General features: G+C 43.7%; 2 protein-coding genes across 4 annotated transcripts; both read left to right on the top strand.

The window, feature by feature from the left end:
• The first annotated feature begins 4,614 nt into the window (after positions 1–4,614).
• Positions 4,615–10,316, top strand: LOC133423457 (sialidase-like). Its single transcript, XM_061713630.1, has 2 exons — positions 4,615–4,731; positions 8,890–10,316. Exons 1-2 carry the CDS (start codon positions 4,701–4,703, stop codon positions 10,008–10,010), a joined length of 1,152 nt encoding a protein of 383 aa, XP_061569614.1. The 5' UTR covers positions 4,615–4,700; the 3' UTR covers positions 10,011–10,316.
• A 15,455-nt stretch (positions 10,317–25,771) lies between these two features.
• On the top strand, positions 25,772–35,793 carry LOC133423200 (uncharacterized). 3 transcript variants are annotated; one of them, XM_061713357.1, is made up of 3 exons: positions 25,772–26,188; positions 26,520–27,986; positions 35,086–35,793. In XM_061713357.1, the coding sequence occupies exons 2-3, from the start codon at positions 27,352–27,354 to the stop codon at positions 35,174–35,176; spliced, it is 726 nt and encodes a 241-aa protein (XP_061569341.1). In that variant the 5' UTR covers positions 25,772–26,188; positions 26,520–27,351; the 3' UTR covers positions 35,177–35,793. The 3 variants fall into 3 exon arrangements, with proteins under 3 accessions (XP_061569341.1, XP_061569340.1, XP_061569339.1); XM_061713356.1 differs by having other exon boundaries at positions 25,773–26,014; positions 26,091–27,986; XM_061713355.1 differs by having other exon boundaries at positions 25,773–27,986.
• Positions 35,794–60,948: the final 25,155 nt, after the last annotated feature.

The raw sequence follows: 60,948 nt of genomic DNA, 5'->3' as shown, positions 1-60,948 counted from the left end.
TGTCAACCTTGACAGCTTCCACATAGATATTGGCAGGTAGGATGATTTGACAGATGGAAATACCCAGATCAGATCACGCTTCCACATAGATACATGTTGATGTCTATGTGGAAGCGTGATCTGACGGGGTATTTTCATCTGTCAAATCATCCTACCTGCATTAATCTATGTGGAAGCGTGATCTGACGGGGTATTTTCAACTGTCAAATCATCCTACCGGCACGCCGTGTCCACGGTGCAGGACACGTCGTGCAGGTGTCGTGCCAAAAAGAGATTGCCTGCCAGAATCTGATTTCTCCCCTGAAAATGGGTCTTTTTACCTGCCAAAAATTGATTGAAGGCAAAATACAGTTAATGAAAGGTTGTTTCTACCTAAATATGATTTGATCTCATTCTTGAGCTTCATAATCTGAAAATCTGACGTTTCAGCGCTATCGCTGAACGGGCTGCTGTGCGCGCTCCCGCGGCCAGAAATCAGATTCTGGCAGGCAACTCACTCGCTTTATTTTTGTTAGTGATGCCATTACTGTGACCACCAAATAATGTGGTTTTCCTGGGCTCCACCTCATCCACAACATCTCCATCTCAGTCTCTGTGAAATTTAGTGGCACAGTGGCTCGACACGTCTCATTCATCCTGACGCGCAGCAGAAACAGACTGCAGGAAGCCGCTGCGCATGCTCAGCAGGCTCATTTATATGCAAATACACTCATCATGTAGTTTGCGTTGCCCATTTATGGTATAATGTGGGTGTGTAGAGGGCAGGATATGAGGCGAATTCACCTGCGCAACCTTCCAGCTGGAATGTGATTTATAAAGCGAACATTGCGTGCAAGTGTGCGTGCAAGTGTGCGTGCACACGGTTTTATAAATTCAGATTTTTTTTTGCGCCCGCCATTTTCGGCTTTTGGGTTTACATGCACTTTTAGTATGAATCCTAAGCTTTATAAATGAGGCCCCAGGAGTCTTTCTGATCTCCAGCTTTCTAAAAAGCCTACAGATAAGGTGGATTTCCATTCCACTTTTTTGGCGACGAACGTATCGCTGCAGGAAACGGTGTTTCCATTGGAGGGTGTTTTTCATTTCATGAGCTAATTCTCCTAGTTCTCTAAACAACATCTCGACTTTGAAAAAGATGGAAGAAAGTCATCAAAATCCAGTTTCCAGCTGTTTTTGGACTCATTGATACGATCCATTTGTTCTATAACTCTGCTTTATCATTAAACATTACATAAGAGATTTACCTCTGAATAATCATCTGAATGATGATCCACTGCCTTCATCATCTGGCTGGTTTCTCGGTTACAGCAATCGCAATAATTTGTCAAAGACTTAAGACATTTATTTTCTTCATTGTTGAGATTTTCTTTTTTGTGTCTTAAAGGGAAGTCTCGCAGGAGAGAAATGCATCCTTTATGACTGTAGCAGTGGACCAGAGTGTCTGTGCCCCTGCTGGGACATTTTATATGCTGCCTGCACCTACCTGATCCATTCCTCTTAGAGTCAAGAAGAAAAAATCTTCACAAAAGGGAAAGATTTGTCAGGGCTGGTGTGGTGAGGACCCAGATGCAGTAGAGCGAGAGGCAGGAGTTCAACAAAAAAGGGGTTATTTTACAAAAAGGCAAGAACCAAAAACCAAAAGCGCTGCTTGGCAGGATCAAAAGTCACACAGAAACAGGGATAAAAAAACTAGAGCAAAAACTTGGCAGGACACATGGAGGAAAGAAACAGGACAGAACCACAAGGAGCCAGGGTAAGACAAAACCAGATATACACAAGGGGGTAACAATCAGGGCAGATGGAAGACAGGCGGGGCAAAACAGAAACACAAACTGGGGGAAATGTCAACCACTGACATGATTGAATTAAAACAAGGGTAAAGTAAAGGAAAAAATATTCCATTAATGCATGAAATGCAGTTATTCCTTGTAGCCCGTACCATCCTCTTAAATGAAACATTAACAAATAGAGAAATAAAATGAAAAGGCAGCTGTACTAAGCTCCGGTTATCATTACCACAGTTCACATAAAAGGATCCTTTTTCACTCATCTTCCCGGTACCAACAAAAGAAACCCCCTCAACAAAGAACTGAAATCATCCGAGGACAAATGCAGCCCCCCCAAATGTCCCAGCAGTCCAAAATATTAGTCAAACAAGCGCTAGTCCTCCAATCATGTGTCGTAATCTTAATCAAAAGAAAAAATCCTCAAAATACAACAGAAGAATGTTCCTTCCATCCAGGCCTCGTACCGGCGTAGGGTCGGGAAACCGGCAGGTAACATTTCTGCAGACCATTCTCCAGAGTTTTGCCTTTTTCTCACTTCTTTCTTTACCAAACCAGAACTAAGTCCACCCTACTTCCTCAGTAGAGAAGTGATGGCTGCAGACGCTGGTTTCAGCCTTGAAGGTCAACGACTGTTGTCCAAAGTGAAGTCATAATTATGTTTATAAAGATTTAAAGAGTCATGAATGCTTTTATAATTACAATTCTGGATTAGTGTAATTCCTGTATGCTGGTTTAGATCAGTTAATCCTTCAGTTCGTGCAGAACGCTGCAGCTCGGCCCTAAACTGGACCAGGAAATGTGAGCATAGTGATCCAGTTCTGACATCGGTCCATTGACTTCCTGTCCCTTTTAGAAGAGATGTAAGATCTTCTTGGTAGATTTGTGTTTTTACTCCATTTGTTTAATATTATTTACAGTATATTGTTGTGTTTTACCTGTAAAGCACCTTGGTGAAGCTTGGTTGTTTTTAACATAAATGAATCTGACCTGGACTCGACCAGTGAGGCACGTTTGCAGCCAACATTGAAGCAGACGTTCCGTGACATTAACAACATTTATAACCGCATATTTGTCTTACAGCTCCAGTCCAGAGGGTCAACATTGAAAAGACACAAAATAAGATCATCTGCAGCTCAGAGGGGATCTATCCTGAACCTGGACTCACCTGGACCACCAGTCCTTCATCCAGCAGGATCCTGCAGAATCCACCAACAGTCCAGCAGACTGAACAGCAGCTTTACAACATCAGCAGCTCTCTGGTCCTTTCAGATAATGATACGGACCTGGACTACATCTGCACCGTCAGCACTGCAGCAAACAGCTGGAGAACCACGTTGCTTAAACCAGGTAACAGAAAGGTTCAGGTTATAATGTGCTGTTTGAGATGTTTTGGAGCTTCATGATTCTGTTTCATGTTTACTGTAATTCCAGCTGCTCTAAATGCATCAGACACTGAAACTCTCATCCCCTGCTCAACCGCCAATCCAATCATATATCTCACCTGGAGATTTAACCATGAGGAGATCATCCTGACACAGAGCGGCGCTGAAGACGCCTACAAACCTTCAGAGAGGTGGAAGCAGCACGTGGTGTCCGTGTCAGAGACAGGAAGTCTCATGCTGAAGGGTTTATCTTCAGACCAGACAGGAACTTACACGTGTGAACTCACTGATGAAGAGGACACTTACGTGAAATACACCTTTCTTCATGTATCTAAAGGTAAGGCATTAAAAGTGAGTCTTCTCACAGTGTTTGAACCATATTGAAAATAGAATATTAAGAAGTTAATTTTGGTCATGTGTAATGTCAAAAGTTGAATATTCTTTAATCATATTAACATCTGCATGACATCACTGCTGAAGTGTCGGTGACGTAGATCATCAGAGTGTGACGTCACAGAACTGCATCCATCTCTGTTACAGATAGAAACCTCTAATTTTGTTATATTATTCTTGTTATATTAATCATTTTGTTTTAGTAAATAGCTGAAACTTTCAAAGAACTCATTGACTTTAGGTCAACTAATGACTACACACAGATACACTTGTGAAGGTTCATGTGATCTGTTGAGACATGTTTCAAATCACTGTCATCAAAATAGAAAAACTGTCATTTTAATTCTTGTTCTGTTTTTCTGTTGCAGACCGGACTGGAGTTATTTTAGTGGGGGGTTTGCTGATGGGTGTGATGGTGAAGTATGTGATGTCAAAGGATGTGATGGTGGGGGTGATGGTGAAGGGTGTGAAGCTGAAGGATTTGTTGGTGGGTCTGGTGTTGGGAGTGGTGTTGGCTGTGGTGGGGGCAGTGGTGGGGGGTCTGCTGATGGCTGTGTTTTTGACTAAGGTGGGGTTTATGGTGGGGTATTGGATTACTGTATATATGGGTGTGTTGGTGGGTCTGTCAGTGGGTGCGTCAGTGGGTGTGTGCTGGTCTGATCTGGTGGAGGTGTGGGTGGGTGGGGCGTTGAAAGGATTGATTGTTGTGATGGTGAAGGCTGTGGTGGGGGTAGTGGTGGGGGCTGTGGTGGGGGCTGTGGTGGGGGCTGTGGTGAGGGCTGTGCGGGGGGCTATGATAAAGGCTAATGTGGGGGCTATGAGTACTGTGGAGGTGGAGGTGTCGGTGTCGGTGGGTGTGATGTTTGGTGTGATATTTGGTGTGTCCACATGGACGATCGTGTATATGATGTTAAATTGTGTGAAAGCTTTGATGCTGAAAACTGCAATCGGGCCAGGTGTCAAACGCAGCATTTTTACTGGTGCTCTGGTGGGGGGTACGGTAGGGGGTGGGGTGGTGGCGGCGGTGGGGGCTGCGGTGAGTGTGATGGTGGCTGTGGTGGTGGGTGTGTTGGTGGGTTTGGTAGCGGGTGTGGTGTTATTGATTTTAGTTGATAAAATCAAAGACAGAAGGAGAAGGATGGAAGAACGGACACGAGAAAGAAATGAAGGTAAAGATGTATTTTATATTTTGGTTTTGATGTTTTTACATAATTCAAACAGAATCTTTCAAGTAAAAATGAAACACCTAGAAAACATTTAATCACTAGTTAAAGACACTTTAATGACTCTCTGAAGTAACTTGAAGCAGCTGAGAGCTTCACAGCCACCTCTAATTTTTTCAAATGGTAAATGTGTCATTTATTTGAATATAAATGTTTATGAACTATATGAGTAAAAACTGTGACTGTTTAAATTACTGTTGTACATTTAAGTCAGTCAAAAATTTCCAGTTTAAATTTGACTTTAAATCAGTTCAAACAAATATGAAGTTTGAGTCTTATTTCTTCAGAATTACAACATTCTTTGGTAAATCCTTATTGCTTCAAGTTTACAGGAATTAAATGTATTTAATTTATTTTTCAGAAGGGCAGGTACTGTAGAGCCCGTGAGGAGGGATGCAACAGGATTTCCTTATTGACTTCAAGCACGATCCTGTAATCTTCAGCAATAAACATCTAGTGTAATTCCACTATTTTAACTCGAAAATTCATTATTTTGACTTGTTTTCTAAAACAATTAAGTATTACATATAAAATGCTTCCATACAAATATCTGAATTTAGCTTACTTGGCTTTAAATGATTGGTGAAGGTTAAATTACTTTGAAACAACCTATTTTTTCTGTATCGTACTGTTCACAACTGTTATGTGACGAATTATTTTTCTAAACGTTTGTATATAGAATCAGAATCAGAATCAGAATCAGAATCAGCTTTATTGGCCAGGTTCGAACATTGTCCAACAAGGAATTTGATTCGGTTATTTCGCTCTTTGGTAGTAAAAAAATAACAATAAACAAATAAACAATAAACAAATGTGGTATTACTATCTACAGTATAAACATTTTAACATTTTAACATTTTAAGGTGCAGCAGTTTGAGGTAGTGATAAAAGAAGGATAGTTCTGAATAAAAATAAGAATAAGTATAAGTATAACCTATATACAATTTAACAGACAAATTATACAAAAAATACAAAAAATTATACAAAAGGAAGTACAAAAGTGAGAGGTGCAGAGGTGCAGCAGAGTGAGGCAGACATGATTATTAAAGAGGGTGCTGGATGATTTTTTTATTGCACGTGTTTGGTTACTCTGAGACTAATTATTTGTGGGAGTTCATCAGAGCAACCGCTTGCGGGAAGAAACTGTCTTTGTGTCTGGAGGTTTTGGCGTACAGTGCTCTGTAGCGCCGTCCAGAGGGGAGGAGTTGGAACAGGCGGTGTCCCGGGTGTGAGGGGTCTGCAGAGATTCGACCTGCCCGTTTCCTGGTCCTGGACCGGTACAGGTCGTCGATAGATGGGAGGTTAGTCCCAACTATCCTCTCTGCAGACCTGATGGTCCGTTGCAGTCTGTGCCTGTCTAGTTTGGTGGCTGATGCAAACCAGACAGTGATGGAGGAGCAGAGAACAGACTGGATGATGGCAGTGTAGAAGGTGATCAGCAGCTGCTGTGGCAGGTTGAACTTCCTGAGCTGCCGCAGGAAGTACAACCTCTGCTGCGCCTTCTTCCTGATGGAGTTGATGTGGGTGGACCACTTCAGGTCCCGGGAGATGGTGGACCCCAGGAACTTGAAGGAGTCTGTGGAGGAGACGGTGCTGTTGAGGATGGTGAGGGGGAGGAGTGGCAGTGGGTTTTTTCTGAAGTCCACTGTCAACTCCACAGTCTTGAGCGGGTTCAGTTCCAGGTGGTTCCGACCGCACCAGTGGACCAGCTGATCCACCTCCCGTCTGTACGCGGACTCGTCACCTTCCCGGATCAGGCCGATGACGGTGGTGTCGTCCGCGTACTTCAGGAGCTTCACAGAAGAGTCCCCTGAGGTGCAGTCGTTTGTGTATAGGGAGAAGAGCAGTGGTGAGAGGACGCACCCCTGGGGGGCGCCAGTGCTGATGGTACGGGTGCTGGATGTGATGCTCCCCAGCCTCACCTGCTGCCTCCTGTCACTCAGGAAGCTGGTAATCCACTGACAGGTGGGGGCAGGCACGGTGAGCTGGGTGAGCTTCTGGTGGAGGATTGCGGGTGCGATCGTGTTGAACGCAGAGCTGAAGTCCACAAACAGGATCCTTGCATAAGTCCCTGAGGTGTCGAGATGACGCAGGATGTAATGCAGTCCTATGTTGACTGCGTCATCCACCGACCTGTTTGCCCGGTAGGCAAACTGCAGGGGGTCGAGCAGGGAGCCTGTGGTAGATGTAGATTAATTGAAAAAAAGACTTTTTTAATTATAATTGTTCAGCCCATTTTGGCGCAGTTGCATGATTCCCCCACTGGTGGCCACTTAGGGGTACAGAAGCTGCAGGGGAAGGTGAAGGGTCGCTTCTATTGGCTGGGGTGGTTCGGGGATGTGAAGCTGTGGTGTAGGCAATGTGTAGATTGCGCCTCCCGGAAGGTTCAGGGTCGTCCCCCTTGTGCTCGCCTTCAGACATCAAGTGTGTCCCGACCACATGAAAGAGTAGCGCTCGACATTCTAGGCCCTTTGCCAGAGACAGCCAGTAGAAATAAGTATATTGTGGTTATAGGGTACTAATTCTCCAAGTGGACAGAAGCATTTCCTCTGCCAAACCAGGAGGCCAAGACCATTGCTAAGGTGTTAGTGGAAGAATGGGTTTGTAGATTTTGGGCTCCACGTAGCATCCATTCAGACCAGGGGTGGAATTTTGAGTCCACTCTGTTCAGAGAATTATGTCAGCTCCTAAATATCCACAAAACGAGGACTTCCCCATACTACCCACAGTCAGATGGTCTCATTGAACGATTTAATCGCACATTGCTGTCTATGTTATCACTGTTTGTCGAGGAGAATCAGTCTAATTGGGACATTCTTATACCATATGTAATGATGGCATATCGCAGCAGTGTGCATGCCAGTATAGGTTTCACCCCATATAAGGTGTTGTTCGGACGAGAGATGGTCCTCCCAGTGGACATAATGCTTGATGTGGGGGCTGGAGAGGGATTCCCTTCCGTTAGCGAGTATGTTGGCAAATTAGTGGAGACGTTGGGCCAGTCCCAATCCCCCCCTAGCCCTACTTTTCAGCCCTACCCCTAAATTTTGCGCGTTCCTGTGAGGGTAGTGGTGTCCCAATTCCTCTTTGCATGTAGGGATAGTGGACATAACGAGGGGTAGGGGGTATGAATCTAACCCTTCACAGCGAGGGATTTCAGATGTTGACTTCGCGACCGAGGGCCAGAAAAATTTCTCAGAATGCTTTACGTCATCATTTGCAGACTGAATCAAACAAAAAAATATGGCGGACATTTCTAATTTTTAGTGAATAAAATCAATAATTTGAGTTAGTTTCTGCATAAAAATGAGTTTTGATTACGTTTCTAGCGAGAAATATATATTTTTCTTTCATAATATTCACTCAGTGAATGTACATAATCACTCGCTTGGTCGTTGTTGCGTTGTATCTGGGGTTGGGGATCTTAACGGTTACTTTTACGTCTGAAAAAATATTAAAACTTAATAAAGTGGCATATTAACAGCGCTACAGCGGAAATTAAAACAGCTTTTAGCTCTCGGCTTCCTGATATGGTGTGACGTATGTGCAAACGTAACTACACAGTTGCTTACGTACCCAAACGTAAACCACGCAGTGACGTAGCAAGTGGTGTCCCAATCCCTAGGGAAGATTAAAAGGGCCCTACGCCTGTGGCTTAATTTTTAGGGGTAGTGGTAGTGAGTGAGGGCTAGTGGTAGAAAGTAGGGGGTGTATTGGGATTGGCCCGTTATCCACTGTAGTGGAGGCAGTGAAGAAGCATCAGGCCAAAGCTTCTAGTCAACAAAAGACCAATTTTGATGTCAGAGTGAACTTTCAGTATTACTCTGACAGGGAACTTGTGTGGGTTCTAAACAAAGTAAGGAGGAGAGGATTGTGCCCCAAGCTTCAATGACGTTTTAAAGGCCCTTACAAAATAATAGAGAGGGTCACAGAAGTCAAGTCAAGTTAAGTCAAATTTATTTATAAAGCACATTTCACATTATGAGCATGGACTCAATGTGAAGTGAGAATGAGAAGTGTTGTACCGAGTGGCACCAGTAGGGATAAGGCCAGAGATTGTGGTACATTTCAACCGTCTTAAACCTTATTTGGCTTCCTCTTTAGGGCTGCCATTGACCAAGGGTGATGGGGAATCAGGCCCGGTTCAGATGGAGAGTGTTCTGGTGGAAGGAGGTCCTGCTGATGCTCTCTTGCAGCAGTCGCCATCACCGCCCGATTCTGCTGAGAGGGGCCCTGCTGATACTCTCTTGCAGCAGTCGCCATCACCGCCCGATTCTGTTGAGAGGGGCCCTGCTGATACTCTCTTGCAGCAGTCGCCATCACCACCTGATTCTGCTGAGAGGGGCCCTGCTGATACTCTCTTGCAGCAGTCGCCATCACCGCCTGATTCTGTTGAGAGGGGCCCTGCTGATACTCTCTTGCAGCAGTCGCCATCACCACCTGATTCTACTGAGAGGGACCCTGCTGATACTCTCTTGCAGCAGTCGCCATCACCACCTGATTCTACTGAGAGGGGCCCTGCTGATACTCTCTTGCAGCAGCCGCCATCACCGCCTGATTCTGTTGAGAGGGGCCCTGCTGATACTCTCTTGCAGCAGTCGCCATCACCACCTGATTCTACTGAGAGGGGTCCTGCTGATACTCTCTTGCAGCAGTCGCCATCACCACCTGATTCTGCTGAGAGGGGCCCTGCTGATACTCTCTTGCAGCAGTCGCCATCACCGCCTGATTCTGTTGAGAGGGGCCCTGCTGATACTCTCTTGCAGCAGTCGCCATCACCACCTGATTCTACTGAGAGGGACCCTGCTGATACTCTCTTGCAGCAGTCGCCATCACCACCTGATTCTACTGAGAGGGGCCCTGCTGATACTCTCTTGCAGCAGCCGCCATCACCGCCTGATTCTGTTGAGAGGGGCCCTGCTGATACTCTCTTGCAGCAGTCGCCATCACCACCTGATTCTACTGAGAGGGGTCCTGCTGATACTCTCTTGCAGCAGTCGCCATCACCGCCTGATTCTGTTGAGAGGGGCCCTGCTGATGCTCTCTTGCAGCAGTCGCCATCACCGTCTGATTCTGTTGAGAGTGGCCCCGCTGATACTCTCTTGCAGCAGTCGCCATCACCACCTGATACTGTTGAGAGTGGCCCTGCTGATACTCTCTTGCAGCAGTCGCCATCACCACCTGATTCTGCTAAGAGGGACCCTGCCGATGTTCGTCGGTGGTAGTGTAAGGTTAATTAAAGGTTAAACTTGTTTTGTCCTTCCGATGCTGTCACATGCTTTGTTAACAGATGTCACAACGCCACTTCCTGATCTACTCAGGTTTTGGAATGTCCTGGTTCAATCACTCTACTGAAATGTCATGATTAAATCACACTTTATCTCTTCCTCTCACTGTACATAACGGTCACTGTTAAGTTTCTCAATAAAAGCATAATGCAGAGGGAGGAACTGCGAGAAGCATTTTGCTGTCAGGAGTTCTCACTGAGAACTGTCGTTCTGCACTCCTGCCTCTGCTCTCCCGCTTCTGCAGAAGTGCGTTAAAACCTTTCCAGCAGTCTCTGGTGTCTTTCTTCGGTTACGGAATGATTTAATGCCATTTTAGACCTAACAGTGGCCATTGCCATCTGACTGCGACACCTGCTGCACCACGGGATGCCAGTGTGACCCCGGAGGAACAGTGCGGACAGCACTTGCTCCCGCCAGAGGGGGGAGCTGTTCGCCTGGATGCGCGGGGGGGGGACGCCCGGTGCGTGAACAGAAGGCACCCGGATGGTTAAAAGACTACGATGTGACGTGTTAACTCGAGGGCAAGTTCTCTTCATTAGGGGAGGGAGGAGTGTAATGAAATGTCAGGAGGGTCTCTGTGCCTGCCGGTGTGGATGCTGCGGGGAGGAGTTTCCTTACCTGATTATGAATGACTTGCACCTGTGTCGAGTAGGAGAGGACAACGACGCTGGAATAAAAGAGGGCTGTGAATGGCCGGACAGTGAGTGGGGAATACTTGTCTGAGGCTGCAGCACCGGTCCGGGCTGGGAGGGTGCGGATCCCAGCTTTTATAGTTGCCGGCCGCGAAGACAGTTGAGTAAGGGAGCGAGCCTTTTTCCTGAGTGAGGAGGGGAGGCTGGACGCCTCCTTTAGGTAGCGAGGGGCCGGGGAGTAGTAAGTGCCGTTGTCTTTTCCTTACTGAGGCTTCCCTGCCACAAACTGCTGCCGGTTGTCACTAACCCGGCCGCATTGAGTTTGTTCTGTGGACGCTTCACGGGCAACTCCATGCTGACACCCCGTGGGGGGGTGTCGTCGCCAGACCGGGCGAGATAAGTGAACTCAAATACTGTTTACATTTACTGTTATATGTTGTGTCGTTTATAATTTTCCTTTCATGTCTGTATTTAGTTTCAGTATTTAAAGGAGCCGTCTGTAAGAAATGGCCAAAACTGGTACTGCAGTCACTTTCAAAATATTGTTGAGCAGCGTGTACCCTCCCCCTCCTCCCCCTCCTCCCACCGACCAGAGGTTGCCAGGTAGGCTGCAGAATGCAGCAGGAACGTAGGCTGCCATGGCTGCGATAATTAGAGCCGAGCTGGCAACCCGGATGCTGAAACAATACTGACTTGGTGATTGGGAGATAGGTGGAGGGTGGAGCTTCAGAAACAATACTGACTTGGTGATTGGGAGATAGGTGGAGGGTGGAGCTTCAGAAACAATACTGACTTGGTGATTGGGAGATAGGTGGAGGGTGGAGCTTCAGAAACAATACTGACTTGGTGATTGGGAGATAGGTGGAGGGTGGAGCTTCAGGCCAAAACAAAAAATGACAACATAAACATCAGTTGAGGGCTGCAACTCCTCTTTTTAAACTGGAATATCCTGGCTTGAGTGCTGTTGTCAGTGACATAAGTATTTGAAATGAACATGATTTTTAAATGTCTGTTGACATATCGGGGTCATTTTATGATTCGTTTTATTATTGCTCTTACATACAGCTCCTTTAAGTATGTTGCATGCCAGTTCATTTCCCCATATGAACTCGAGCATATGGTTTTAAAGTATAGTCTAGTGTAATGGACCCTTTGTCAGGGGCTCATTTAGAGGCGACGCTGACGGCCCCAGGGCCCCCTGCCTCCCCCTAGTGGTGTGGAGTGGTTTTGACCTGCTTACAGTTTGGAGTGGTCCCTATATATTGCTGTGCATTTTTAACACTGGGTTTCATTAGTGTGTTGTGCCAGTTATTGGGTTTTAGCGTGTGCAGTGATTCTCTTATAGTGTGCAGATTTTGTCCTTGTTTGTGGACTTACATATCGTGTGGCAGGTTGTAGGATGGCCATTGGTGTGTCATAGCTGTTAGCCTCTAGCTCTTAAGGTCTTGACACACCAACCCGACTTCCCCCCCTCTCTGCCGACTGCTGTGTCGGCTCGCCTCGTGCTGTGGTGGGCTCTGTCGGGCTCACTAGACACATCGCAAATACGACACCCGACGGCGAACTAGCACGTACGTTCTGCGCATGCGTGAGAGGTAATTCCCCTCCATACCAGCAGGCAGCGGTAGTCTGTATTCAGGGGTTCAAGGAGGGGGACAGCGCTTTTTTTTTCAAAGCTTTATTGAGAAAACACAAGTGCAGACAAACAAAACTCTGACCAGAACAGATCTGATCAAAACAGACAAACAAAACTCTGTGTAGAATTACTGCTGGCTGAAATAAATCATTTAGGAAGATAAATGTTGGTTTAATAGATGAAATCTAACAGTTGTAGCTACGCCTGTTAAGTAATTTGCTCCGAAAATTTGGGGATTTTCTGCCTGCCGGCTCCGGAGCTGATTTATGGTTCCACGTTAAATCGACGCAGAGCCTACGGCGTAGGGTACGACGTACGGCGCGCGTCGCCGCGTAACCTACGCCATAGGTTCTGCGTTGGTGTAACGTAGAACCATAAATCAGCCTTTATTCTGGCGCGGTTTGAAAAAGACAAGCGAGTGATTATGTACATTCACTGAGTGAATATAAGTAAAATATTTATTTCTCGCTAGAAATGTAATCAAAACGCATTTTTATGCAGAAACTAACTAAAAATATTAAAAAATAAGAAATTATTAATTGGGACTAACTTATTACCTTAACTTATACCATATGTAATGACGGCATATCGCAGCAGTGTGCATGCCAGTATAGATTTCACCCCATATAAGGTGTTGTTCGGACGAGAGATGGTCCTCCCAGTGGACATAATGCTTGATGTGGGGGCTGGACAGGGATTCCCTTCAGTTAGCGACTATGTTGGCAAATTAGTGGAGACGTTGGCCCAGTCCCACAACTCAAAATATTGATTTTATTCATAAGAAATGTCCGCCATGTTTTTTTTTTTATTCAGTCCGCAAATGACGACGAAAAGCATTCTGGGAAATTCTGGGAACAGCCAATCACAGAGTGAGTTGTTTGACCGACGGCCGACGCTGATTCAACATGTCGAATCGGCTGAAAAGCTCCCGACGGGCGCCCGACCTGTGGCGACGTGCGGGACACACCGGGGAAACTAGCCCGACAGACGAGCACCGACGCTCACCGACGGCCCGACGGCCGATTTTCGGCTTGGTGTGTCAGCCCCTTTAGCCTGTTGCTGGGGTCATATTACCATTTTTAATGAAATCATATTTTCCAATAAAGTTTATTTTGTATCCTATCCTCATGTATGTGTGTGTTTGACAAATATCCTCCTGCCTCTTATACCGGACCACACGAGTTTGACAAAGGTGGTGGCAGCTTTATACTATCCGTCAAATAAAAATAAATATATATAATCTAATAAACAAATAGTTATTACAGTACGCTATTATGATGTTCTCAAACTTGCCTAAACATTGAGTGGTTAAACTGCCTTAATATACTGCGTTTATGTGAATCTTGAACACTGTGTTGCTTTTAGTAGTTAAAGGAGCTGTATGTAAGAGCAATAATAAAACGAATCATAAAATGACCCCGATATGTCAACAGACGTTTAAAAATCATGTTCATTTCAAATACTTATGTCACTGACAACAGCACTCAAGCCAGGATATTCCAGTTTAAAAAGAGGAGTTGCAGCCCTCAACTGATGTTTATGTTGTCATTTTTTGTTTTGGCCTGAAGCTCCACCCTCCACCTATCTCCCAATCACCAAGTCAGTATTGTTTCTGAAGCTCCACCCTCCACCTATCTCCCAATCACCAAGTCAGTATTGTTTCTGAAGCTCCACCCTCCACCTATCTCCCAATCACCAAGTCAGTATTGTTTCTGAAGCTCCACCCTCCACCTATCTCCCAATCACCAAGTCAGTATTGTTTCAGCATCCGGGTTGCCAGCTCGGCTCTAATTATCGCAGCCATGGCAGCCTATGTTCCTGCTGCATTCTGCAGCCTACCTGGCAACCTCTGGTCGGGGGGAGGAGGGGGAGGGTACACGCAGCTCAACAATATTTTGAAAGTGACTGCAGTACCAGTTTTGGCCATTTCTTACAGACGGCTCCTTTAATTAGGTACGTGATGGTGCAATCAGCTCTCCTTGCAGTGTGATATGTTTATGCAGCTTTAAGCTATATTCAAGTTATTGCCTTACATTATTTATTTATTATCAGTACAGTTTATTTAGCCTAACTATTGCGCTAAACGCATTTTAAGTGTTAATTAATACCGCTGTTCACGCGCCCCTCGCGTGTTGAAGGAGTGTAGTTGCGGTCTGTGTCCACTAGGTGGAGCCACAGACCGCCAGATTCATTTAAATCTATAATTTCAATACTAACCTTTTAAGTGACCGGGTTGTTGTTGCTTTATTGCCAAATTTATGTATTTATCCAGGTTAATATTTTTCCAACCAAAAATGTCAATGTTTATAATTTAATTATTCATACAATTGTAAGTATTCATATTATTTTTATTATGTTTCTTGTATAGACCACACACACCAATATATATATAGATAACCATCACCAGTCCTGTAAACCAATAACAACATTAAAGTGTGCTTGGAAACGTTTCTACGTGCCCTTCTCTCTGATCGGAGCTCTGGCACAGGAATCTAACTAGCAACACGCACCAGTGTCCCGCTCTTTCACAATATATGCACACACGCACGCGCGCACGTGTGTGTGTGTGTATATATATGTGTGTGTGTATATATATATATGTGTGTGTGTGTGTGTGTGTGTGTGTGTGTATACCTATATTTTATACCTACCTACTTCTGTATGGTTGAGCTTGTTTTACTTCAGACTTTCACCATTAAAAAAATATGAAATACATTTAGGATTTGAATTGTTCTGATTCACAAATGTGTAATGATTGATGCTGTAACTGGGCAGCACGGTGGATTAGTTCCTGGTTGGACTCCTGGACCCGGCAGGAGTGTGTGTGTGTGTGTGTGTGTGTGTGTGTGTGTGTGCAAGTCATTTGATTTCGAGTCCTGATACTTTCGTAATATTAAAATAATGAACAAATGCAAAATACACAGATCCAGGTTGTCCCCCTTTTTTTTATTAACCTTATTTGATCATTTAGCACTTAAACAGAGCAGTTCTCCGTGAGGTAGCTTGAACAATAAAGTAATAATAATGCAACTATTACCTAATAAAAATTTGAATTTAATAAAAACAGCAGCTCAACTTCAAATACCCAGCAGGCATGTAAATAAATGAGCAAATAAAACTGCAACAGAGTCATAAAGTCAGGCATGTAAATAAATGTGCTTTTTAGACTGAACTCTTGTTCTGGCTTAAAGAATAAAATGTGTTTAAAGCGACCTACAATCGTCCTCGTGGCAGCCGGGCCCGGGTGTCCATCATGCTGCACTTGTGCATGTGAAGTTGGCAAGAATGTGCGACAGCCTGTGGTGTTTTTCTGACGCTTTTTCCATCATCTGTTTGATGCGCTGATCAAAATAATGAGAATAAAATACATATTGATCCCTGATCAGGATGCATCGTCCCATTCCGATCAGGTCTGGAACAGCGTGATCCGTGACCCGTCCAGGGTGTGATGATCCCGGGGACCCCGACAGGAGGAGGCGGGTTCTGAAAATGGATGGATGTTGCTCTAAGCATTTGTTATTTAGATAAACAAACTATCTTTCAAAGTGATTAAAGTGGACTTAAGTTCACAAGCCATGAGAGAATAACCTGCGGTGGACGTTAAGGAGTTTTCTGTGGTATCATGGTGTTATTTGGGGCTCGTGCTGCCTCTCAGGTGCAGGTCGACAAGCCTGAGTGGAAACTGGACGTTTATACAGGTATTAGTTCGGGGGCCCGGTCCAGCTTTGTTCTTTACGTCTGAGTCAACCAGGCAGCTCAAAACACCACCACCCGACTTCTAATCAGTGCAAGAAAATGAGAGCATATTTCTCCAATTTTAGTTTGTTTCTGCAATTCAGCAGTTGGAGCAGAAGTAGGAGGTTGGAGCGAAGCTGCTGTGACGTATTTTATTGCGTGATCTAAACGAAGAAGACAACAACACTAAAGATGTAGAACCTGGAGGAGATGATAAATGTGCTGCTGGTCTGTGGCTTGTGTTCGATATAAAGTTAAAAAATGAGAGAGAGAAGCTTTAAGCACCGATGCTTTTTAATTTTTTTGTTTGTCTCGGCTGCTGAAAAGTCCGTTGGTAGCTGAGCAGCTATGAAGTGACAGAGCTCCTGATAGATCTGGTCGTTCCTTATCGCCCGTCTAGATCTTTTTAATTCTCTCCTCAGCACCAGGTTTATGAACATCTGCACCTCAGAGTTGGATCACCAAACATGCTTCTGCTGCCGTTGCTAATGGAATAAAATGAACAAGAATCTCCGTCAGTCTCTTTCTCTGATGTCACATCCTGACTCAGACGTCTGACTCCAACCCCCCGACCAATCGGTGGCCTGTAGTGTGATGACGTCACAGCCCGACTCAGCCGCTTAGAACCTCGGCAGAATAGACACAGAAAAGTATCTTCTTAGCACATTAGACCCCTGATGGAGAAGAACCAAACCGAGGAGAGCCGAGTCGGGCTGAGTAGGTTCTAGTGGAAAAGCTCCAGGAAGCTCCGAGGTGACGGCGGCTTTTCAGTTTGAGATCTTAGTGTTTTATCTGATTGTTTAATGTTTCAGTTTTTTTATTCATTTATTTTCAATGTTTTCCTCTGAATCTATGTTTGTGTTCAGCACTTCTTGCTCCCTATTTCAGTTTAGATTGCAAAGTCAATCAGATTCTCACAAAAGGAAAAAAGCTTAATTTTAATGTTCGATATGTTAAAAATTACATCATTTTAGAGAGGTTTTTCCCTCAGAGAACAAACAAACGTGTGAATGGATTCAAATATTTCACCAAAAACCGTCTTGAAGGAATATTCTAACAACAGAGCTGTAATTGTATAGAATTATTCTCAAGTAAATCCTTATTCAAACCACATAGAAACAAAGCGAGTAACTGTTTGACTCCAGGCTGAGAAACAGGTCCTGCGTCACAGCAGCCGTGCGTTTCCCTCTGTGTAGTCGTGCTTGTCCCCCTTGAAGGGCAGGTGGGGCGGGTGGTTGCAGATCCCCATGAGGAAGATGATGATGGTGCCGAGGGTCATCACCGGGGTGACCAGGAACAGGCAGAGCCGGTCCACCGTGCGGGCGATGCCGCTCCAGTTGTCCTTCTCCTGCAAACACGGCAGCCAGAAAAGTGGACAACGTGCACATCAACGTCCAATCACGTATTGATCGGCCGGTTTTGCATCATTTATCTGGACGACGTGTTCAGCATCCTGATCTGGAACCTTCTGGTGGGAGAAGAACTACGGCCCAACCCTCTAAACAACAACGATGAATGTAGTTTGACTCCTTGCGTTGGTCCGTCTGAAAGACCCGGGTGTCCTGGTTCCGGGCCCTGAGGAACTTCTCTGCTCAACTAACCGGGTTCACCTGACTGGATCACGAGACCCGCACACGTCTGTTACTAGTCAGGACAAGCTGGGAGCTGGTACCGGTCCAAACCTCACAGAGATTGATTGTTAAACCTTTTTCTTTTTTCTTCTTTTTCTCTTTCTTTTTCCTTTTTTCTACATCTCTTTTTTCCTTCTTTTTTTTCCCCTTTTCCCCCCTTGTCTTTTTCCCTGTTTCCCTTTATCTTTCTTTTTCATGTTTTCATCTTTTTTATCTTTCTCTTTTCTTTTTCCCCCCTTTCTTCAAAAATACCTTTTTCTCTTTTTCATTTTTTTTGCCTTTTTTTTCTATTTTTTTTTTATTTCTATCTATCAGGAGAATACCGACCCTGCTGATCCTCCTGAGTCATTGAGAGAGCACTTTTATCTTTTAGCTCCTCAATGACTTTACTGACCTTTGCACTATTCAGGATACGTTCTGAGCGTTTCCTTTTTTGTGACACTTCAAGAAAATCATCATCACTCATATCCTCGTCTTCCAAATCCTCAGACAGTGAGGGATCAGTTTCATCCTGTTCATCTTCAGCTACCATAGCTGTACTTTCTGAACTGCCCTCATGCTCAGTCTGTCTATCTTTTTTTAAAAGGTTTTTTGGGCTCTAGTGGCCCTTTATTGGAGATGCAGACTGGAAAGGGGTAGAGAGAGAGAACGGGGAAGACACGCAGCATAGGTGCGCAGGCTGGATTCGAACCCGCGACCGCTGCAGGAGGAGGACTGTAGCCTCAGTATATGAGCCGCTGCTTAACCCACTGCGGCCTCAGTCTGTCTATCTTTATCATTTTCTGGCTCTTTTTCTTTATCAACTGTTCACTGCTCCTCCGTCCTTCCTGACACCTCACCGTCAGAGCGCGCAGGGGGCTGCCCAGGGGGCCTCTCCGCCTTTTACAACGGGCATACTGCTCAGCTGTGCCGGTAGCCCCGCTACCGCTAAAAACTACACCTCACCAAGATTTAGACACTTATTAGTAACTGTAAAGGGAGAAAAAAAGAAAGAAAAAACACATGAAACTGCAGAAAAAACCTCAGTCACACGCTGCAGCTCCACACTCCACTCACTCCCCCATTCACTCAGAGAGAGAGAGAGAGTCCATCTAGCAGCTGAGTCACTAAAGGTTCGTAACCTTAGCCCAGGGATCAGCAACCCGCGGCTCTAGAGCCGCATGCGGCTCTTTAGCGCCGCCCTAGTGGCTCCTGGAGCTTTTTCAAAAATGTTTGACCTTTTATTTCCTTTTTTTCTTCTTTTTTTTCCTTTTTTTCTCTTCTCTTTTTTTCTTCTTTTCTCCTTATTCTTTTTTTCCCCTTTTTTCTCTTCTCTTTTTTTCCCTTTTTTTCTCTTTTTTATTCCTTTTTTCTTTCCATTTTAATCTCGATATTTCAACTTTTTTTTTCGAAATTTCGACTTTTTTCTCGACATTTTGACTTTTTTCTCGATATTTCGACTTTTTTCTTGAAATTTTGACTTTTTTCTCAACATTTTGAATTTTTTCTCGACATTTCGACTTTTTTCTCGACATTTCGACTTTTTTCTCGATATTTCGACTTTTTTCTCGAAATTTCGACTTTTTCTCAACATTTCGACTTTTTTCTCGACATTTCGACTTTTTTCTCAACATTTCGACATCTTCCCCCAGTTATAACTAATACAGATACATACAGCATGTGTTGTCTTCATTCTAAGGCTTATACAAGACTTTTCATTTTTTGCAGCTCCAGACACATTAGTTTTTTGTGTTTTTGGTCCAATATGGCTCTTTCAACATTTTGGGTTGCCGACCCCTGCCTTAGCCCATAACAGCTTGCTGAATACTTATATAATATCATATATTATTTTGTGATTTGACTCAAACTGTATTACTCCTGTAGATGGATATCAGAAAGATATTCACTGGCAGCAGGGATAAAACAGCAAGGAGAAATCAGAGAGGTAAGCCCTTAGCTAGGCAACATCAACCTGTGTTTATGACGTCATAAACGTATCAAGACAACCCAATTAACATAAAGCAGTACAGAGAGTGACTTTTGTTAGCGGTAGCTACCATAATAAGGGTGGAAAACCCAGTGGTGTTGAGAGAGTCAGACCCAAGGGGAATTTCAGTGAGGTTCCTATCCGGGTGAACAAGTGCGGTAACGGTGGGATCCTGCTGGTTCTGGTTCTGGTCAGGACCTCTGCTCAATGATGAGAGCTTGTGTTGGTTCACTAGATAAAGCCCAGGGATACCGCAGTGGCTCAGGCTCAAACGGTCTAGGTTTGCAAATGTGGGTTAGTTTTCCTTAATCATCAAGCCAAGTGCGTCAGTTCATTCAGGTGGTAAAAGAAAGATCCAGTTATTAACATAGTCTGATCTGATTGTATAGTTTCCTGAATTTCCCCTGTGGGGATCAATAAAGGACTATCTTATCTATCTTAGTTTAAAGTACTATTTATGCTTTTCTAAATATAAATAAGTCTAAAAGTCTTTTTTGCGTGTATTATCTGTGCCCAAGTACAGTCTTAAGTCTAGTGATGCCCCGGATGGATGGATGGATGGATGGATGGATGGATGGATGGATGGATGGATGGATGGATGGATGGATGGATGGATGGATGGATGGATGGATGGATGGATGGATGGATGGATGGATGGATGGATGGAGGGAGGGAGGGAGGGAGGGAGGGAGGGAGGGATGGATGGATGGATGGATGGATGGATGGATGGATGGAGGGACGGACGGACGGAGGGAGGGACGGACGGACGGACGGACGGACGGACGGACGGACGGACGGACGGACGGAGGGACGGACGGACGGACGGACGGACGGACGGACGGACGGACGGACGGACGGAGGGAGGGAGGGAGGGAGGGAGGGAGGGAGGGAGGGATGGATGGATGGATGGATGGATGGATGGATGGATGGATGGAGGGACGGATGGAGGGATGGAGGGATGGATGGATGGATGGATGGATGGATGGATGATGGATGGATGGATGGATGGATGGATGGATGGATGGATGGATGGATGATGGATGGATGGATGGATGGATGGATGGATGGATGGATGGATGGATGGATGGATGGATGGATGGATGGATGGATGGATGGATGGATGGATGATGGATGGATGGATGGATGGATGGATGGATGGATGGATGGATGGATGATGGAGGGATGGAGGGATGGAGGGACGGATGGATGGATGATGGATGGATGGATGGATGGATGGATGGATGGATGGATGGATGGATGGATGATGGATGGATGGATGGATGGATGGATGGATGGATGATGGAGGGATGGAGGGATGGATGGATGATGGATGGATGGATGGATGATGGATGGATGGATGGATGGATGGATGGATGGAGGGACGGATGGATGATGGATGGATGGATGGATGGATGATGGATGGATGGATGGATGGAAGGATGGATGGATGGATGGATGGATGGATGGATGGATGGAAGGATGGATGGATGGATGGATGGATGGAAGGATGGATGGATGGATGGAAGGATGGATGGATGGATGGATGGATGGAAGGATGGATGGATGGATGGATGGATGGATGGATGGAGGGATGGAGGGATGGATGGATGGATGGACGGATGGATGGATGATGGATGGATGGAGGGATGGAGGGATGGAGGGATGGATGGATGGATGGATGATGGATGGATGGATGATGGATGGATGGATGGATGGATGGATGGATGGAAGGATGGATGGATGGATGGATGGATGGATGGATGGATGGATGGATGGATGGAGGGATGGAGGGATGGATGGATGGATGGATGGATGGATGGAGGGACGGATGGATGATGGATGGATGGATGGATGGATGGAAGGATGGATGGATGGATGGATGGATGGATGGATGGATGGATGGATGGATGGAGGGATGGAGGGATGGATGGATGGATGGATGGGTGGATGATGGATGGATGGATGGATGGATAAACAACATCAAGATCATGACTTTGAAATGTACCAAAGACACGAGTCTGCTGTCACATGTCGTCACCCTTAGTTGCATAGTTTATATTAACATAAATATCTAAATATCTGAATGAAATGATAGTGTTAAATGTGGGCGGGGCCTGGTTCTGTCCCACTCATGTCAACGTTAACCTTCATTCTTGTCATACATACAAGTGTTCTACATTAATGTAGAAATACTATACTTTATATTCCCAAGAGTCGGTGCTTATACAGATATTATATTATCAGGAATCACGACTCTGATTTATCTGATTTTTTTATTATGTAAAATGTAAAAATGTATAAACTCCTCTACAAAAGTCTTCCCTTCTTTGTACACGTGTTAGATTTACGACGGCTTATTCTCACATTCTTCTGATTAATTACTGATCAGTTACTCCTGGATTCACCAGAGGTCTTTATTTAGAGGTTGATTTTCTAATATTTCATCTTAACAGACTGACTAATCCCTGAATATTTATGGTTCTGTCTAGAAGTCATACCACACATGCTGGTTTTATAAATAAAGGTGTTGTTGAGACGGTGTTACAGATGGAAATGTTGTTGACTCTGTGTGAGTTATATACATATATATAACTCATATATATGTATATAACTACATATATATGAGTCCAACTGATAACACTTGTATGGTATTTCCTGTTACTTCTTTTTACCTTTAGTGTACCTATTAAAAAGATCTTTGTCACAACTAAAGCTGGAAAGTTATGTGAACAAACGTCTGAAAGCTCAGCGGAATTCAACAGTGAATGCAGAATAGACTTTTGGCACGAATTAAACTTCACACCTCATTATTTATTAACTTCTCCGCTGTAATCAAGTCAAACGTAGTAAAGTCTCTCAACAAGTCTGTCTTGGTGGGAGTGTCGAGAGAAAACGAAAGTTCAGTCAGAAGCTTCACTTTAGTTAAGCTGTTTCTGGGAGTCCTCAACAAACTGGGCTGAAATTGTTCTGTTTTTAGTGCATTTGAGGTTGTAAATATTTAAAATCAGGGCTTGGAGCGTCCAACTGCAGCAGGACCATGAGGAACATGAACAGGATCACTGCGATGGTTTATGGTTTGCTTTTGTGCGCATCGGTTGTCTGCAGTGGTGAGTGCTGCTATATTAGTTTTTAAAACCAACACATAAACCCACGTATGTCTAACTTTTAATAGTGTCACGTCACTGAGACCATTAATATTCTTGTAGTTTGACCAAGTACCTACATTAAAAAAAACAACGTTGTATTGCGTTATTATAATGATAATTTCGGTTTGATCCTGAGAACGCGCCTCCACAGGAGCGTGCACAGCTAAAACTACAGCTTTCAAAGTCGTAAAACGTATTAGATATTAGATAGTATTTGCACTTTGCAACATGGTCGTCGGCATGTATGATCATGTCTGTTATCCGTTGGCAGGACAACCATAGATATCTATAAAGGCTAGATGACTCACCCGCGCTGCTGCCAATGCAGAGCAACGTCGTCACATGGCGGCCATCTTGCCACAGGTAGCTCGCTCACTCATAACGTTGTGTTTAATGGTGCATGTACTGCTTAAGGGGGACCTATTATGGCATCTAATCCCTATTTTAAACAGGCCTTGAATGTCTTAAAAACAAGCTTTTGATTGTTTTTTCTAAATAAATTAGAAATTCAGCCTCTGAGCCATGTCTGCAGCATCTCAGTCTCTAACCTCATTATCTATGCAGGATTCTGAGTGGGCGGGGCTATGATAATGAGGCTCTGTGCTACGAAAAAATGGCGGAAGATCCGGCCGGCCGAGTTATTATTACATCGTGTTATAACTGCATCCACTGCAAGCGAGCGTCAGTAACCAAATCAATTCCATTGCTTTTTTTTCTATTGGACTGTCCTAACTGGCCACAGCGCTGCACGACGCGCCGTTTTGAGCTGAACATTTGTCGGACGCCCTGCTTCTATTTTCTTCCTGTCGCTCGTGTTGAAAGCCGGTTGAAAGCGCTGTAGGAAACAGTCATGATGAGGAACAGCTGATCCAGTTAGTTGAAATGAGAAGTTATCTCTATGATTCCTCCTCATTTCACTACAAAAACCTCAATAAAGTGGCAGCTGCTGGAGGGAGATGGACAGAGAGCGTCCGATGTCACGCAGTGCTACGATAGTCGGACACTCACATGCAGTTACACGGTTTTATAGTTGTGGCCGTGGTTTGCATTTTGGTTACGTAACGAAAATGCACCGAATGTGGACGGCTCATCCGGGCGGCTGTACAGACACTGCAGAATTTGGTTGCTTTCCTCCTTCTCTGAGTTGGCAGGCTGAGGGGAGACCACTTTATGTTAAAGCAAGAAAAAAATTGTTTTTCATATTAGGTCCCCTTTAAACAACCTTAACTTGCTCAATTTTCAACAGATTTTCAAACAGGTTGGTTTTTTATGAACGTCGGAGATGTAGTTATGACACTGCATACTTGTGAATAATTATAAACATTGACAAACGTACTTTTATATGAAAATAACAAGAAACAGATAGCTATGACATGGTATTTATATTAAATCAATATTTCTATAGTATTCTTAGTAATATTTATATTTACATTATAACATATATACATATATATTATTACCTTATAACATGTATTTATATTATGACATTATAACATGTATATATATGTATATATATATATATATATATATATATATATATATATATATATACATATATACATATATACATACGTATATATACATCTAAGTCGTTTTTCGAAAAGAAAAGATACAATTTCAACATGTCCAAACATCCCGAATCATACCCTTTTATGACATTTCTAATAAACCAAACCGTTTGTAAATCCGTCAAGATTTCAGCAAGTTATGAGTATTTTTGTCTGTACAGACCACTCACCCTCCAACAGCAACAACGATAGCGCACCAAAGAGTGTCCTGTGGTAAGATGGCCGCCGGTGAACGACGCTGGAGACTCCGCCTTGAGTCGTCTAGCCTTTATATATATCTATGAGGACAACAACATACTGGTTCTTCGGATTTAAAATACATTTATTATTATGAGATATTATACTCGACAAATTAACAAATATTAGTTAATAATTTATATTGTCTTTTTTCTTTTTTTGCTCTTTTAATCGGTGTTGTGTGCACTGTAAAGGTGACCTTGAAATGAGGTGTTGGGTATTTTAAACCTGCGTGCTTGTTGATATGAGAAAGACGACACTTGGTTAGAAATAAAGACAAACAACTTTTCTCAGTTAAGGTTTTTCTTGTAGGAAATTCAAAGTAAACTTACACACTGACCTTTTCTGTTCGGCAGAAAACCTCCCAGAAAAGACCAGATGAAGAATGTGCCTCATAGTTTTCTACTGACATGATTACAATATAGTTGGCTAAACTGATGGTGAGGAACTGGTTTAGAACTGGAGTGTGAGCCAGGCCACGACTCACAAATGATGTTTGGGCCTTTTTAATCTATCTCCCAGTTCTCTGAAACTCCTGCAAAGTGTAAAATACATTGTTCCTGATAGTTTTATAATGGATATAAAACTGGATGATGTCATCCAATCATGTTTGTTTAATTTAACAAGAACATGCGGTGGCTTAGTGATTAGTACCGTTGCCTCAGAGCAAGAAGGTTCCTGCTTCTCTCCAGATAATTGATCCTCCTCCCGCTGTCAAAAAACATGTCATTTGGGTTAATTATTGATTCCAAATGGATCATAGGTTTGTACGTGTGTGTTTCTACAGATACCGAGGTCTCCTGTCAGTTCAACGAGACGTGTATCCTGCCCTGCAGTTTCACAGTTCACAATGACGTTGTCGTCCACTGGATTCAAAAGACGCAACCAGAGACCCGGGTTCACTCCTACTATCACAACAAGGACCAAGCGGGAGAGCAGGCCCAGAGGTTCAGAGGAAGAACATCTCTCTTTGAAGACCAGATCTCAGGAGGAAACGCTTCCCTGCTGCTGAGAGGAGTGACGATCCAGGACCGGGGCAGATATCTGTGTTTCACCAGCACCGTCGCTGGAGAGGAGGAAAGATTCATCAACCTGAATGTGGACGGTACGTGGAGAGGGGGGGTTGCAATACAGAGAAAGAACAGAGATTTACAGTCACTGTTGCAGATGTAACCCAGGTGCTAAATGAGCAGTTATTTCATACTTATATTTTTATATATATATTTATGTTTGTATTTATAAACTCATTTCAAGCTCATTCAGACCCCGTCAGTGTGACGTCATGTGACTAGCGTTCAGCCAATCAGCTGAGCCGCTCCGCTATTTACAGGCAGCAGACGCTCTCATTGTGGATGAATGGGAGCTGATGCACGGAGCGGAGCGGCTGCAGGTTAGTAAACGGTTGCTGGCGTTTTCACAATAAAGTGTCATATGACGGTTAACAGCCACTTTGTTGCCAACTGCAGATTGTCCACTGGCTGTCGGGAGGTTGTCGAAGTCTGAAACCTGTGAATACTTGATTGTCGATGTCAGAAACCTGTTGAATACTTGACTGCCTGAATTGGTGAGTTGTGTTTTAAGTTTAGTCATTTAGTTTTTTTTCCAAATGACTGAATGAACTTTAACACTTCCAGTAAGGCATGTTTTGTTTTGTTTGTTTAATTACCGGGTCTTTTGTTAAAATGTTTGTTTTATGTTGACGCAGCGTGTCAATCAGCGATTGGTAACAGCTGATGCTGCGGTGAGGAACGCACATTCAGTGCGCAAGTACTGTTTAGTTTAAATGCTTGAACTATTTAATCAGTACATTTATGGATGATAAGATGACCAGCAAATAATTATTTTCTGTGTTAATGATAACCTGTAATAAGAGCTCTGGCCTTATGTTTGACCAGGCCAGGTTTTGTGATCCCGGATGGTGAGCTATTCCAGAATCCAGTGATCAGGAGTCCACGTGGAGGAACCAGGAATCATACTCAACAGTAATTATGTGTCTGCCACAGCGGTAGGCCACTGCAGCAAAACTCCCCCCCCATTCATCTCTTCTGCCCCATTCACTCAACCAAACGCTTGGACCCAGCACCCAGATTGACTAATTGACTGACTGACTGACTTTGACCGGTGCTGAGGACCAGAACTCTGAGGAGCCAGAACTGTGAAGAAAAGTGAACTTTAATTTTGAGTGGGGAACCCACATTAATTTGTTTACGTTTTGGTGGGTTGTTTTGTTGTTTTTGGGATGGTTTTGAGTTGATGTATTTTCTTTTATTCCACACATTGAGTAAACAGTGTGGAACAGAATTGAAACTAATGGTGCACCTGACATAAGCTAACTAAGCTGAAGTCATTGTTATATTTTTTTCGTTAATTTGAATTTCAATTACTTGAAGAAAGTTTATTTTTTACATGGCCATATTTATTTTTCAACGTTTGAGTAATTTAATTTGTGTTTTTCTAATACAAGGTACCTAAACTGAAGCCATCTGCCTCTGTGTCATTCATTGTGCATCATACGTGTTCTCCTCGGCTGAATCTAGTCTTCTGAGGTTACTAGCCTACCTCTAGCTATTTGCTACATTTTTATTTCATTAGTTACAGCCAAATATATGCTACACAATTCTGGTGAGCTAGCCAGGAGAACCAGTTATGATGTGCAATGATCAAGATACCATCACAATACAGTTATGAATAAGCACTAAGTTTATTCAGTCAGAACACTATCAAAAGATGGAGGTATTTGACAGCCTTGGTATTAAAATTCCTAATGCTGTGTTGGTCAGTGGAAACACTAAGGATCTATCTGACGTAGAAGAGGTCATAGATTTTCTCAAACAATATGGGATTATTGGTAGAGCAACAGTAGTGGATGCAATAGAGTCCGACTTTCACGAAAACTGGGTTGTAGAATACAGTTCAGGAACTGCTGTTGTAACCTTAGAGTCCCTACTACCATACACATTTGTCACTAAAGATGGGAAAAATACTTATCAGATCAGAGACCTGTCGAGTATGTATGCTGAGAGGGAAGGAGACAAAAAGACTCAAGCATATCTTGAAGACCTGAAGCAACTAGCTAAAGTCAGTGGCATGAACTATGCTGAAGTTCTTAAAGGCATGATGTCTCACATCAGTAAATCCATCACTGCTCTTGAACCTGCCATTACAGCTGAAGAGGAGGAGGAGGAGGAGGAAGAGGAGGAGGGCGGCGCCCCAGAGATAAAATCTCCACCCCAGTCACCCTGGAAAATCTCTCCTGGAAGTGCAGCCCATCCAGTCTTCAAGCCCTTGCCCAGAGCTCAAAGTGCTGGGATAAAATCTAACACTATCGCTGCTGATGACGTCAATCCACCCGAAGTCCAACGGTATGTCGTTGAGCACATAGTAAAGAGCGAAGATACCTCTATGCACATGCTTTCATCCCAGAGACTTCGAGTTTTTTCAGGCAAAATACAGAGGCCTCCACAGGAAGCAGACTATGATACATGGCGTTCTAGTGTTGACTTGCTTATGAAAGATCCTGCTGTATCAGATCTTCAGCGGTCTAGAAAATTGCTTGAAAGTCTTCTTCCACCAGCCGCTGATGTTGTCAAGCACTTAAGTCCTGACACTTTGCCTGCTGTATATTTACAGCAACTTGACTCAGCTTTTGGCACAGTTCAAGATGGTGACGAGTTGTATGCTAAATTCATGGATACATTCCAAGATGCAGGTGAAAAGCCATCAGTCTATTTGCAGCGTCTGCAGGTAGCTTTGAACCTTACTGTGAAAAGAGGTGGTGTACCTGTGAGGGAAGTTAATAAACATCTGCTAAATCAGTTTTGTAGAGGCTGTTGGGATAACTCACTCATCTCAGAGCTTCAGCTGAAGCAAAAGAAAGCAAACCCCCCTTCTTTTGCTGAACTTTTACTGCTTCTCCGAACAGAAGAAGATCGTGAAGCAGCTAAAAATCTGCGCATGAAGCAACATCTTGATGTTACCAAGCAGAAAGTAGCATCTCATCGTCATGTTGTTCATGATGATGAAGAGGAGAAAGGAGCCTATGCTGCACTAACGACACTTACCCAGCAATTGGCAAAGCAAATGGCAGATATTCAACGCCAGTTAGCAGCTCTTACAACTAACCAGCACAATGCCAAACCTGCTTTTACTTCAAAATCACATCCTAAGCAGGTTGAGAGACCAAAAACTGAAAAATCTGCTAAACATGTGCCATTATCCCAGAAAACCCCAACTTTCAGACCAAAACCAGGTTACTGTTTCAGGTGTGGGGAGGATGGCCACATCAAACCTCAGTGCGATGGTGAGCCAAATCCTGCATTAGTTGCAGAAAAAAGAAGAGAATTCAATGAAAAGTGTCGCAAATGGGATACTCAACATCCCTCAGCTTCCAAAAGTGCTTTAAACTAACCACAGTTCCTATTACAGGACGAATGGGGACTGGAACTGATGAAAAATGTCCTGCTAACCGTCAGCACAAGCGCTGTGCTAATAAGCAGTCAATGGTAAAACACCCACTTGTTAAACTGCCTAAAGGTTTAGTTGGTTCAAGATGCACAGCTGTCGTTAAAATAGCTGGTGCTGACCGCAACTGCCTTTTGGATACAGGTTCTCAAGTCACTACAGTCCCAGTGTCTTTTTACAACCACTACCTGTCAGATCAGCCAGTAAAACCTCTTAACAACCTGTTAGAGGTTGAGGGTGCTGCTGGACAGTCTGTGCCATATTTGGGCTACGTTGAGCTAACAGTTGGCTTTCCCAAAGACTTTCTGGGAGCAGATATTGACGTACCAACCCTTGCTCTTGTGGTCCCAGATTTGCGCCCTGAAACCCCATCTCAAGTCTTGATAGGGACAAACACTTTGGATGTGCTCTATGAGCAATATCTTGATGGCGACGCTACACATCAGCAGCCCAGTCTTTATGGCTACCAAGCCTTACTAAAAACGCTTGAATTACGGCACCAGCAGAACAAAGAGGGCAATGTGGGAGTTGTGAGGATGCTGAGCAAGACACCGATACTCATCCCTGCCGGCCATAGTGTCATCCTTGAGGGATTAGCCAAAGTTCATACTCTTGTGACAGACCGGTGGACGGTGGTGGAACATCCCACTCAGTCATCCTTGCCTGGTGGCCTTTGTGTCAAAAGTTGTCTTGTTACTTTTCCTTCTACTGCACCATACAAAATACCTGTTATGGTCACCAATGAGACGGAGCAAGCAATTACTCTTCCATCCCTCAGTGTCATTGCAGAACTTGGAGCTTTTCACAGCATAATATTGCAGCACGGTGTCACAAACTTGCCTGTTCCTGAGAAACCCTTAAAGCCAGACTTGAACTTCCACTTTGGTGACTCTCCACTGCCATCAGAATGGAGGGAGCGTATCACCAACAAGCTCCTTGAAATGCCTGAGGTATTTTCTCACCATGACTTGGACGTTGGGTGTACAGATAAAGTAAAGCATCACATCAAACTAAAGGATGACACTCCTTTCAAGCATCGGGCCCGGCCTATTCATCCTCATGATATTGAGGCAGTGCGTCAGCACCTTCATGAGTTGTTGGAGGCTGGTGTCATAAGAGAGTCAGAGTCACCCTTTTCCTCACCCATCGTGGTCGTGAGAAAACGAAATGGAGCTGTACGTCTATGTATAGACTACAGAAAGTTGAATCTGCAAACAGTCAATGTCAATGTCAATGTCAATTTTATTTATAAAGCACATTTAAAAACGACCGAGGTCGACCAAAGTGCTGTACAGCATACAAGAGAATAAAACAATACCAAAAGAAAAACACAGTACCCAGTGTAGAAACAATAAAATCACTAACATACTAAAATGATCAATAAAATAGTAATAAAATACAATAAAAAACAATCACTTCACACAGATGTGGGGAACTAAGTTGTCACACACTAAAAGCCAAAGAAAATAAATAAGTTTTCAAAGAAGACTTAAAAACCACTAGGGTCTGGGCAGATCTGACATTTAGTGGCAAACTATTCCACAGCTTAGGGCCGGCCACCGCAAAAGCTCGGTCACCTCTAGTTTTGAGCCTAGATTTTGGGACGTCTAAAAGCAACTGAGTTGACGACCTCAGAGCTCTGGCTGGTAAAAGATGTCTATGCCCTACCCAACCTTGAAGAAACTTTCTCAGCATTAACAGGATCCAAATGGTTTACCGTGCTTGATTTAAAGTCTGGATATTACCAGATTGAAGTGGAAGAGGCAGACAAGGCTAAGACAGCCTTTGTTACTCCACTTGGCTTTTGGGAGTTCAATCGCATGCCACAGGGCATAACAAATACACCTAGTACGTTCCAGCGATTGATGGAAAAATGCATGGGAAAATTACACCTGAAGGAAGTGCTGGTCTTTCTGGATGACTTGATCATCTTCTCTGACACTCTAGAGGAGCATGAAATCCGGCTGATGAAAGTACTCACTCGGTTAAAGGAGTATGGATTGAAACTGTCGCATGAGAAATGCAAGTTCTTTCAGACGTCTGTTCGATATCTAGGGCATGTGGTATCTGAGAATGGAGTTGAAACAGATCCTGAAAAAGTCAATGCTTTAAAAACTTGGCCAATTCCCCGAAACTTGAAAGAGCTGAAGTCCTTCTTAGGCTTCTCGGGCTACTATCGACGGTTCATTAAAGACTACGCCGTCATAGTTAAACCCCTTAACGAACTCACTCGTGGTTATCCACCACTGTGAAAAACTGCAAAGGTTAAAGGGACAAGCAATCAGTATCATGATCCGAAGCAGCCATTTGAAGGTCGGTGGACCTCTCAGTGTCAAGATGCTTTCTTAACTCTCATTGACAAACTCACCACTGCTCCAGTCCTTGGGTTTGCAGACCCAAAGCAACCGTACATCTTGCATACTGATGCCAGTACTACTGGGCTGGGAGCCGCCTTATATCAAGAGCAGGATGGAAAGTTGAGAGTTATTGCTTTTGCCAGCCGTGGTCTGTCTTACAGTGAATCACGATATCCCGCACATAAACTTGAGTTTCTGGCACTCAAGTGGAGTGTGACTGAAAAGTTTCATGACTACTTGTATGGAGATCAGTTTACTGTAGTCACAGACAGTAATCCCCTCACATATATACTCACCTCTGCAAAGCTAGATGCAACCAGCTATAGATGGCTGGCTGCTTTGTCAACTTTCAACTTCAAACTTCAGTACCGCGCTGGAAAACAAAATCTTGATGCTGATGGACTCTCTCGGAAACCTCATGGGACTTACCTGGATGATAGCCAGTCTCGGAAAGGGCAGCATCGCATAAATCGCTTCACTCAGGAACACCTGGCTGATGCCAATTCCACCGAGGTGCTCTCCTCAGATGTTGTCGATGCTATCTGCCAGGGTTGCCTGGTCAGAACTAATCTTGATTCTGTCTCCAGTCAGTGCAGTCTTACACTGGTGGAGTCTCTTGCTCTTGCTCTTTCTGCAGCTGCAATTCCGGACAGTTATGTCTCGGAGGATCTGACTGGTTTACCTGTCATTCCATCGTTATCCCATCTCGACCTCAAAGAAAAACAGCGAGCTGATCCATGCATTCGTGAAATCATCTTCCAAATGGAATCTGGAGAAAAGATCCCTCCAACTGTAAGGACAGAACTCCCTGAACTTCCACTTCTGTTGAGGGAATTGAACAAGCTTGAGTTACAGAATGAAATTCTGTATCGGCGAAGGCAAGAAGGGGAACAAATATCTTATCAACTGGTTCTACCTGAAGATCTGAGAGCACTTGTCTTACAGAGCTTACACAATGACATGGGTCACATGGGCATAGAGCGAACTCTAGATCTTGTCCGAACACGGTTCTTTTGGCCCAAAATGGCAGCAGCTGTGCAACACAAAATCAAGACCTGTGATCGCTGTATACGCAGGAAAGCTTTGCCTGAGAAAGCAGCTCCACTGGTGAACATTAAAGCAACCCGTCCTTTGGAGTTGGTGTGTATGGACTTTCTCAGTCTTGAACCCGATACCAGCAACACTAAAGATATTCTTGTGTTAACTGATCATTTCACCAAGTTTGCAGTAGCTATTCCCACTCCCAACCAAAAAGCAAAGACTGTAGCAAAATGCTTGTGGGATAACTTTATTGTTTACTATGGTATCCCGGAGAGGTTGCACACTGACCAAGGGCCCGATTTTGAATCTCGCTTGATTAAAGAACTGTGTGAAGTTTCTGGAATACAGAAAGTTCGAACCACCCCATATCACCCTCGGGGAAATCCCGTTGAAAGATTCAACCGAACATTGCTCAATATGTTGGGGACTTTGGAAAATAAGCAGAAATCAAAGTGGCGAGAGTTTGTGAAGCCCATGGTCCATGCCTATAACTGCACTCGTAATGAGGTAACTGGGTTCACTCCTTATGAGCTCATGTTTGGACGATCACCTCGACTTCCTGTTGATTTAGCTTTTGGTCTACCTTTGAGAGATCAGCCCAAATCTCACTCTCAATATGTGCAAGATCTCAAGAGCCGGTTGCAAGAAAGCTACCAACTAGCTTCTCGGAATGCTCTGAAAACAGCAGAAAGAAATAAAGTCCGATTCGACAAAAAGGTGACTACTTCAGAACTGGATGTGGGTGACAGGGTCTTGGTCAGGAATTTGCGTATCCGTGGCAAACACAAACTTATGGACAAGTGGGAGGCTGACATCTATGTTGTGATCAAGCGGGCTGGAAAGCTTCCAGTCTACACTGTATGTCCGGAAACCAAAGACGGCCCTAAACGCACCCTGCATAGGGACCACCTTCTTCCTTGCGGGTTCCTCCCTGTGACAACAGCAGAAGAACTCTCTCCGCCTACGCCTGTCCGCCGGCCACGCACACGTCGTCATTCAGCCAACTATGAACCTGACACTGTTGATCTAGACTTTTGTGATGACGAGACTTTCAACACTTGGGTCTCTAGAAGTCATTTTCAGCCGACAGCTAAGTTTACTGTGGGAGGGCATTTCGATGCTGAAGAGGAGATTAAGACCCCCAAAGCTGTCAACCCTGCTTCTCTATCATCCAAACTTTCATCACCGTCACCCTTGGGCCCTCCGCCCACAGCGGAGCATCTGCCTGAACCCATTACTGTGGAGGAAAACATCTTACCTGGATCTGTGGAGGAAAACATCTTACCTGGATCTGTGGAGGAAACCAACTTACCTGGATCTGTGGAGGAAAACAACTTACCTGGATCTGTGGAGGAAAACATCTTACCTGGATCTGTGGAGGAAAACATCTTACCTGGATCTGTGGAGGAAAACATCTTACCTGGATCTGTGGAGGAAAACATCTTACCTGGATCTGTGGAGGAAAACATCTTACCTGGATCTGTGGAGGAAAACAACTTATTTGACTCTGTGGAGAACTTTCCCACTGATACCCTACTCGACGAAAACCTACCTGAACATGAAGTGCCTGGAGAACTAGTATTGGACCCCGCTGACATGTCTACTGAACCTGTTACCAATCCAAATGACACCCCTGAGACTGAAATCTCCCTCAGACGTTCACAAAGAGACAGAAAACAACCAGAGAGGTTTCAGTACCATCAGTTAGGCCATCCTTTAATTAATATTGTACAGTCCCTTTTCCAAAGTTTGTCTTCATCCTACGCTGAAGCCTTGAGTGACAGTAATGGTTCCAAGTCCTTTCCTACTTCAAAGATCCATGTAGTATAGCCTCTTAGCATGCAACGGGACGTGCATGGATTTAGAGGGGGAGGATGTAACCCAGGTGCTAAATGAGCAGTTATTTCATACTTATATTTTTTTATATATATTTATGTTTGTATTTATAAACTCATTTCAAGCTCATTCAGACCCCGTCAGTGTGACGTCATGTGACTAGCGTTCAGCCAATCAGCTGAGCCGCTCCGCTATTTACAGGCAGCAGACGCTCTCATTGTGGATGAATGGGAGCTGATGCACGGAGCGGAGCGGCTGCAGGTTAGTAAACGGTTGCTGGCGTTTTCACAATAAAGTGTCATATGACGGTTAACAGCCACTTTGTTGCCAACTGCAGATTGTCCACTGGCTGTCGGGAGGTTGTCGAAGTCTGAAACCTGTGAATACTTGATTGTCGATGTCAGAAACCTGTTGAATACTTGACTGCCTGAATTGGTGAGTTGTGTTTTAAGTTTAGTCATTTAGTTTTTTTTCCAAATGACTGAATGAACTTTAACACTTCCAGTAAGGCATGTTTTGTTTTGTTTGTTTAATTACCGGGTCTTTTGTTAAAATGTTTGTTTTATGTTGACGCAGCGTGTCAATCAGCGATTGGTAACAGCTGATGCTGCGGTGAGGAACGCACATTCAGTGCGCAAGTACTGTTTAGTTTAAATGCTTGAACTATTTAATCAGTACATTTATGGATGATAAGATGACCAGCAAATAATTATTTTCTGTGTTAATGATAACCTGTAATAAGAGCTCTGGCCTTATGTTTGACCAGGCCAGGTTTTGTGATCCCGGATGGTGAGCTATTCCAGAATCCAGTGATCAGGAGTCCACGTGGAGGAACCAGGAATCATACTCAACAGTAATTATGTGTCTGCCACAGCGGTAGGCCACTGCAGCAAAACTCCCCCCCCATTCATCTCTTCTGCCCCATTCACTCAACCAAACGCTTGGACCCAGCACCCAGATTGACTAATTGACTGACTGACTGACTTTGACCGGTGCTGAGGACCAGAACTCTGAGGAGCCAGAACTGTGAAGAAAAGTGAACTTTAATTTTGAGTGGGGAACCCACATTAATTTGTTTACGTTTTGGTGGGTTGTTTTGTTGTTTTTGGGATGGTTTTGAGTTGATGTATTTTCTTTTATTCCACACATTGAGTAAACAGTGTGGAACAGAATTGAAACTAATGGTGCACCTGACATAAGCTAACTAAGCTGAAGTCATTGTTATATTTTTTTCGTTAATTTGAATTTCAATTACTTGAAGAAAGTTTATTTTTTACATGGCCATATTTATTTTTCAACGTTTGAGTAATTTAATTTGTGTTTTTCTAATACAAGGTACCTAAACTGAAGCCATCTGCCTCTGTGTCATTCATTGTGCATCATACGTGTTCTCCTCGGCTGAATCTAGTCTTCTGAGGTTACTAGCCTACCTCTAGCTATTTGCTACATTTTTATTTCATTAGTTACAGCCAAATATATGCTACACAGGAGTTGTCTCAGACAGAAAATAGCTGAGACAAAGTTAGAATAGCTGCTAAAGTGGTTGTTGAAACAGTAATGCAGCACTTCAACTTTCAGTTGTGCTTTCTTGACATGTCTGACTCACATTCACTTCCTCTGTTTGTGAAACGAGGATCCTCTCAGTGAACTAGAAGCAGAATCAACTGTATTTGCCAGGTTTGTGCATTGAGCGGTCATTAGAGGGACAAGAGCAGTGGGGAGAGGACACTTCCCTGGGGGGTGTCAGTGCTGACGGTCCAGCGGCTGGATGTGACGCTGCCCAACATCACCTGCTGCCTAACCTGCTGACCATCGACAGGTGAAGGCAGGTGGAGGCAGCAGGTGAGGTTGGGGGGCTTCTGATGGAGGGTTTCTGGGATAACGGTGCTGAAATTCACAAACAGAATCCTCACAATCGTCCCTGGAGAGTCAAGATGCTGCAGGGTGTTTTGTAGGCCCACGTTGACTGTTGGCCTGCAGGGAAGCTGCTTCCTGCTTCCTTACAGCCCAGACGCTTCTCTGTTTGCTCTCTGCTTGCTTTGCTTCTTTTAGTGATTTTTATGCTGTTTTTTCCATGTGAGCCAACATGCAATAGCTTCTGGACAATAAATCACTGGGACTTAAGTGTTTTTAACAGAAACAGCAACATTTTTTACAGTTCTTTTGTATTCAGCGGTCCGTGGGCGTGGCCTACACACAGCTCAAACCTGTTTACAGCGTCTAGTCGTATTTAATGAATAATATCTCCCGGAAGTTTCCAGTTTTTGAATATATATCCGTGCAGCTGAAGGCCTCTTCCAGAGTCCTGTTTCTGAATGTCCCCTTCTTTGATACATCCTTCTGTTAAATACCAACAAATAATACATTTGACCTTGAAAAAGCCTACAGATAAGGTGGATTTCCATTCCACTTTTTGGCAAAACAAAAGCGAAATTTTAAATTTGCGACGAAATACCGCTGCGGGAAACAGTGTTTCCATTGGAGGGTATTTTTCATTTCATGAGCTAATTCTACTAGTTCTCTCTACGTATCTCTGTAACATCTCGTCCTGCTAGACTTCTCTTCAAAAACAAAGATAAAGAACATCTCGACTTTGAAAAAGATGGAGGAAAGTCATCAAAATCCAGTTTCCAGCTGTTTTTGGCCTCATTGATACGATCCATTTGTTCTATAACTCTGCTTTATCATTAAACATTACATAAGAGATTTACCTCTGAATAATCATCTGAATGATGATCCGCTGCCTTCATCATCTGGCTGCTTTCTCGGTAGCAGCAATCGCAATCTGTAGCACTGGTCGTTGCTACGGGGGTCACTCAAGACAGCAGATACCGGGATTGGGTAGAAATCTTTTTATTTCTGGTTCTACCAGCCAAGTTTTGCCTCTTTGTAGAGGACCTCGGTGCATCCGCATTACCAGCAGAGCTGCACCTCTGCTCCGCTCTGCTTCCGTCCTCTCCCGTCTCCAGGGCCCGCACACCTACTGAAATACACAGAGAGTGATTAGACACACCGGTGCACCATCAGCTGTTCCAGCCGCGTCACCTGTGCGCCACTCCCCCGCACTCCCTCTCTCCCCTGCAGACCATGCCCAATCCTGCACCCTGCCACACAATCATTTGTCAAAGACTTAAGACATTCATTTTCTTTAATGTTGAGATTTTCTTTTTTGTGTTTTAAAGGGAAGTCTCGCAGGAGAGAAATGCGTCCTTTATGACTGTGTAGCAGGGGACCAGAGTGTCTGTGCCCCTGCTGGGACATTTTATAAGCTGCCTGCACCTACCTGATCCATTCCTCTTAGAGTCAAGAAGAAAAAGTCTTCAAAAAAGGGAAAGATTGAATTAATACAAGGCTAAAGTAAAGGAAAAAATATTCCATTAATTCATGAAATGCAGTTATTCCTTGTAGCCCGTATCATCCTGTTAAATGAAACATTAATAAATAGAGACATAAAATGAAAAGGCAGCTGTACTAAGCTCCGGTTATCATTAACACAGTTCACATAAAAGGATCCTTTTTCACTCATCTTCCCGGTAGCAACAAAAGAAACCCCCTCAACAAAGAACGGAAATCATCCGAGGACAAATGCAGCCTCCCCAAATGTCCCAGCAGTCCAAAATATTAGTCAAACAAGCGCTGGTCCTCCGATCATGTGTTGTAATCTTAATCAAAAGAAAAAATCCTCAAAATAAAACAAAAGAATGTTCCTTCCATCCAGGCCCCGTACCGGCGTAGGGTCGGGAAACCGGCAGGTAACATTTCTGCAGATCTTTCTCTCCGTTTGCACAGAGTTTTGCCTTTTTCTCACTTCTTTCTTTACCAAACCAGAACTAAGTCCACCCTACTACCTCAGTAGAGGAGTGATGGCTGCAGACGCTGGTTTCAGCCTTGAAGGTCAACGACTGTTGTCCAAAGTGAAGTCATAATTATGTTTATAAAGATTTAAAGAGTAATGCATGCTTTTATAACTAAACTCCTGGATTAGTGTAATTCTTGTATGCTGGTGTAGATCAGTTAATCCTTCATTCGTGCAGAACGCTGCAGCTTGGCCCTAAACTGGACCAGGAAATGTGAGCATAGTGATCCAGTTCTGACATCGGTCCACTGACTTCCTGTCCCTTTTAGAAGAGATGTAAGATCTCCTTGGTAGATTTGTGTTTTTACTCCATTTGTTTAATATTATTTACAGTATATTGTTGTGTTTTACCTGTAAAGCACCTTGCTGAAGCTTGGTTGTTTTTAACATAAATTAATCTGACCTGGACTCGACCAGTGAGGCACGTTTGCAGCCAACATTGAAGCAGACGTTCAGTGACATTAACAACATTTATAACCGCATATTTGTCTTACAGCTCCAGTCCAGAGGGTCAACATTGAAAAAACACAAAATAAGATCATCTGCAGCTCAGAGGGGATCTATCCTGAACCTGGACTCACCTGGACCACCAGTCCTCCATCCAGCAGGAACCTGCAGAATCCACCAACAGTCCAGCAGACTGAACAGCAGCTTTACAACATCAGCAGCTCTCTGGTCCTTTCAGATAATGATACGGACCTGGACTACATCTGCACCGTCAGCACTGCAGCAAACAGCTGGAGAACCACGTTGCTTAAACCAGGTAACAGAAAGGCTCAGGTTATAATGTGCTGTTTGAGATGTTTTGGAGCTTCATGATTCTGTTTCATGTTTACTGTAATTCCAGCTGCTCTAAATGCATCAGACACTGAAACTCTCATCCCCTGCTCAACCGCCAATTATCCAATCATATATCTCACCTGGAGATTTAACCACGAGGAGATCATCCTGACACAGAGCGGCGCTGAAGACGCCTACAAACCTTCAGAGAGGTGGAAGCAGCACGTGGTGTCCGTGTCAGAGACAGGAAGTCTCATGCTGAAGGGTTTATCTTCAGACCAGACAGGAACTTACACGTGTGAACTCATTGATGAAGAGGACACTTACGTGAAATACACCTTTCTTCATGTATCTAAAGGTAAGGCAGTAAAAGTGAGTCTTCTCACAGTGTTTGAACCATAATGAAAATAGAATATTAAGAAGTTAATTTTGGTCATGTCTAATGTCAAAAGTTGAATATTTCTTCATCATATGAACATCTGCAGTACATCACTGCTGAAGTTGTGTCGGTGACGTAGATCATCGGAGTGTGACGTCACAGAACTGCATCCATCTCTGTTACAGATGGAAACCTGTAATTTTGTTATATTATTCTTGTTATATTAATCATTTGTTTTTGTAAATAGCTGAAACTTCAAAGAACTCGTTCACTTTAGGTCAGCTAATGACTACAAACAGTAACAGATACAGTTGTGAAGGTTCATGTGATCTGTTGAGACACGTTTCAAATCACTGTCATCAAAATACAAAAACTGTCATTTTAATTCTTGTTCTGTTTTTCTGTTGCAGACCGGATTGGAGTTATTTTAGGAGCGGTGGGGGGTTTGCTGGTGGGTCTGCTGGTGGGTGTGCTGATGGGTTTGCTGGTGAAGTATGTGATGTCAAAGGATGTGATGGTGGAGGAGATGGTGAATGAGCAGCAGAAGGATTTAGAGGTGGCTCTGGTGTTGGCAGTGGTGGGGGCTGTGGTGGTGGCAGTGGTGGGGGGTCTGGTGATGGCTGTGTTTTTGGCTGAGGTGGGGCTTATGGTGGGGCATTGGTCTACTGTAGGTATGGGTGTGTTCGTGGGTGTGATAGTGGGTGTGTTCTGGTCTGATCTGGTGGGGGTGTTGGTGGAGGTGTGGGTGGGTGGGGCGTTGAAAGGATTGATTGTTGTGATGGTGAAGGCTATGGTGGCGGTAGGGGTTGGGGCTGTGGTGGGGGCTGTGGTGAGGGCTGTGGTGGGGGCTATGATAAAGGCTAATGTGGGGGCTAAGAGTACTGTGGAGGTGGAGGTGTGGATGTCGATGGGTGTGATGGTGGGTGGGATGGTGGGTGTGATGTTTGGTATGTTGACATGCGGGATCGTGTATATGATGTTGAATCGTGTGAAAGCTTTGATGGTGGAAACTGCAATCGGGACAGTTGTCAAACGCAGCATTTATGCTGGTGCTCTGGTGGGGGGTGAGGTGGGGGGTGTGGTTGGGGCTGTGGTGGTGGCTACGGTGGGGGCTGCAGTGAGTGTGATGGGGGCTGTGGTGGGGGGTGTGTCTGTGGGTTTGGTAGTGGGTGTGGGGTTGGTGATTTTAGTTGATAAAATCAAAGACAGAAGGAGAAGGATGGAAGAATGGACACGAGAAATAGATGAAGGTAAAAATGTATTTTATATTCAAGTAAAAATAAAACACCTAAAAGACATTTAACCACTAGTTAAAGACAGTTGAATGACTTTCTGAAGTAACTTGAAGCAGCTGAGAGCTTCACAGCCACCTCTAATTTGTTCAAATGGTAAATGTGTCATTTTGAATATAAATGTTTATGAGCTATAAGAGTAAAAACTGTGACTGTTTGAATTACTGTTGTACATTTAAGTCAGTAAAAAATTTCCAGTTTAAATTTGACTTTAAATTAGCTCGAACAAATATGAAGTTTGAGTCTTATTTCTTCAGAATTACAACGTTCTTTGGTAAATCCTGATTGCTTCAAGTTTACAGGAATTAAATGTATTTAATATATTTTTCAGAAGGGCAGGAACTGTAGAGCCCGTGAGGAGGGATGCAACAGGATTTCCTTATTGACTTCAAGCGCGATCCTGTAATCTTCAGCAATAAACATCTATTGGGTTTCCAGTGTATTCAGCCCTAATTTCAGATCTGCAGTTTAGCAGAGTAATTCCACTATTTTAACTAAAAAATTCATTGGTCGCTTGGTCGTTGTTGCGTTGTATCTGGGGTTGGGGATCTTAACGGTTACTTTTATGCCTGAAAAAATATTAACACTTATTGTGGCATATTAACAGCGCTACAGCGGAAATTAAAAACAGCTTTTAGCTCTGGGCTTCCTGATATGGTGTGACGTATGTGCAAACGTAACTACGCAGTCGCTTACGTACCCGAACGTAAACCACGCAGTGACGTAGCAAGTGGTGTCCCAATCCCTAGGGAAGATTACAAGGACCCTACGCCTGTGGCTTCATTTTTAGGGCTAGTGGTAGAAAGTAGGGAGTGTATTGGGATTGGCCCGTTATCCACTGTAGTGGAGGCAGTGAAGAAGCATCAGGCCAAAGTTTCTAGTCAACAAAAGACCAATTTTGATGTCAGAGTAAACTTTCAGTATTACTCTGACGGGGAACTTGTGTGGGTTCGAAACAAAGCAAGGATGAGAGGATTGTGCCCCAAGCTTCAGAGACGTTTTAAAGGCGCTTACAAGATAATAGAGAGGGTCACAGATGTCAAGTCAAGTCAAATTTATTTATAAAGCACATTTCACATTATGAGCATGGACTCAATGTGAAGTGAGAATGAGAAGTGTTGTACCGAGTGGCACCAGTAGGGGGAGGGCCAGAGATTGTGGTACATTTAAACCGTCTTAAACCTTATTTGGCTTCCTCTTTAGGGCTGCCATTGACCCAGGGTGATGGGGAATCAGGCCGGGTTCAGATGGAGAGTGGTCTGGTGGAAGGAGGTCCTGCTGATGCTCGCCTGCAGCAGTCGCCATCACCGCCTGATTCTGCTGAGAGTGGCCCTGCTGATACTCTCTTGTAGCAGTCGCCATCACCGCCTGATTCTGTTGAGAGGGGCCCTGCCGATGTTCGTCGGTGGTGGTGTAAGGTTAATTAAAGGTTAAACTTGTTTTGTCCCTCCGAAGCTGTCACATGCTTTGTTAACAGATGTCACTTCCTGATCTACTCAGGTTTTGGAATGTCCTGGTTCAATCACTCTACTGAAATGTCATGATTAAATCACACTTTATCTCTTACTCTCACTGTCCATAAACGGTCACTGTTAAGTTTCTCAATAAAAGCATAATGCAGAGGGAGGAACTGCGAGAAGCATTTTGCTGTCAGGAGTTCTCACTGAGAACTGTCGTTCTGCACTCCTGCCTCTGCTCTCCCCCTTCTGCAGAAGTGCGTTAAAACCTTTCCAGCAGTCTCTGGTGTCTTTCTTCAGTTACGGAATTATTTAATGCCATTTTAGACCTAACAGTGGCCATTGCCATCTGACTGTGCGACACCTGCTTCACCACGGGATGCCAGTGTGACCCCGGAGGAACAGTGCGGACAGCACTTGCTCCCGCGCGCATTTCCCTCTAATCTTACCTACTTCTGTATGGTTGAGCGTGTTTTACTTCAGACTTTCAGCATAAAAAAAATATGAAATACATTTAGGATTTGAATTGTTCTGATTCACAAATGTGTAATGATTGATGCTGTAACTGGGCAGCACGGTGGATTAGTTCCTGGTTGGACTACTGGACCCGGCAGGAGTGTGTGTGTGTGTGTGTGTGTGTGTGTGTGTGTGTGAGTGTGAGTGTGTGTGAGTGTGTGTGAGCATAGGCGCCGAATTATGTTTTTGCTGGTGGGTGCTGAATGTCATGTAGTGTAGTGTAGCAATTCAGCAACGTAGATTTAACAGCGGTAACGGACATGAACGCCGCACGCACACACACACAGACACACACAAATAATAATCAAATCCTAAACAAATTCGGGTGTTCATCTGAGGAAAAAGGAGGCTATTTTTCTATAGTTCATAACCAAGATCATTCTTTCTTCCATCTTGATCGTTTCTAATCTACAACAGTAGAATTGAATTTTTTTTAATTTCACCGTGCGCCCTGTGACGGCATCTGGGCGGTGTCCAATAGGAGAGAAGGTGGAGGGAGAAAAAAAAGTTGCAGCTTGTAGATCAGAGACGATCAACATGGAAGAAAGAATGATCTTGGCTGTGAGTCTGTGAGGACCTGTGGGATGAGACTGCAGGACTATCGGGACATCAATAAAAAGGGACAAAAGTGGAGAGAAATCTGACAGCTTTTAGCTCTGGGCTTCCTGATATGGTGTGACGTATGTGCAAACGTAACTACGCAGTCGCTTACGTACCCGAACGTAAACCACGCAGTGACGTAGCAAGTGGTGTCCCAATCCCTAGGGAAGATTACAAGGACCCTACGCCTGTGGCTTCATTTTTAGGGCTAGTGGTAGAAAGTAGGGAGTGTATTGGGATTGGCCCGTTATCCACTGTAGTGGAGGCAGTGAAGAAGCATCAGGCCAAAGTTTCTAGTCAACAAAAGACCAATTTTGATGTCAGAGTAAACTTTCAGTATTACTCTGACGGGGAACTTGTGTGGGTTCGAAACAAAGCAAGGATGAGAGGATTGTGCCCCAAGCTTCAGAGACGTTTTAAAGGCGCTTACAAGATAATAGAGAGGGTCACAGATGTCAAGTCAAGTCAAATTTATTTATAAAGCACATTTCACATTATGAGCATGGACTCAATGTGAAGTGAGAATGAGAAGTGTTGTACCGAGTGGCACCAGTAGGGGGAGGGCCAGAGATTGTGGTACATTTAAACCGTCTTAAACCTTATTTGGCTTCCTCTTTAGGGCTGCCATTGACCCAGGGTGATGGGGAATCAGGCCGGGTTCAGATGGAGAGTGGTCTGGTGGAAGGAGGTCCTGCTGATGCTCGCCTGCAGCAGTCGCCATCACCGCCTGATTCTGCTGAGAGTGGCCCTGCTGATACTCTCTTGTAGCAGTCGCCATCACCGCCTGATTCTGTTGAGAGGGGCCCTGCCGATGTTCGTCGGTGGTGGTGTAAGGTTAATTAAAGGTTAAACTTGTTTTGTCCCTCCGAAGCTGTCACATGCTTTGTTAACAGATGTCACTTCCTGATCTACTCAGGTTTTGGAATGTCCTGGTTCAATCACTCTACTGAAATGTCATGATTAAATCACACTTTATCTCTTACTCTCACTGTCCATAAACGGTCACTGTTAAGTTTCTCAATAAAAGCATAATGCAGAGGGAGGAACTGCGAGAAGCATTTTGCTGTCAGGAGTTCTCACTGAGAACTGTCGTTCTGCACTCCTGCCTCTGCTCTCCCCCTTCTGCAGAAGTGCGTTAAAACCTTTCCAGCAGTCTCTGGTGTCTTTCTTCAGTTACGGAATTATTTAATGCCATTTTAGACCTAACAGTGGCCATTGCCATCTGACTGTGCGACACCTGCTTCACCACGGGATGCCAGTGTGACCCCGGAGGAACAGTGCGGACAGCACTTGCTCCCGCGCGCATTTCCCTCTAATCTTACCTACTTCTGTATGGTTGAGCGTGTTTTACTTCAGACTTTCAGCATAAAAAAAATATGAAATACATTTAGGATTTGAATTGTTCTGATTCACAAATGTGTAATGATTGATGCTGTAACTGGGCAGCACGGTGGATTAGTTCCTGGTTGGACTACTGGACCCGGCAGGAGTGTGTGTGTGTGTGTGTGTGTGTGTGTGTGTGTGTGTGTGAGTGTGAGTGTGTGTGAGTGTGTGTGAGCATAGGCGCCGAATTATGTTTTTGCTGGTGGGTGCTGAATGTCATGTAGTGTAGTGTAGCAATTCAGCAACGTAGATTTAACAGCGGTAACGGACATGAACGCCGCACGCACACACACACAGACACACACAAATAATAATCAAATCCTAAACAAATTCGGGTGTTCATCTGAGGAAAAAGGAGGCTATTTTTCTATAGTTCATAACCAAGATCATTCTTTCTTCCATCTTGATCGTTTCTAATCTACAACAGTAGAATTGAATTTTTTTTAATTTCACCGTGCGCCCTGTGACGGCATCTGGGCGGTGTCCAATAGGAGAGAAGGTGGAGGGAGAAAAAAAAGTTGCAGCTTGTAGATCAGAGACGATCAACATGGAAGAAAGAATGATCTTGGCTGTGAGTCTGTGAGGACCTGTGGGATGAGACTGCAGGACTATCGGGACATCAATAAAAAGGGACAAAAGTGGAGAGAAATCTCCCAGAATTTGGACACACCTGGTGTATTTAAAAGTGGTAGAAATGTGATATACTTTTGCTCTTTTAACAATAAAATGTTAATTTAAAATAAAATATAGCATTTCCATGCCTCATCTGGGGATCAATTGAATCATTGATCAATATATGGTTATGAAAAGACCACGTGTCAATACTTTTGCAAACTGAAGCACTACAGGTCCGCTAAAATGACTGACATGAGCTAAAAAAAAACAACATAGTTCAGAAAGGTTTTTTAATAAAATATGATTCAGCCTGACCTGGCCATCATGGAGCTCCCGAACGAGCCTTTATTCCCCCAAATCCTGTCTTCATGAGGATTTCATGGACCCATCCCCTCCTTGCTGCTGTTGCTCGTCTCCTCCTCCTCAGAAGAAGAACTAAAGCCAGGGCTTTTCTTTGAATCAGGGACACATGCATTTTGCAAACCGAGCTGTAGCTACTGTACGTCCAAATGAGTGGGAAAACGGCGCCAGACCGGAAAAACTTTTTTTCAGTCGCCAAGCAACTTGCAACAAATGTGTACACAGGTGTATGCGCGCAGGCTCTGCGTCACTCAGACCCTGCGCTCTTGCGCAGCGGCAGTACATACACTTGAATGGGAAAGCCGGCGGCGGCTGTGCGCCCTTTATTTGAAAACCGCTTTAGCCAATCAGTGATTGTTGACATGGGGGCTCCCCTACTCGGCTCTCCCCGTGGGTGCTCGGCCATCTCCGTGGGTGCTCGGGCCCCGAAGCACCCACGGTTCCGGCGCCTATGTGTGTGAGTGTGTGTGTGTGGGGTTGTTTGTAGGGATCAGGTTTTTTTTGGCTCCGACCAGAGTCTTTTGATTCCAATCTCATACTTTCGTAATGTTAAAATAATGAACAAATGCAAAATAATCGGATCCAGGTTGTTCCCCATTTTTATTTTATTAACCTTATTTGATCATTTAGCATTTAAACAGAGCAGTTCTCCTTGAGATAACTTGAACAATAAAGTAATAATAGCGCAACTATTAACTAATAAAAATTTGAATTTAATAAAAACAGCAGCTCAACTTCAAATATCCAGCAGGCATGTAAATAAATGAGCAAATAAAAGTGCAACAGAGTCATAACTTAAGGCAGTAATGTGCTTTTTAGACTTAACTCTTGTTCTGGCTTAAAGAATAAAATGTGTTTAAAGCGACCTACAATCGTCCTCGTGGCAGCCGGGTGTCCATCATGCTGCACTTGTGCATGTGAAGTTGGCAAGAATGTGTGACAGCCTGTGGCGTTTTTCTAACGCTTTTTCCATCATCTGTTTGATGCGCTGATCAAAATAATGAGAATAAAATACATATTGATCCCTGATCAGGATGCATCGTCCCATTCCGATCAGGTCTGGAACAGCGTGATCCGTGACCCGTCCAGGGTGTGATGATCCCGGGGACCCCGACAGGAGGAGGCGGGTTCTGAAAATGGATGGATGTTGCTCTAAGCATTTGTTATTTAGATAAACAAACTATCTTTCAAAGTGATTAAAGTGGACTTAAGTTTACAAGCCATGAGAGAAGAACCTGCGGTGGACGTTAAGGAGTTTTCTGTGGTATCATGGTGTTATTTGGGGCTCGTGCTGCCTCTCAGGTGCAGCTCGACAAGCCTGAGTGGAAACTGGACGTTTATACAGGTATTAGTTCAGGGCCCGACTTCTAATCAGTGCAAGAAAACGAGAGCATATTTCTCCCATTTTAGTTTGTTTCTGCAATTCAGCAGCTGGAGCAGAAGTAGGAGGTTGGAGAGAAGCTGCTGTGACGTATTTGATTGTGATCGATTCGATTGTGAAGACGATGACACTAAAGATGTAGAACCTGGAGGAGATTATAGATGTGCTGCTGGGTCTGTGGCTTGTTTGATATCAAGTTAAAAAATGAGAGAGAGAAGCTTCAAGCAGCAACGCTTTTTAATTTTTTTTAAATTTGTCTCTGCGCTGCTGAAAAGTCAGCAGGAGCCGTGAGCAGCTATGAAGATACAGAGCTCCTGATAGATCTGGTCGTTCCTTATCGCCTAGAATAGATCCCTTTTTAATTCTCTCCTCAGCCACCAGGTTTATGAACATCTGCACCTCAGAGTTGGATCACCAAACAGACTTTTGCTGCCGTTGCTGGTTGAATAAAATGAACAAGAAGCACGTTAGACCCCTAGTGGGAAAGAACCAAACCGAGGAGAGCCGAGTCGGGCTGAGTAGGTTCTAGTGGAAAAGCTCCGAGGTGACGGCGGCTTTTCAGTTTGAGATCTTAGGGTTTTATCTGGTTGTTTAATGTTTCACAAATTCCCATTTTTTTTTTTTTTTTTATTTATTCATTTATTTTCAATGTTTTCCTCTGAATCCATGTTTGTCTTCAGCACTTCTTGCTCCCTATTTCAGTTTAGATTACAAGGTCAATCAGATTCTGACAAAAGGAAAAAAGTTTAATTTTAATGTTCAATATGTTAAAAATTACATCATTTTAGAGAGGTTTTTCCCTCAGAGAACAAACAAACGTGTGAATGGATTCAAATATATGACCAAAAACCGTCTTGAAGGAATATTCTCACAACAGGGCTGTAATCATAGGCGCCGGAACCGTGGGTGCTTCGGGGCCCGAGCACCCACGGAGATGGCCGAGCACCCACGGGGAGAGCCGAGTAGGGGAGCCCCCATGTCAACAATCACTGATTGGCTAAAGCGGTTTTCAAATAAAGGGCGCACAGCCGCCGCCGGCTTTCCCATTCAAGTGTATGTACTGCCGCTGCGCAAGAGCGCAGGGTCTGAGTGACGCAGAGCCTGCGCGCATACACCTGTGTACACATTTGTTGCAAGTTGCTTGGCGACTGAAAAAAAGTTTTTCCGGTCTGGCGCCGTTTTCCCACTCATTTGGACGTACAGTAGCTACAGCTCGGTTTGCAAAATGCATGTGTCCCTGATTCAAAGAAAAGCCCTGGCTTTAGTTCTTCTTCTGAGGAGGAGGAGACGAGCAACAGCAGCAAGGAGGGGATGGGTCCATGAAATCCTCATGAAGACAGGATTTGGGGGAATAAAGGCTCGTTCGGGAGCTCCATGATGGCCAGGTCAGGCTGAATCATATTTTATTAAAAAACCTTTCTGAACTATGTTGTTTTTTTTTAGCTCATGTCAGTCATTTTAGCGGACCTGTAGTGCTTCAGTTTGCAAAAGTATTGACACGTGGTCTTTTCATAACCATATATTGATCAATGATTCAATTGATCCCCAGATGAGGCATGGAAATGCTATATTTTATTTTAAATTAACATTTTATTGTTAAAAGAGCAAAAGTATATCACATTTCTACCACTTTTAAATACACCAGGTGTGTCCAAATTCTGGGAGATTTCTCTCCACTTTTGTCCCTTTTTATTGATGTCCCGATAGTCCTGCAGTCTCATCCCACAGGTCCTCACAGACTCACAGCCAAGATCATTCTTTCTTCCATGTTGATCGTCTCTGATCTACAAGCTGCAACTTTTTTTTCTCCCTCCACCTTCTCTCCTATTGGACACCGCCCAGATGCCGTCACAGGGCGCACGGTGAAATTAAAAAAAATTCAATTCTACTGTTGTAGATTAGAAACGATCAAGATGGAAGAAAGAATGATCTTGGTTATGAACTATAGAAAAATAGCCTCCTTTTTCCTCAGATGAACACCCGAATTTGTTTAGGATTTGATTATTATTTGTGTGTGTCTGTGTGTGTGTGCGTGCGGCGTTCATGTCCGTTACCGCTGTTAAATCTACGTTGCTGAATTGCTACACTACACTACATGACATTCAGCACCCACCAGCAAAAACATAATTCGGCGCCTATGGCTGTAATTGTATAGAATTATTCTCAAGTAAATCCTTATTCAAACCACATAGAAACAAAGCGAGTAACTGTTTGACTCCAGGCTGAGAAACAGGTCCTGCGTCACAGCAGCCGTGCGTTTCCCTCTGTGTAGTCGTGCTTGTCCCCCTTGAAGGGCAGGTGGGGCGGGTGGTTGCAGATCCCCATGAGGAAGATGATGATGGTGCCGAGGGTCATCACCGGGGTGACCAGGAACAGGCAGAGCCGGTCCACCGTGCGGGCGATGCCGCTCCAGTTGTCCTTCTCCTGCAAACACGGCAGCCAGAAAAGTGGACAACGTGCACATCAACGTCCAATCACGTATTGATCGGCCGGTTTTGCATCATTTATCTGGACGACGTGTTCAGCATCCTGACTGGAGCGGAGGATCTGGAACCTTCTGGTGGGAGAAGAACTACGGCCCAACCCTCTAAACAACAACGATGAATGTAGTTTGACTCCTTGCGTTGGTCCGTCTGAAAGACCCGGGTGTCCTGGTTCCGGGCCCTGAGGAACTTCTCTGCTCAACTAACCGGGTTCACCTGACTGGATCACCGAGACCCGCACACGTCTGTTACTAGTCAGGACAAGCTGGGAGCTGGTACCGGTCCAAACCTCACGGAGATGATTGTTAAACCTTTTTCTTTTTTCTTCTTTTTCTCTTTCTTTTTCCTTTTTTCTACATCTCTTTTTTCCTTCTTTTTTTCCCTTTTTCCCCCCTTGTCTTTTTTCCTTTTTTCCCTTTATCTTTCTTTTTCATGTTTTTATCTTTCTCTTTTCTTTTCCCCCCTTTCTTCAAAAATACCTTTTTTCTCTTTTTAATTTTTTTTGCCTTTTTTTTCTATTTTTTTAAATTTCTATCTATCAGGAGAATACCGACCCTGCTGATCCTCCTGAGTCATTGAGAGAGCACTTTTATCTTTTAGCTCCTCAATGACTTTACTGACCTTGGCACTATTCAGGATACGTTCTGAGCGTTTCCTTTTTTGTGACACTTCAAGAAAATCATCATCACTCATATCCTCGTCTTCCAAATCCTCAGACAGTGAGGGATCAGTTTCATCCTGTTCATCTTCAGATACCATAGCTGTACTTTCTGAACTGCCCTCATGCTCAGTCTGTCTATCTTTATCATTTTCTGGCTCTTTTTCTTTATCAACCTGTTCACTATCCTCTGTTTGTCGCTGCTCCTCCGTCCTTCCTGACACCTCACCGTCAGAGCGCGCAGGGGGCTGCCCAGGGGGGGGCTGCCCAGGGGGGGCTGCCCAGGGGGGGCTGCCCAGGGGGCCTCTCCACCTTTTACAACGGGCATACTGCTCAGCTGAGCCGGTAGCCCCGCTACCGCTAAAAACTACACCTCACCAAGATTTATACAATAATTAGTAACTGTGAAGGGAGAAAAAAAGAAAGAAAAAACACATGAAACTGCAGAAAAAACCTCACTCACACGCTGCAGCTCCACACTCCACTCACTCCACCATTCACTCAGAGAGAGAGAGAGAGTCCGTCTAGCAGCTGAGTGACTAAAGGTTCGTAACCTTAGCCCATAACAGCTTGCTGAATACTTATATAATATCATATACTATTTTGTGATTTGACTCAAACTGTATTACTCCTGTAGATGGATATCAGAAAGATATTCACTGGCAGCAGGGATAAAACAGCAAGGAGAAATCAGAGAGGTAAGCCCTTAGCTAGGCAACATCAACCTGTGTTTATGACGTCATAAACGTATTAAGACAACCCAATTAACATAAAGCAGTACAGATAGTGACTTTTGTTAGCGGTAGCTACCATAATAAGGGTGGAAAACCCAGTGGTGTTGAGAGAGTCAGACCCAAGGGGAATTTCAGTGAGGTTCCTATCCGGGTGAACAAGTGCGGTAACGGTGGGATCCTGCTGGTTCTGGTTCTGGTCAGGACCTCTGCTCAATGATGAGAGCTTGTGTTGGTTCACTAGATAAAGCCCAGGGATACCGCAGAGGCTCAGGCTCAAACGGTCTAGGTTTGCAAATGTGGGTTCATTTTCCTTAATCATCAAGCCAAGTGCGTCAGTTCATTCAGGTGGTAAAAGAAAGATCCAGTTATTAACATAGTCTGATCTGATTGTATAGTTTCCTGAATTTCCCCTGTGGGGATCAATAAAGGACTATCTTATCTATCTTAGTTTAAAGTACTATTTATGCTTTTCTAAATATAAATAAGTCTAAAAGTCTTTTTTGCGTGTATTATCTGTGCCCAAGTACAGTCTTAAGTCTAGTGATGCCCCGGATGGATGGACGGACGGATGGATGGATGGATGGATGGATGGATGGATGGATGGATGGATGGATGGAGGGATGGATGGATGGATGGATGGATGGATGGATGGATGGATGGATGGATGGATGGATGGATGGATGATGGATGGATGGATGGATGGATGGATGGATGGATGGATGGATGGATGGATGGATGGAGGGATGGATGGATGGATGGATGGATGGATGGATGGATGGATGGATGGATGGATGGATGGATGGATGGAGGGATGGATGGATGGATGGATGGATGGATGGATGGATGGATGGATGGATGGATGATGGATGGATGGATAAACAACATCAAGATCATGACTTTGAAATGTACCAAAGACATGAGTCTGCTGTCACATGTCGTCACCCTTAGTTGCATAGTTTATATGAACATAAATATCTAAATATCTGAATGAAATGATAGTGTTAAATGTGGGCGGGGCCTGGTTCTGTCCCACTCATGTCAACGTTAACCTTCATTCTTGTCATACATACAAGTGTTCTATATTAATGTAGAAATACTATACTTTATATTCCCAAGAGTCGGTGCTTATACAGATATTATATTATCAAGAATGTTGTAATCACGACTCTGATTTATCTGATTCTTTTATTATGTAAAATGTAAAAATGTATAAACTCCTCTACAAAAGTCTTCCCTGCTTTGAACACGTGTTAGATTTACGACGACTTATTCTCACATTGTTTTGATTAATTACTGATCAGTTACTCCTGGATTCACCAGAGGTCTTTATTTAGAGGTTGATTTTCTAATATTTCATCTTAACAGACTGACTAATTCCTGAATAATTATGGTTCTGTCTAGAAGTCATACCACACATGCTGGTTTTATAAATAAAGGTGTTGTTGAGACGGTGTTACAGATGGAAATGTTGTTGACTCTGTGTGAGTTATATACATATATATAACTCATATATATGTATATAACTACATATATATAAGTCCAACTGATAACACTTGTATGGTATTTCCTGTTACTTCTTTTTACCTTTAGTGTACCTGTTAAAAAGATCTTTGTCACAACTAAAGCTGGAAGGTTATGTGAACAAACGTCTGAAAGCTCAGCGGAATTCAACAGTGAATGCAGAATAGACTTTTGGCACGAATTAAACCTCAGACCTCATTATTTATTAACTTCTCCGCTGTAATCAAGTCAAATGTAGTAAAGTCTCTCAACAAGTCTGTCTTGGTGGGAGTGTCGAGAGAAAACGAAAGTTCAGTCAGAAGCTTCACTTTAGTTAAGCTGTTTCTGGGAGTCCTCAACAAACTGGGCTGAAATGTTTCTGTTTTTAGTGCATTTGAGGTTGTAAATATTTAAAATCAGGGCTTGGAGCGTCCAACTGCAGCAGGACCATGAGGAACATGAACAGGATCACTGCGATGGTTTATGGTTTGCTTTTGTGCGCGTCGGTTGTCTGCGGTGGTGAGTGCTGCTATATTAGTTTTTAAAACCAACACATAAACCCCTTATGTCTAACTTTTAATAGTGTCACTTCACTGACACCATTAATATTCTTGTAGTTTGACCAAGTACCTACATTAAAAAAAACAACCAAACGTTGTATTGCGTTGTTATAATGATAATTTCGGTTCGATCCCGAGAACGTGCCTCCACAGGAGCGCGCACAGCTAAAACTACAGCTGTCAAAGTCGTAAAACTGATCTAATAGTATTTGCACTTTGCAACATGGTCGTCGGCATGTATGATCATGTCCGTTATCCGTTGGCAGGACAACCATAGATATCTATAAAGGCTAGATGACTCACCCGCGCTGCTGCCAATGCAGAGCAACGTCGTCACACGGCGGCCATCTTGCCAGAGGAGAACTCGCTCACTCATAACGTTGTGTTTAATGTTGCATGTACTGCTTAAAGGGGACCTATTATGGCATCTAATCCCTATTTTAAACAGGCCTTGAATGTCTTAAAACCAAGCTTTTGATTGTTTTTGCTAAATAAATTAGAAATTCAGCCTCTGAGCCATGTCTTTATCTTCCCAATCTCTAACTTCATTATCTATTATGGATTCTGAGTGGGCGGGGCTATGATAATGAGGCTCTGTGCTGATTGGCTGCCTGAATGACGCGATACACCGCTACAAAAAAATGGCGGAAGATCCGGCCGGCGGAGTTATTATTACATCATGTTATAACTGCATGCACTGCAAGCGAGCGTCAGTAACCAAATCAATTCCATTGCTTTATTTTCTATTGGACTGTCCTAACTGGACACAGCGACGCGCCGTTTTGAGCTGAACATTTGTCGGACGCCCTGCTTCTATTTTCTTCCTGTCGCTCACGTTGAAAGCGCTGTAGGAAACAGTCCTGATGAGGAACGACTGATCCAGTTAGTCAAAATGAGAAGTTATCTCTATGATTCCTCCTCATTTCTCTACAAAAACCTCAATAAAGTGGCAGCTGCTGGAGGGAGATGGACAGAGAGACGATGTCACGCAGTGCTACGATAGTCCGACGCTCGTGTACAGTTACACGGTTTTATAGTTGTGGGCGTGGTTTGCATTTTGGTTACGTAACGAAAATGTACCCAATCCGAACGGCTCGTAGATCCACATCACACTGGACGGCTCATCCGGGCGGCTGTACAGACACTGCAGAATTTGGTTGCTTTCCTCCTCCTCTGAGTTGTCAGGCTGAGGGGAGACCACTTTATATATGTTAAAGCAAGAAAAAACTTGTTTTTCATAATAGGTCCCCTTTAAACAACCTTAACTTGCTCAATTTTCAACAGATTTCCAAACAGGTTGGTTTGTTATGAACGTCAGAGATGTAGTTATGACACTGCATACTTGTGAATAATTATAAACATTGACAAACGTACTTTTATATGAAAACAACAAGAAACAGATAGCTATGTCATGGTATTTATATTAAATCAATATTTCTATAGTATTCTTAGTAATATTTATATTTACATTATAACATATATACATATATATTATTACCTTATAACATGTATATATATATTATTACATTATAACATGTATTTATATTATGACATTATAACATGTTTATATATTATTACATTATGATGTATTTATATCATTACATTATAACATGTGTGTTATATATATATATATATATATGTATATATATATATATATATATATATATATATATATATATATATATATATTATGACATTATAACATGTACATATATATATATATATATATATATATATATATATATATATATATATATATATATATATATATATTATGATATTATAACATGTATTTATGTTACATTATAACATGTATGTATATATATATATATATATATATATATATATATATATATATATATATATATATATATATATATATATATATATATATATATATATATATATATATATTACAACATATTATTACATGTGTATATATATTAAGTCGTTTTTCAAAAAGAAAAGCTACAATTTCAACATGTCCAAGCATCCCGAATCATACCCTTTTATGACGTTTATAATAAACCAAACCGTTTGTAAATCCGTCAAGATTTCAGCAAGTTATGAGTATTTTTGTCTGTACAGACCACTCACCCTCCAACAGCAACAACGATAGCGCACCAGAGAGTGTCCTGTGGTAAGATGGCCGCCGGTGAACGACGCTGGAGACTCCGCCTTGAGTCGTCTAGCCTTTATATATATCTATAAGGACAACAACATACTGGTTCTTCCGGATTTAAAATAAATGTATTATTATGAGATATTATACTCGACAAATTAACAAATATTTTTAAGTTAATAATTTATATTGTCTTTTTTATTTTTTCGCTCTTTTAATTGGTGTTGTGTGCACTGTAAAGGTGACCATGAAATGAGGTGTTGGGTATTTTAAACCTGTGCTCGTTGATATGAGAAAGAAGACACTTGGTTAAAAATAGAGACAAACAACTTTTCTCGGTTAAAGTTTTTCTTGTAGGAAATTCAAAGTAAACTTACACACAGACCTTTTCTGTTCGGCAGACAACCTCCCAGAAAAGACCAGATGAAGAATGTGCCTCATAGTTTTCTACTGACATGATTACAATATAATTGGCTAAACTGATGGTGAGGAACTGGTTTAGAACTGGAGTGTGAGCCAGGCCACGAGTCACAAATGATGTTTGGGCCTTTTTAATCTATCTCCCAGTTCTCTGAAACTCCTGCAAGGTGTGAAATACATTGTTCCTGATAGTTTTATAATAAATATAAAACTGGATGATGTCATCCAATCATGTTTGTTTAATTGAACAAGAACATGCGGTGGCTTAGTGATTAGTACCGTTGCCTCAGAGCAAGAAGGTTCCTGCTTCTCTCCAGATAATGGATCCTCCTCCCACTGTCCAAAAATATGTAATTTAGGTTAATTATTGATTCCAAATGGATCATAGGTTTGTACGTGTGTGTTTCGACAGATACCGAGGTTTCCTGTCAGTTCAACGAGACGTGTATCCTGCCCTGCAGTTTCACAGCTCACAATAACGTTGTCGTCCACTGGATTCAAAAGACGCAACCAGAGACCCGGGTTCACTCCTACTATGACAACAAGGACCAAGCGGGAGAGCAGGACCAGAGGTTCAGAGGAAGAACATCTCTGTTTGAAGACCAGATCTCAGGAGGAAACGCTTCCCTGCTGCTAAGAGGAGTGACGGTCCAGGACCGGGGCAGATATCTGTGTGACACCATAACCATCGCTGGATATGAGGAGAGCTTCATCAACCTGAATGTGGACGGTACGTGGAGAGGGGGGGTTGCAATACAGAGAAAGAACAGAGATTTACTGTCACTGTTGCAGGAGTTGCCTCAGACAGAAAATAGCTGAGACAAAGTTAGAATAGCTGCTAAAGTGTCTGTTGAAACACTAATGCAGCATTTCAACTTTCAGTTGTGGTTTCTTGACATGTCGGACTCACATTCACTTTCTCTGTTTGTGAAACGAGGATCCTATCGAGTGAACTAGAAGCAGAATCAACTGTATTTGCCAGGTTTGTGCATTGAGCAGTCATTAAAGGGACAAGAGCAGTGGGGAGAGGACACTTCCCTGGGGGGTGTCAGTGCTGACGGTCCAGCTGCTGGATGTGACGCTGCCCAACATCACCTGCTGCCTAACCTGCTGACCACTAGCGGAGCAGGCGGGAGGGCAGGGGGGGCGGCCGCCCCGGGCCCACTGCTCCGTGGGGGCCCACGCCGAAGAGGAAAAAAAAAAAGTGTTCTGAATAAAATAAGGAAAGTTTGACTATATAACAATTTCGTTCATAAGGATAAAGTTGTTTAAAAAAAAAAAATTAAAGAAATAGTCCCTTCTCCCCTTGTGTGTCTGCCTGTCATGCACGGGTACGTGAGCGCATGTTGTCTGTTTACTTTTAAGGCTGATTTATGGCTCTGCACCAACGCAGAGCCTACGCCGTAGGATGTGCGTCGCCGCGTACCCTACGCCGTAGGCTCTGCGTTGGTGTAACGCGGAACCATAAATCAGCCTTTGGCCAGTTGTCGCATCAGAAGTAGGAAAGTCATGCTTAGTTTCAGCAGGCTGAAATGATTAAAAACTATCTCGGGGCTGCATGGATGAGGCCTCAAACCTCACCTTGCTCTCAATCGAGAGGGACATCGCCATTGATGAGAGCAAAGTGATTGAAAGGTTTGCGATGATGAAGAACCGGCTGATCGTTGTACTCCCCACCTCCTTGGATGTAAATATGTTTTGTTGTGGTTCTCTGCCCACCGCTGGATGTAACCATCATTGGTAAGCTGTCATAATAATGCTTTCTGATAACATTGTCATGACGCTGAATATATGGCCTTTCCTATATTGTTTGTTGCTGTTTGACCGCCGTGTCGCTTGGTCATTGTGTTATATACATGTCGTTGCACATTGTAGTCTGTTGTCGTGTAGGTTGAACACGTGTGTCTGAATTGTGCTACTCTGCGAATCCGACATATATGGCTAAGATGAAAACTTAGCCTTAAAAATAATCATAATTATGAGATATAAAGTCGAAATTATAAACTTAAAACTTTATTTATTTGTATAGCACCAAATCATACAATATAAAATGCAACACATGGTGCTTTACATGCAGAATAAAATAACAATAAAAAACACAATTTAAAACATTCCATACGACCCCACCCCCCACCCCCACGCGTACACACACACTCACTCACACTCATATACATGTGCACACACTCACACGCCCACACCCACACACACACACACACAGTAAGTGGACTGGTGACATGGCTTAGCACTAACGATCCAGGTGAGGAAAACACTACCTATGGGTGGCCGTCCACACTGAGAAGCTCCACCGACCACGACCACCAGGAGCATCGCCACAGAGACCCCCCCAACCCGGACAGACCGGGGCAGACCCCACACAGAAGGTGGAGCCCCCCCCCAGCCACCCAGGCCTGAGGGATCCCCATGACGACACCCCCATGGGCGGAGCAGGCACACCTCCCAGTGTGAACGACCCCCCTGAGGAAACACTGGAGCTAAAAACTAAAAGATTAAAAGAAAGTAAGAAATGCCTAAAAGTGTAAAATTTTAGAGAAATCTATATAAAACTTAAGATGAATAATAAATAACAAAAGTAAAAAGTCACTAAAATGGATTAAAGTTTTAGAGATAATAAAAGAGCTAAAGAAGTAGACACAATACATAGCTAAAAAGACTAGGTAAATGAGATCAGATAAAAGCCAAACTAAAAAGGTGTGTCTTGAGCCTCCTTTTAAAAATATCAACATTCTCTGCGGCCCTGAGGTTCTCTGGCAGGCTGTTCCATAAAGAGGGGCCATAATGGCTGAATGCAGCCTCACCGTGGGTTTTGGTCGCGGTTCGGGGAATGGTTAAAAGGCCGGTGCCAGAGGACCTCAGGGTCCGTGAGGGTTGATACAGTAAAAGCAGATCAGATAAATAAGATGGCCCAAGACCGTTAAGACACTTAAAAACCAGTAAAAGAACCTTAAAATCAATCCTGAAACGGACGGGGACCCAATGCAGCGATTTTAAGACAGGGGTAATGTGCTCCCGCCCTCTGGTCCTCGTCAGCACGCGAGCGGCTGAGTTTTGTAATAGCTGTAGGTTATTAATACTCTTTTTAGGAAGACCAGAGAGCAGGGCATTACAATAATCTAAACGACTAGAGATAAAAGCATGCATCAGCACCTCCGTACTAGCCTGAGAGAGAAACGGGCGGACTCTGGCTATGTTCTTAAGATGGTAAAAACCTATTTTCGTAATATTCTTTATGTGTGGAATAAAAGTGAGCTCAGAGTCAAAAATAACACCCAGGTTCTTTACACGTTGCGAAGGTTTAAAATCTTGTAGTTTTGGTAAAAGTTTCTCTCTCTGGCCTTCAGGACCAATAACTAAAACCTCTGTTTTGTCCTGGTTGAGCTGTAGGAAATTATCTGCCATCCATGACTTAATATCTAAAATACAGTTCAAAAGGGCATCAAGTGGCCCTGTGTCATCAGGAGACACAGCGATGTACACCTGTGTGTCGTCAGCGTAGCTGTGGAAGCTGATGCCGTGTCTCCTGATGACGTCCCCCAAGGGAAGCATGTAAAGGTTAAAAAGAAGCGGACCTAAAATGGACCCTTGGGGGACCCCACACTTAATTTCATGCATTCTGGAGGAACATGTATCCAAACTTACAAAGAAAGATCGATCTGTGAGATAGGAGCGGAACCAGTTAAAAACAGTACCAGAGAGGCCCACCAGGTGCTTCAGTCTGTTTAATAAAATGTGATGGTCTACTGTATCGAAGGCGGCACTAAGATCCAGTAGAACCAAGACTGTCAGTTTGCGGTTATCTAAATTGCACCTGATGTCATTTAAAATCTTTAAAAGGGCTGTCTCTGTGCTGTGGTTCATCCTAAAGCCAGACTGAAATTTCTCTGAAATATTGTTTCTTATTAAAAAATAATTTACTTGGTTAAAAACCAGCTTTTCTAAAATCTTACTTAAAAAGGGTAAGTTGGATACAGGTCTGTAGTTATTAAAAATGCTGTGATCTAAATTACTCTTCTTCAGAAGGGGCTTCACCACCGCCATTTTAAAGGCGGCAGGGAAGACACCCGTCTGAAGAGAGTAATTTACTATATTTAAAACATGTTCCTCAAAGAATTCATAAAATGTCTTTAAAAGTGATGTGGGAATGGGATCTAAAAGGCAGGTTGTTGGGTTTACCTGGGAGAAAACTCGACCAAGTGTCCTCGCATCAACCAGGGCAAAACTCTCCAGTGTTTCCTCGGATAAAAGCAACTGTCCAGATGTGTTAAAAATGACATTTTGATGTGGTAAAAGACTGGACCTAATGTTGTCAATTTTACTTCTGAAGTGGTCTGCAAAATCCTCACAAAGATTGTCTGTTGGTGGTTGTGAGGAATTCTTAAAATGTACATTTGTTAAAAGATTGAAGGTGGAGAAAAGAAATTTAGAATTGTTTTTATTGTCTGTAATGAGTTTTGAAAAATGGGCAATTCTTGCCTGTTTGACGGTTTTATTGTAGGATTTGAGTTGTTCACGAAATATCTGATAATGTATTGTAAGTTTACTTTTTCTCCACCTTCTCTCAGCACTCCTGCATTTTCTTTTTGATTTTTTGACTTCCTCAGTTCTCCATGGGGGTGTAGGCTTAGTTTTTATGGTTTTTGTTAAAAGTGGAGCAACTGAGTTCAGAGTGGATTCTAGTTTCCTGTTAAAATTATCAACAATAAAATCACATGATGCAGGTAAAACATCAGCAGGAGTCATTCACTCACTCATCTTCTCCCGCTTTATCCGTTACCGGGTCGCGGGGGCAGCAGCCTCAGCAGGGATGCCCAGACTTCCCTCACCCCAGACACCTCCTCCAGCTCTTCCGGGGGGAGTCCGAGGCGTTCCCAGGCCAGCCGAGAGACATAGTCTCTCCAGCGTGTCCTGGGTCTTCCCCGGGGTCTCCTCCCGGTGGGACATGCCTGGAACACCTCCCTAGGGAGGCGTCCAGGAGGCATCCGGTACAGATGCCCAAGCCACCTCAGCTGACTCCTCTCAATGTGGAGGAGTAGCGGCTCGACTCCGAGCTCCTCCCGGGTGACCGAACTCCTCACCCTATCTCTAAGGGAGCGTCCAGCCACCCTGCGGAGGAAACTCATCTCGGCCGCTTGTATCCGCGATCTTGTCCTTTCGGTCACTACCCAAAGTTCATGACCATAGGTGAGGGTAGGGGCGTAGATTGACCGGTAAATCGAGAGCTTCGCCTTTCGACTCAGCTCCCTCTTCACCACGACGGTCCAGTACATCGACCGCATTACTGCGGACGCTGCACCGATCCGCCTGTCAATCTCACGCTCCATTGTTCCCTCACTCGTGAACAAGATCCCGAGATACTTGAAATCCTCCACCTGAGGCAGGACTTCTCCACCCACCCGGAGAAGGCATGCCATCCTTTTCCGGTCGAGAACCATGGCCTCGGTCTTGGAGGTGCTGATTCTCATCCCTGCCGCGTCGCACTCGGCCGCAAACCGCCCCAGCACATGCTGGAGGTCCC

Source organism: Cololabis saira, chromosome 22 (genome assembly GCF_033807715.1).
Source record: "Cololabis saira isolate AMF1-May2022 chromosome 22, fColSai1.1, whole genome shotgun sequence".
Classification (NCBI taxonomy): Eukaryota; Metazoa; Chordata; class Actinopteri; order Beloniformes; family Belonidae; genus Cololabis; species Cololabis saira.
This window is presented reverse-complemented; position numbering and strand designations above follow the sequence as displayed.

Bases quoted from the DNA above. Each gene is read 5' to 3' on its own strand.
- LOC133423457 (XM_061713630.1), top strand. From the start codon at position 4,701: ATGGAAGAACGGACACGAGAAAGAAATGAAG. The intron at 4,732-8,889 runs GTAAAGATGTAT...CTTCCTCTTTAG, and splicing joins GACACGAGAAAGAAATGAAG to GGCTGCCATTGACCAAGGGT.
- LOC133423200 (XM_061713357.1), top strand. From the start codon at position 27,352: ATGGAGGTATTTGACAGCCTTGGTATTAAAATTCCTAATGCTGTGTTG. The intron at 27,987-35,085 runs GTATGTCGTTGA...ATGTTTGACCAG, and splicing joins AATCCACCCGAAGTCCAACG to GCCAGGTTTTGTGATCCCGG.